The 67077-nt window shown below is 38.4% G+C and overlaps 1 protein-coding gene across 6 annotated transcripts; it reads right to left on the bottom strand.

Annotated features, from left to right (window-relative positions):
- Window positions 1-12160: 12160 nt before the first annotated feature.
- Window positions 12161-53736, bottom strand: NAB1 (NGFI-A binding protein 1). 6 transcript variants are annotated; one of them, XM_023217647.2, is made up of 9 exons: window positions 53262-53574; window positions 52633-52767; window positions 42037-42874; window positions 34117-34250; window positions 31431-31482; window positions 20686-20775; window positions 18883-19045; window positions 17177-17293; window positions 12161-14683 (listed from the first exon to the last, which is right to left on the bottom strand). In XM_023217647.2, the coding sequence occupies exons 2-9, from the start codon at window positions 52677-52679 to the stop codon at window positions 14595-14597; spliced, it is 1530 nt and encodes a 509-aa protein (XP_023073415.1). In that variant the 5' UTR covers window positions 52680-52767; window positions 53262-53574; the 3' UTR covers window positions 12161-14594. The 6 variants fall into 6 exon arrangements, with proteins under 6 accessions (XP_023073415.1, XP_023073423.1, XP_023073451.1 ...); XM_023217655.2 differs by having other exon boundaries at window positions 18883-19042; XM_023217683.2 differs by lacking the exons at window positions 52633-52767; window positions 53262-53574 and adding an exon at window positions 53665-53736.
- Window positions 53737-67077: the final 13341 nt, after the last annotated feature.

Below are 67077 nucleotides of genomic sequence, written 5' to 3'. Positions count from 1 at the left end.
ACCTGATATAAATGATGAATTGATGGGTGCTGACGAGTTGATGGGTGCAGCACACCAACATGGCACAGATATACGTATGTAACAAACCTGCACGTTATGCATATGTACCCTAGAACTTAAAGTATAATTTAAAAAAATAAATAAATAAATAAATTTAAAAAAAGGTGGGTATTATTTATTGCCCCTCTAGTTAACATTTCCCTGATGAAGATTTCAGAATGTGGTTGCAATTAGTCTTAAATGTTATTATCCATCTGGAAAGAGCTATGACAAAGACAGACTCTCTCCGCCCCTCTTGTTAAATGGTAGTTGCTATGCTATGGACGTCTTCCCCAGGTAAAGTCTTCCTCTCTGTGTGTTGGGACCATGGGAGCAAACATCAGAGGTCCGTGCTTAGCCGGCCGCCATGACGCTTCAGATGCCATTGACTCTCTCGCTTTGATTCGAGGTCTGCCACATGCTAGGGAGGAAAGTACTTTCCTTCTCTATTATTTTCACTCTGCCCCGATGCTTTCGTTTTAGGGAACCAGTGCAAGCCTCCTTCTTGGGAATTTTGCTCCCATAGCTCCTACTAATCGCTAGCAAGCAGTTATGCAGCCAGATTTCTCCCAGTTCACTGAAACGTATTCCTGCCTTAAACTGGCGCAGTCAAATTCTCCCTGCAGAGAATTTGGAATTGGATTTTAGAGACTCTGATCAGTCTTGATTGGGGTTTAGATAGAAAGTTATTGTCAGGCTAGACTGGGCAACCGTGAGTGTCTTGCAGCAGACATTGCTGGTCTGAGAGAGACAAAGTAAGTGTGCAAAGGGAAGGGAGAATGAGGAACCACTCTGCCTCTCAGAGAGGTATGCAGAGGACCTTTGCTTCTGAATTCCCCAGCTTCTTGGACTCCAGTTCCTCCTGAGGCTGGGCTGTACTTCCTGCCCTGGGGTTCCTTAAGATGTCCTTCTATTCTTCTCAAAAACTTCCCTGTGCTTAAGCTCGTTTGAGTGGGCTCTGTGCCATTCAATCACAGAGTCTTGCCAATAGCTCACTATAGGGGTCAGTCATTCTATAATTGATAGAGTATGTGACTGTCACTCATTCACGTGATTCTCAAAACAGGTGACATTAAAGAGAGAAAAAGAACACAATTTAAGTTGATTTCTTCCCTTTCCATGTATCTCTTCAGAGTAGAAAATGGCATCTGGATGTTACTGACTTTCCTTTTTAATATGAACAGAGATTTTAGAATTCATTTTACAAAGTTGTATTATATGGCCAGGCACAGTGGCTCATGCTTGTAATCCCAGCACTTTGGGAGGCCAAGGCAGGTGGATCGTTTGAGGTCAGGAGTTCAAGACCAGCTTGGCCAACATGGTGAAATCCCATCTCTACTAAAAATACAAAAATTAGCCAGGTGGTAGTGGCGTGGACCTGTAATTCCAGCTACTAGGGAGTCTGAGGCTGGAGAATCGCTTGAGCTTAGGAGGCGGAGGTTGCCGTGAGCTGAGATTGTGCCACTGCACTCCAGCCTGGGTGACATAGTGAGAAAAAAAAAAGTAGCATTATATATTAGTTGTAGGCATAAATGTGAGAACCAAAACATTATCAGTGCTTAAAGTATGGGATGACGGATTCAGCAGTTCTGATTTTAAACAATATTGAGGCCATCAGATCCTTTCTCTCACATATATCAACTATTTGTGGAGTGACCCTGTGTTTAGTGGTGTTTCAGAAAGCTCCTGACAACTGTGGGAGTCGGGTTGAACTTTAATGAAGGAAAAGCTAACTGAAAATGGAATGTCATCTTTGTCCAAAGTAGATACACACAGTTTGACTGTAGATTTCCTAGATGATTAAAGCTAGAAGAGACCAAATAGGGCCTCTTAACTTGGATTTTATTATGTTTTGGGTGAAATTTATACAAAAGTTGAGGCTTAAGTGCATGCACTGTTATAAGGAAAGGAGTAATGTGTTTCATCACCTAACCGACAGGGTACGTGACACAAGAGTTAACAACCAGTTAAAGCCCAATCTCTTTTTAACAGAAAACTGAGGCACAGCAAAAATGCGACTTGATAAGTCACACATAAATACAATGGCCGAGTCAAAGACTGAAATCCACACATCCAGAACATTATCCAGTGTTCTTCTGCTGCATGGCAGTGCCTCCTGAGTGCTCAAATAAAAGCATCTTTAATGTGGGATTGTAACGAGCAGGCAAAGCATGCTCTTCAATGGCGAGACAAAGCTTGCTGACTCCAAGAATTTGTTTTCCTCAGTAAATATTAGCAATAACTTAAACGTTTATAAGATTCATCTCATGGATTCTTGGGGATATGCATGGAATCAGATGAGAAAGTATCTGCACCCCCTAAAAGGCGGTGACAATTTTACAGCATCTTTATGTCTTGTGTATGCCACGATCTCACCACAGTCTCAGGATTTAGAGGGCATCTTTTATGATTCACATCTTACAAATGAGATAACTGAAGCTCAAAAAACTTGAATGACTTGCTTACAAGTCTCATCATCTGGAGATAAAACTAGTTATAAAATGAAAGTTTTTTGACTCCCCGTCCTTTGATCTGTAGCACATGGCTTTGAACTTCCAAAGTGCTCTGGATAAGAAAACGCCTCTGTAGATATGGGGATATAAAATGATTTGATGGCAGTCAAATAAATAGTAGATGAGCCAGGACTCAAACTCCTGTTTCCTAAATTATCTCTAACCACTAATAGTAAAAAGTTTGTGTTTATATTGTTGTTGTTTGTTAAGTAATAAAAATCTCACCTAGCGGAGAAGAAGGGTGCCGCAGGGAAACAAGACCTGTACTAGGGAAACAGGGACCTGGGGTCTCTGGCTGCGTCACTTGTTGACTGTGTGAGACCTTTGACAAGTCACTTAACAGCTGGGCCTGGATTTGCTTTGGGAAATGGGACAGGTGACCTCAACATTCTACACTCTTTCAATAGGAAAGGCTTTTTTGATTCTTCTGTGTGTGTATCATCGCCCACGTGATAATGTGGCAGAATTCGCATTCTGGTGCCCTATCTGCAGTCAAACAAACAAAGTGGACATGTGAGATATTTTTGAGAGAATGAAGTGAATTTTGAAAGCCATTTTTATTAAGTTAAAAGTAGCAAACTATGAAGGCGACAACAATCAGTCTAATTTCTTTAACTCAGGAGTCTTTATGAGTTAATTCCCTTGCAACTTAGTTCAAGAATAGTGTATCGTAGGCTACTAAAATTTTAAAATTTGATAGCTCTTTACTTCCAATTCCAACGTTCTTTGAGTTTTAGTGGGTTTTTTCTTCCCCAGATATGTGGTTGGGCACATACTGTTTTCTAGGATTTGTCATGTATACATTCACTCTCTTTGATGGGAGAAGCTAGAAGCAGATGTAGTTTACTTTCATGGAATAAATGTCATAAAAATTCATCATTTCTGTGAGATCAGGAAGAATATGTTTAGGTTGAACTACTGCTATTAAAGTGTTCTGATCATAAGTCAAACCTGCTCTTAACAGGAGAAAAGCAAGTCTACTTTAGAGGCTTAAACATATTTCAAGTGATTTTTTTAACAAATCAATGGTGAATTGTTAGTGTTGCCTTCTAAAACTTCTCTTCATGGCTTGATTTTTACTACATATTTTTGAAGCCATAACAACTGCAGATACGCAGTGATAAGATGAGCAAAGTGTTTTAAACCAAAGAAACACAGGCTAGTACAAACAGCCAGATGTCAGTGAGGGTTTCCTGGTGTCATGGGTCAAGAGTCATTAACATATTGCGGTTAAAAAGTCATTTTATGGAAATTTATGGAAAAACAAAGAAAATAAAAACAAATGTTTCCTTTTACACTAATTCCCTGTGCTGTAAAGTTTAGGTGTTGCCTGATCAGTTGTTCTATGGGATTCTTCTTTGACCTTTTTAGGTACAGACAGTGCAAAGGTGGCATGCCTAGTGAGCTTGGATGTGTCAAACAGCTGTAAGAACATCTCTCCAGCCTTCTCTGTATAAAGGAGGAATGTGGTGTTTATTGAGGAATAGGCAACCCTAACATTTGAATAAAAGATGCCATATAGTGAGTCCATTACTCATTTTCATATTCTTCCTTTTTACTTCTCTCAGTATGCTGTGTTTTACTTTAGTAAATTAAACTGTTGCATCAATTATTCTTCCCAGTTACCCTGTTTGGTAGCACTCTCTTAACATTCTTAAAGTTAACTGTAGCCTCTTTAATAATCCACTTCCAGAGCCTGTTCTCACCCTGCTTGACTCTTACCTAGTCTGACATTCCCAATACCCTCTATTCTGTGACTTCGTGCCTGTTCTTCTAGGATGTTTTTCTCTCTCGGTTGTCCTCCCATATCTCTGACTTCTCTTTCTTGATATCCTTGATGGTTTTAGTTGTCGTTCTACCTATCCCATATAGTCAATATTTCCCAGACACCTAGCCTTACCCATCTTCTCTTTTATTTTCCTGTTGTCTCATTCACTCCCATGGTTTCAGCTGCCAATTAGGAGACTCCAATGACTATCAAATCTAAGATCCTGGTCTTGACCTGAATTCCAGGCTTTCCTGATCTCCAGAATTTTGTCTCCAAGTGAATCCTAAATAGCTCCACTGAAATAAACTGAAGGCCTCTCAAACTCCACAGGTCCCAAATCGAATTCATTGTCTCCCTCACTGTGGAAGGCAGTCTCCCGGGTGGCCCCCAATGGCACCCATTTCCTGGTACGCATTCATGTCCTGGAGTGGAAGCAGGGAATGAGTCTGAGTAGTGGGCAGCTTATAATGCTTTATTACATTCTTTGTATTTGTTCAGGATAATGCTTGTCTGTTTTAGATTACAACTGTTTCAAGCTCAACAATCATATTTTAATTTGTTCTTATGGTCTCCTTGTCCTTAGATGTGCCTAAAAATGTTAATGAGGATAATTTTTTGTTGTGTTTAGGAAACTCTTGAGTTTTTAAAAACATTTCTCCATCTTAAAAACAGATCTCTAATGGCCAGGCACAATGGCTCCCAACTGTAATCCCAGCACTTTGGGAGGCCAAGGTGGGAGGATTGCTTGAGCCCAGGAGTTGAAGGCCAGCCTGGGCAACATAGTGAGACTCCATCTCTAAAAATATTCAAAAAATTAGCCAGGCATGGTGGCATGAGCACCTGCATTCCCAGCTGTTGAGGTTGGGGTCGCAATGAGCCCTGGTTGCACCACTGCACTCTTCAGCCTGGGTGACAGTGAGAGCCTGTCTCAAAAAAAAAAAAAAAAAGGACCCTCAATTTAAGAAACAAGTAAAATACAATATTTATATTTAATTTGGAATTTCTCTCAAGTCATCAGTATCTATGCTGCTGTGCTGCTGCTTCCTCAGTCCCTGCACAACTGTCTCATTAGGGCCGTCACACTGGCCCACCTCAAGGAACTGGAGAAAACCTGTATTTTTAAAATGCACAATCTGATTTTTTCCTTCTCATTACAGACAGAAACTAGAGCAGAAATAATACTTATCACCTGCAAACTGATTTCTTCTCTAGGTATCAATGAGTTCCTAAATCTCTCGGTGCAGTTTCTCCTTTCATAAAATGAGGATAATAGTGCCAAATTTGTTGGTTTGTGTAAAGGATTAATTAGGTCACAACTAATGATAAAGATAGCCTTGCAACTTTTAAATAAAGGTGTTATTTATAGAATTTTCCACTTAGCGGAAGAAAGGAGAATAGTCTAGACTTCACAATTGTAAAATTGACTTGTCTCCTTTGCAATTAATAACTAATTTGTGAATGAAATTTGGAGATGCAAATTAAGTTAAACCATAGTTTGAAACCTAGCTAATTTGTTTGTTTCCTTCATTTAATCCCCCTTCCTCCTTGCTCTCTAAATAACACATACAAAAGACACCTCAACCGTTAATCATGGGGTTCTTTAAGGTTTCTTTAGGCTAGGCACGGTGGCTCATGCCTGTAATCCCAGCACTTTGGGAGGCTGAGGCAGGTGGATCACCTGAGGTCAGGAGTTTGACCAGCCTGGCCAACATGGTGAAGCCTTGTCTCTACTGAAAATACAAAAATTAGCCAGGCGTGGTGGAATGTACCTGTAATTCCAGTTACTTAAGAGGCTGAGGCAGGAGAATTGGTTGAACTCAGGAGACAGAGGTTGCAGTGAGCCAAGATCACACCACTGCACTCCAGCCTGGGCAAGAGTGAGACTCTATCTCAAAAAAAAAGGTTATCATGTATCTATAACTAACTTTGCTCTTGGTGGAGCTCTCTAGGAAAATGACTTTGAATTCTCAAAATTCATCTACTCCAGCTTGAATCTTTTTTTTTTTTTTTTTTTGAGACGGAGTCTCGCTCTGTCGCCCAGGCTGGAGTGCAGTGGCGGGATCTCAGCTCACTGTAAGCTCCGCCTCCTGGGTTTAGGCCATTCTCCTGCCTCAGCCTGTGGAGTAGCTGGGACTACAGGTGTCCGCCACCTCGCCCGGCTAGTTTTTTTTGTATTTTTTAGTAGGGACGGAGTTTCACCGTGTTAGCCAGGATGGTCTCGATCTCCTGACCTCGTGATCCGTCCATCTCAGCCTCCCAAAGTGCTAGGATTACAGGCTTGAGCCACCTCGCCTGGCCTCCAGCTTGAATCTTGTATACTCTCTTTGGTTTGTTATTTGTTGCTGCCTACAGGACAGCCCTACTCACATATACCAACGACCCCAAAACTGAACTGACACAAAGTATTATTGAGCACCAAACTCCCTTTCTTTCCTAAATTCTGTTTTGGAAAGTGATGCTACTATTCTTTTAACTAGGGTCACAACCATTAATTCTTTTTCTCCAATTGGTCGATATGTTCCTTTTTCTGGACAGTTAATCTGTCATCTGGACAATTAATCTGTCATCAAGTCCTGCCACTTCGTCATCAAGTCCTGCCACTTCATCATTAACAATTTCTGTCTTCCTTTATTAGATGTGAGTGTCCCTCAAGGGCAGTTCCTGACACTGTGCCTGGGCATTTTTAATCAGGTGGCTTAACAAATGCTTGCTGAATGAATGAACGATTGAATAATTGCATATCCTTCACCCTTTTTCCCCTTGGTCTTTATTGTCACTGCTCAGGTTTGACCACCTGAAGACTGAACAACCGCAACAGCTTCCTAGTCACTGCCTCCACATAACATAGCCAGAATTAAGCCCTTTGGGGGCATCTTGGAACAGCTTATAAACCTTAAAATATTAGCTGAGCATGGTAGCGCACACCGATAGTCCCAGCTATTCAGGAGGCTGAGGTGAGAGGATTGCTCGGGCCCAGGAGGCAGAGGTTACAGTGAGCCAACATTGCACCACTACACTCGAGCCTGGGCAAGAGAACAATACCCTGTCTCAAAAAACAAAAACAAACAAAACAACTTCTAATTGTTTCCCAGATTGAATGAGAACTTTGTATGAGTTTCGAAGGATTTCCTTTAGTAGGCACTCTTTTCTAGATGTTTTATATCTAATTAAACTTTTATTTGAATTTCCTGCTTTAGTCCATTACATTTTCCAGTGGTATTGGAATGTATCTTTTCTGCTTCCCAACCTGGGCCTTTCAGACATGCTAATCCCAAAGCCATGCAATGCCCTTTCAGTTCCCGCTTCAGTAGCTGCCTTCAGAATGGCTTGATGTTTACTTCCTTTGGGAAGCCTCTGCTGCAGTCTAGCCACCACTAACAGCCAGCTGATCAGTACTCACATAAGGCCTAGTTCTTTCTACATGTGTGTATTCAAGCTTTATCTATATTTTTTAAAGTGTTTACCATGTAAAATGTCTACACATAGTACAGGCCACTCAGTTCAAAGGATATTTGACAGGATTGGGTGCTCATCGACAAGTGACCGGCCCAAGTTCCTACTACTAGTTGTGGAGTAACTATTATCTCTTGAGACATCTGTTTTCTCATCTGCGAAATGGGGGTGATAAGTACCTCCTGGAGTTGCAGAGGATTACATGTAAAGCAGTTGGCCCAGTGCTAGAAATGGTGGATTTGTTATATAGCACTACCTACCAGATTAAGAATATAAGCCTGAGTTTTAAATGTTTTGCTTTGCAAGGCAGAACTAGATCCTGTCTTTTAAATAAGGAATCACAGAAAAAGTGACTTCACTTATAAGCCAGCTGTCACATACCTGTGACATGAAATGGAAAAGTCTTGAAAAATGGAATCCTCTCTTCTCACTTTTAAATATTTAAATATATTAAAGTTGTTCTTCTTTGAATAAATTACATAACCTCTAATTAATTTCCCCTTTAATGTTAATTTTTAAAGTGGAAATTGCCTTTTATTATCCTAAGAATTGCAATTAAGTACCTGGCTGTATCTGCGATGTCCCTATCTCAGTATACACATTTTTCTGTTGCCTTCTCATCAGTAAAAATCAGAAAGATGTGGTCCAACTTGAAAGTTAGCCAATATATGCAAAAGAAACTCGCAAAAGAAAAGTCAATATATGAGCATTTTCTGATGATGGAAACATTGGTTGAATTCAGAAAGAAAATGGATGACCTAGTCCATTTTAACTGATGAAAAACATGCTTACATTATGTTGTCAGGGATCTGGGGATGGAAAATACATATTTTTGGGGGGGGGGGGGGAATAATGAAAACGATGAGACTCTGAAGAGCCTACAGTGTAAGAACATGCTACCAAAAAAATCACTTTGTCTTTTGGGAAGGATAATAGCAGGGTATGGTGGGTGCTAGACCACAGATGTTTGGTTTAACAGTTCAGTTCAAGACGATAGGTAGTCTCAGAAAATTATAAAATGTCTCTGCTGAAACAGTTACCAGTAAGATTCCACCTACGTGTGCACTACTTAACTAGCTTCCTACATACTGCAGCCTAAGTGACCTGCCAATATAGGGTGTCTGTGACAGTTACAAGAGAATGGCCATGCTTGCTTGGGATTATGTGTGGGTGTTGAACATGGCACTTTAAAAAACAAATTTATGAGGTGCAAACTTTTAATGCAAAGATGACTCACAAGGTTTCAGAATGTGTACATATGAAGCACATTCTAATTTATACCGTCACTAGTGCTCACCCACAGGAAAACTGGGCTAGGTTGATTACCAAATTGTTTGGACTAACAGTAAATTCACAAAATTTGTCACTCTTAATAAGTGAGAAAAATTATTGGGTTCATGATTTTAACATATGTGGCACTACCATCTTGAACCAATGTGATGTACTTAATCTACATTTTGCAACATTATGTTTTGATGGCAACATTCAACTATCACTACTTCTCAGAGACTGTGAAGAAGCCGATTCTTTTGATACATTAGAATGGAAAACTTAAATAGAATTGTATAATAAAGCAAACATTTCAATAGAAACTTCTAAAACTTAAAACTGTATTTAGGTGGATTTCTCAGTTTACATAAATGTAGAAAAATGCTCTGTGCAGAGGAAGTTTTTTAAACATTTTACTGACAGTTATTCTTTATTAAGATATTTAATAACTAAATTGACTAGAGCGCACTAAATGCAAAGTCAACAAAAATTAGGAGAGGTAATTTCCCACTTTAGTGTCTTAACTTGATTGTGGTAATCAGTATACAATGTACTTGTATAAAAAACCATCACACTGTATACTTTAATATCTTTTTGTCAAATATTTTAAAATTAAAAGAATAAAATGAAAAAATAATGGTAACTAAGGATTTCATATGGATGTTAAAATAAGAGCTGATTACTATTTTATGTGAGTCTGATGTTCCTTGAGGGTTTTATCCCAATTGCAAAAAAAAAAAAAAAAAAACCAAAAAACTCATTAGACATTCCTTTAAGATGAAGTGCTAGAAGCTAGACCTTTAACATTATTGAAGCAATACTTTGAAAGTAAATCACTTAGCAGTCAGAAAAACAATTTGGAAATTGTGACCAAATAGTCAAACACAGCTGGGAGACCTAGAATTCAACAGGACATCTTTTTAACACTTAAGAATTGTGTGACCTAACAGATGGGAAGACTATAGAAGAATAAGGCTTAATTAACCAACTTTGTAAACAGAACCAGTTCACAGTTCCCTTAAAAGTGATTAAGATTTGCTAAACTTAGAAAGTAAAGATATGTAAGCTGAACTTAACCTTAAGCACAATACATTTTTGCATTCTAACTCTAATAAGTTGATTATGAACTTAAAAAATAAATTTCTGATTAGGTTTTTCTGCACAAAAAATAAAAAACACCTTTGAGGTGACCACAAAAGAAAGTTATAGGTCAGCAGAAACAGATGCCAAAAGATGTTTGTGGTTTTTTTTTTGTTTTTGAGATGGAGACTTGCACTGTCGCCCAGGCTGGAGTGCGGTGGCGTGATCTTGGCTCACTCCAAGCTCCGCCTCCCAGGTTTACACCATTCTCCTGCCTCACCCTCCTGAGTAGTTGGGAGTACAGGCGCCCGCCACCATGCCTGGCTTATTTTTTTGTATTTTCTTTTTTTTAGTAGAGACGGGGGTTTCACCGTTAGCCAGGATGATCTCGATCTCCTGACCTCATGATCCACCCACCTTGGCCTCCCAAAGATGTTTTAAAGGTTTAACTGTTGCACACTCAATAAGAAAAATCCTAGCTCCAGCATTTTGCTTTTGATCACTTCTACGTGAAATAAAAATTGTCTTACTGGATCACTAGGGACATAGTTAACAGTAAGGTTTTTGATATTAAATTGTATTTACAATAAAAATGTCAGGACATTGGATCATTCTTTTATTAACTTTGGAGGTCTGCTTACAAATTTCATTTATGAGGACACCCACAGATAACAAGCGTGCATTCCCTGAAACACCACCTATGCACAGCTGGACCATATGGTGGCTTTTAGTAAAAGAACAACTACCGTATTTGGTCATTCAAGCTGTTACAAACATACAAGGTTTGTTCAATTCTAACTTCAGCTACTTACTAATTGAATTCACTTCCTAAAAGAGGCAGACCTTCTGGCTTCATCAGGTTGGTTAATATCTTGGTTTTCTTTTGAAGACTCGATGTAGTATATTAAGTGAAGTCACAAGCAAAATGGGCATTGTGTTAGTAATACTTAACCATTTGAGACCCAAGTGGGCAGACCTTAGGAAGTTCCCTGCATACTTATTTAGCTTTTAAGTCTTAAATAGTGTCAACTATAGTTGTAAAGGTACACGAGGTGCTAGTAGTATCATAATTACCAAATCCTAAAGCTTTTACCCAAGTGGTTTCACTAATTAAGGACAGATGAAAAGCACCTTTCCCCGCTACCTTTTGACAGATTCAATAGATCGTCAAAGGAAATATTACCCAGGCAAGCAGATCTGCCATGCAGTTTCAAAATAGAAGTACAGTAATTTAACCAAAAAAAAAAAAAAAAAAAAAAGGCAGCCTCAAAGTGAAATGTACTGCCACTATGGCTTTTTATCAAATTCCACCTCTAAATGTTTTTAGTCCTGGCCGATCTCTTCGGAATCTCACTCACGAAAAGTGCTTTCTCTCACCTGTGAAGTGCCTGCTACCATAATGTCTGCCTAATACAGAATGCACTTAAATGTCAGCTCCTCATCCCAATATGTAAGGCACTGAAATTTTTATTTTTATGTGAGTGGTATTAGTTCCCATCCAACTAGGTTTTGGGCAAGGATCATATATGTCATCTGGGGCCTTTACCTCTTCCCTGGCACCTAGCACAGTGCCTGGCACATTGATGATCTTCATTAATCTACAGAACTCATCAACACTTGTTGAAAGGCTCATTCTGGTTCTTTACTACAGGTTAGCTCTATTTCATATAATTAGCCCATAATACTGAACCCAAATCACATTAATATTTTACAAATATGTATTATAGATGTTAAATCCTAATGTTCCTCCTTTTATTCATAGTTAGAAATGGCGGAGTTTTAAAAATGTCTTCATAAACTTCTCATAAATGAGAATATAAATTGACCTCTCTCTGCCAGGCCAGTCTACTGAGAACCTCTTTACCAAATGACTTCTTAGAAATGACAGTAGCTGACAATACTTAGTTCCAACTTAAGACATAAGTTCTTGTCCTCTAATACTGAAACCCAGCTTAAATAAGCAGATAAGCCAGGCAGAGTGGGTTAATATTAGTCACTGTGGAAAACTGCTATGTAGAAAATGCTATAAACATAAATGTGTGAGGCACAGAAAATCTTTATTGCCACAGGAAGCAAGTGCACTCGTCCCACCTCACCAACAGCTTGAAGAGTCACAAAAACGTGGACATCGCACAATAAAGTGTAAGAGACTCGGGGAGAAATGGTCCCTTGGACTATATTGGCTGTAATACTGAGGTAACCAATTGACCTTGTTCAGTGAAAATACCTCTAACAAAATGAAAAAATCAACTAGTTATAACTTCCAATTCACATATACAATTCAAATAAAAATATATATTATTTGCTTTAATGTATAGCAAGTTTAATACATTAGTGTTTACAAAATAAAAACTGTATTCTACTGAAATTTTTCTTGTGCTTCCACCTTATCACTAAGCTTAAAAGACCAGAAACATAAGATAGTTAAGGAAACTTATTATGAATTTAAAGATGCAATGCGTGGGTCCACAACGAATGGATAAATATTGGAAGTTGGAAGATTACTGCATCTTTTAAAATTGTGGCTTATGAAAATCTACAAACTTGACTGTAAGACACAATTTAAAAAAAAAACAAAAAGTTTCAAAATAGATTGGAATACAGGAAACGTTTCATGAAACTACTGAGATACTAACCAGTGCTATGGCTAATATTAAAAACTGAACAGTCTATTGAAATCGTACTCATACTATTTCTACACACAGTGAACAATACAACCACAATAATCAACCTCAAGCTAGCAACAAAGTTGCAAGGTCCATAAAAAGCTTCTTCAGTGAGCAAAACACTATGATACAATTAAAACATTTAGGAAGGGGAAAAATGCCTTTTAACAGTATAAAAGTTGTTTACTGGTGTTTCCTACTTCTACAAATTAAAATGAAGAAGCAATTTATATATGTGACAGTGATCTGAGACTACAGTGCAGACATTTCATCTAACATTTGGCTGACAAATTTTAGTGTAACAGATTATGACTTAATATTTTTTACAGTTATGATCTAGAGCAGAACTAAAAACAAAAAAACACATACTCTCTTACACTCAGTCTTAGAGTCAATACACTCTTCTCAGCAATATCTGGGTTTAGATGCATCTATAGGAAGCAGGTAAAGCTGTCAGTTATCTTCTCTTAAACCAACAGAAAAAATGTATATTGGCAGATGTATGTTTTTTTTACCATTATGAATTCCAATGTGAAATTCTTGTAAGTATGCAGGTATATTATTAACATGTAAGCATACTCCCATATATATGCATATGGTCCACTAATTAAATTGGGGGAACTAAAAACATACTGTCAAATTAAAATAAATTTTAAGAAAAAACTGCATTCATAAATCTCAAAGGTGTAGAAAAATGAAATCGTAAAATAAATAATGAATATAGCTGTCAACTAAACTTCCATAGAAATATGCCTACAGATGTGGATGCAGTGACTGTCCACACTTGTGATGGCTGGGTGGGAAGACATTCCCTGGTGAGAGCATCTAGTCTCTCTGACTTCTCTACATAGAGAAGACTTTCTGGATATAAAATAGTACTTAATCTGTTACAGCCTTTGTTAACAGTCACCATCTTTATAACATGTAGGGTTAACTTACTATGTCTTAATCTATTTAACACATTCTGAAATATCAATGTTTAAGTCAAAGGTTTTATACATGGGTCCACTTATTTCAAGTTCTCTGTCCACGTAATAGCTTCCTATCTTTGAAACATCTCAAATAGTTATTAATGCAATCTAGGTCAACTAGTTTAAGAGATATTTTCTACTCTATTGCTCATCTTTTTAACTTTCCTCCACTCAAGTATTTATTGTGTAAACGTGCATTGATAACCAGATGTTATATGAGTGAATGCTCAACATTTCCTGTTAAACAAAATCAGTTTTATCAAATATTAAATCCACAATATTTTCCTTGGCTTAAACTGAGTATTTGCTTTCTATTTTTCCATAATCATTGCAATCTTGCCAATAACTACATCACTTAAGCTTTCTTTTTCACAACTGCAGGCAAAGATTTTAAACTCTGACATATATTTACGTTAAACACACAAAGTAGACAACAAAATTTCAAGTAAAATAAACTGTATCCACATCTATTGGACCAAACAGGTCTCAACATCTAGATTTTACTTCTATAAATTACACAAATACATCGTACATTCTTAAATAATGAATGCTTACAATATTGATTTGTAAGCCTTTCCATATAAAATGACTTAACACAGGAATGTGAATGAATCAATATTACTATTATAGATTGCAACACTCTTTTGATTTTGTCTTTTGTGGCTGTTGTTTTATCTTCCCAGTTTCCACAGACTACCGTACCAGTCCTTTTGCTTTGGCTATGAAATCTGTTTGAGCTGAATGAGGCAACACTGGTTATTAAGGCTTATTTCTATGATGGAGTATTATCCTTAAATCTGATGCCATTTCCAGAAAACGGTGAGAGAAATCACAGCTATCTTGAATCTTCAGGCTCTGTTTTGATGACTTTCTTTTCTAAGGTAAAAGCTGAGTGAGGGTAGTCTTTTAAAATCCCAAGGCTCTCTACATAAAAATGGAAACAAAGTGAGTTGATATTTTAAATCAATGGACTACAAAAATCAAACAAAGTTTTAAAACAAACCCCCACACTCCATACCAAAGAGTATCAACTATTCATGATTCTGCAATTCCATATAAAATTTCTGTTCATAGAGCTATTAAGAGCTTGGATTCTGGATTTAAATTTCAACTCTGCCAATTACTAGGTGTATACATCTCTGGGCAAGTTATACACCTCTTTAAGCCATACTGTCTTCATCTATAAAATAGGAATAGTATTTACATAAAGTGGCATGAAAGTTAAATAATGAAATGCACATAAAACATTTAGCATACAGAACATATTAATTTTTATTTAATGCTTGATCCAACATGATAAATATATAAAAGGAAACTGATTATTCATATGTAACTGTTACTGGTTAAATATTTACCACCAATGAAGGAATCAGACTGAAAAATATCTTCATAACCTTGGAACTATTTTTTAAAGTTCTTCCGACAATGACATATTAAGGTGGGAGAAACAGGGATAAAATAATGAACACTATTTTCATAAGAAATCATTCCATGGAGTTCTATGTGTATAGTTATTTCAACCATACACACACACTACATAATAACAATCAAATGTAACCTTTATGTAAAGTACAAATACTGGGAGATATGTACACATACATATACATGCAAACATCCATATCACATACATTCACACCTTGGATTCTAGAAAGTAATCAATACTAATAGCTTATCTGAAATTAAATAGTTCAATTTATGAATCCTCTCTAAACAGAAGGGGATTTTAAATTCTGTGTAAGAGTAATAAAAAAAGTAGCTTCTATTTATTGAATTCCTGCTGGCTGGAATAGTGTACGATGCAGGTACACTATATTGTTTAATCCTCATAACTACCCTATGAGGTAGAAATTACTTTGCTTTTACAGATGAAGCAACTGAAGGACAGGGTATTTAAGTAACTCAGTCAGGGTCACTCAGTCAAGTATCAGTGCTAAGATCTGGACCCAGGCTTGCACTATATGAAACCTGTATTATTTCTATTCAGTTAAAAATAAAGAAAAAGGCTTTTTCAGGCATTTCTTCATTTGGTTCTACATAAAGACCTAGATCAATTCTATCTCTATGTAATGTATCTCCATGAAATATGTAAATATGCCCCATGACGAGACACATGATCAATGTAATTGGAGTATTCCTGTTATATAGTCTTCTAAGGAATATAAATTGGTAAAACGTGGTTTTTTGTTCATTTTTAAAAAACTTTAAAGAATAGATCACTTTTTTTGTGCTGTGGAAAACATGAGACCAAGATGTCAGCTTTTTAGGATGATTTCAATTTCTCAACCTCCCTCTGACATTATTAAAGTGGCTACAATCAAGTATGCAATAGCATGCTATAAAGTCACAGCACCAGAACATTATTTAGAACTCGTCTTTTTAGCATCTGCTACCAAGAGTATGATCTAAAATTGAAAGACATAAATGCTCTTGATAACTTTTTTTCTAGTAAATACATAATTCATTCTATCTAGATAGCATGAATGTAAAGTCAGGTTTAATCCTAATGCTTGTAAAACTACATTTCCTGCTGACTTACAACGCAAATTTGGAGCTATTTATTTGACTTTAGCTACCTCATCTATAAAATCAGTGACTGTGATTAAGTGACTCCTAAAGCGACTTTAAGACTTGGAATGATAACAGATTCTTTCAAATGGTGCTGGTCTCTAATGCTTTAACTAGGTCTAACTCACTTTACTTGGGTAAAAATAGGTAAATATCTAACTATGATAAGGAGCTGCTCATCCTTTTATGGAATTCAGTTTACTTCTGAAATGTGAGTATCACCTCCAAAATGCATCTGCATGAAAAGTCTAGATTTTGATACACAAGGTTTTCTCAGTGTCAAAGCAAACATGTAGTCCATCAATTTCATACTATGTTATTGCCAAAAAAGGCAGTAACACAACTCAAACCAGCTATTTATTATTAAACTTTCATATACACATCACCATTCATATAATGGTGAATCAAAGTAATCTCAACTTTTATGAGTTTTCCCTGTCATTGTTCGGAATATGAAGTTTGCAAAAAGACTAGCGAGATCAGCCAGTGTTATGGCAATCTATCACTTCCAAGGGGAGAAAAATTGACAACTGAGCATCCCTTATCCAAAATGCCTGGGACCAGGAAGTGCTTTGGATTTCAAGTTTTTTCAGATTTTGGACTATTTGCATTATACTAAAGGTTCAGCTTTCCAAATCTGGAATGTTCTAATGGGGGTTTCCTTTGAGTGTCATTCTGACACTCAAAAAGTTTTGATCCTGGAGCATTTCGAATTTTCCAAATGGGGATACTCAACCTGTAGGAACACTGTCAGTGATGACATTTTTTTTTGGTGGGGGAGGGAATAGGAGAACAGAATTTAAAGATCCTTTTATTCAAGTGTTACCCTCTCATCATATAGCACGTTCTCACCTGATGAGTGGGACTTTGCCTCACTGGGGTAAAGTCTGCTCAGCTCCCCATCCACCACAAAATGATGGGGTTGTCTGTTCTGTAAATTAGGCATTCGGAGATTCAAAGGTCTTTCTCCTAATGAAAAGAAAAAAGAAATATGCATAGTATTAAAAACACACCATGGTTTTTCTGAAAAATAAATTTTCAAAAATTGCCTGAACACTCCTTAGGAAAAAAGTGAGGAAAGTCAACGAGCACTGAAGAATTTAAATAAGACTTGGAAAAAACATTTTAAATAATAATTTAAGAGGAAAATGGCAAGTCATTTCATGCTAGTCCCAAGGTTTACAATTCTGCCAGGATATTTTTAAGAGCTAAACAAAAGACTGGGAATTCCAGTAAGCATTCCAGTTTTGGCATATAATACATCTCCTCTATAAGACATTTTCTTACTAGTGCAACCATTTTACCAAGGCATGTCATTAATCATAGAATAACAAGTACTAGAAAGACAGAGAAGGCTTCAAGCCAATTACAGATTAAAAAAAACAACAACAAAATGACAGCAAAATCCAAGAAAAAACAGATTTAGCACAAATATGGGAAAAAATTATACACCCAATCATGTTGTCACGTACTCAAATCCACCACATTAGCAAACTGTCACCCCACACTGAATTATCCTGGTGTCACAAATTAGAGTCACCAAATCTTTAATAACCGCCTTTGCTTCTTAACATGTTAAGGACAACTGGAGAAGTTAAACAAGACCTCAACTCAAAGGTTCCTGTAATATTTTTAAAAGGAAGAACTTTCTTCTCTTTCAGTACTCTGATCTGTTGACACATGTAATATTTCACTCCATGGCTTGAGAATCCTTGTTAAGATGGTATTCTTACCTAGAATTTTTTTTTTTTTTTTTTTTTTTACAATAATAACCATTCTCTAGAAAAGTATAACAATAACATATAAAAAGGAAGCACTATAAAATTATTTTTTTCTTCAAACAGTTATTGCTATTTGAAACTAGGGGATACATGTATATACTTATAACCTGTACATATCTCTCCAGGTAAGCTCCAGGTAAACAGAGATTTGTTCTCTGCTGCATCTTCAGTGCCTAGGAGAGTGCCTGGAACGTAGGAAATGCTAATAAAATGCCTGCTGAATGAGCGAATAACAATGGCTTGGGATTTTCTCTATGTGAGGATGTGAAAAGAATGAAGTACTTCGTAGAATGGTAAAAACACTCACGAATCACATGACTTTCTAAACCTGAGTTGTACTCTGTCATAATACTTTAGAAGCAGTTACCATATTCGTTTAAGAAGCAAATGTTGTAAATTTCACAAACTTGTTTTGGAAGTCTAAAAAAATATGAAGTTTTGGTCATTTAAAAAGGATAAACATCTCTCCTGGAATCTGTTTCTTTGGGGAAAATAATCTGTACTGCTGACATCTCACATTCCCACCAACTCCTTACAAAATAATATATGTCAATCTGAGGTGCCAACTTCTTAAAGATTAAAACATTTACAAATTAAAATTTGCAGGATAAATTATTTCCTTTTTAGAAAATGAAGAATTTAAAAATTAACTTTGATAAGAGAACCTGTAAAATAATCTCTACAAAATATCATAATTTAAAAATCAGCCACTGTCTTCTGTTTCTCTTTGAAGTGCACATAGAGGCCCTAAAGGTGGAGGATACTCTAAAGATGTACCTTGTCCATCTGAGTTATCGGAAGTCAAGCCGTTAGGACTGTGCTCTTCTGAGCTCTGCCTGTAAAGCCCTGCAGACAACCTCCTCTCGGCATGCTGTAGTCTCTCATAGCCAGCTTGGTTGCAAAGGAACTCCATCTGCTTTGCCATCACCTTTTCAGGCTGCTAGTAAGTAAAGCAAAAATCAGATCAGTAACTGAAACATTCTAGATTTTTTAATGGTTTAAAGATGCCAATTTCAGACTCCAGCAAATATATTTAGTATTCATTAAAATTAGTTCATACTTCATGTGGTATACAAATTCCACAAATATGCATAGATGTCTATATCATCATGTTAAAACATAAAAGGCTGGATATTGTACAAAAGATAAAAGCTTTCTTCTCAATTCTTTCAAGAGAATTCCATGTCAGTTCAAAAGCAACATAACCTTACCTTTGTTTTCCAAGGTACTAAGTCCTTTAAAGGATTTTTTAAAAAAGAAATCTAAAAGCAACAGCAACATCTGCTATAAACTACTTCTAACACTTGGGGCGAAATCTTGGCATTTTTATTTTAGGATCTGGCAGTACACAGACTCTGATATGATGACAATATATTTGGAGGAGAAAAGGTGTAAAACTGCTGTCTAGAAGAACAAGACAAACACACCTCCCACTAAAATTAAACAATGTAAATTATGCAGAAAAACATCAGTGCCAATAAGCATTTTCACCTTCATCATGAAACTGCAGTTATTTCCCAACCAATCATAAAAAGGCATATTTTAAATATACAATTAGTCAACTGACATATAAATTTATCTCTGCATGTGTTTTACAAGTTCCTTTTCAATGCTCTAAATTACTTATATGTGATATTCAGAGCAGTGTATTTGTGGTATTTTGCCAAGGAGATAATAGTCAAAATGCACAGATATGAATCACTACCATGCTATATAAAAGTGTAGGACAAGAAAGCTTCTATATAAAATTGGTTACAAAAAGCCCTGATTCACAATGTAAAAATCATTAGGTAAAATGTATTAGTTTACAGAATAAACATGATAAACACTTATACTATTTTTCTGAATGCATATAAACCAAATCAAAAGTAACTACAACTTCATTTCATTTGAAATTGTTACTAAATTGACAAAATTTAAATAAGCATATCTGACATAAAAAATGTATTTTTCATTCTAACATGAAAAAAACAAAACTTAGCAGTACTAAATTTGACCAAAAGGAAGTTATTACAAGAAAGTTGTTCAACAGGAATAAAAGCTTACAGTGCTTTCTAAAAGATGTTTGCAGAAAGCATTTTAGAATTTTAATTTCAGTATACAGATACCATTAAATAACTTAATGGCAAAAGCACCTGAAGCCACATATTCATTTAACAGTTTTTCAATACATATGAATGTAAAAGATTTAACAATAATTACAATGTTTATATTAATATTTTATTGAGAACTAGTATTATTTTATCTCAGAGTTGTATTACACACAGCCAGGGTCAACATGGCTGGTTTTCCTGATTATCAAACTGTTTTAAGTTTTCTTGAGTACAGAATCTGTCTCACTTCCTACAAAACTACAAGAATAAATAAGTAGCACCATATCAGATTCCGTTCATAAACTGAATCAAACCAAGTTGTTATTGCTCTCATGTTGATACAGCTGTGGCTCAGATGACGTTTTAAAAAACAACCGGAAATAAAAAGTCAGTCCTCAAACACTTAACACTGAAGCTAGTTGAAGTAGTCATTTATTTTTTAACCTTCAGATACTATTATGAAATAAAAACTGGGAGTTTATGTTACCTGTGAACTAAGAGCTGCAAGTTCTTCACTCTTAGCTCTAGCCTGCTGGAAGAGCGTTTGCACAGAATCCTGGAAATCTGGAAACCCATCCTGTGGGTCAAATAAAAGTCCTTTATATTTAGAGTTTGTAAATAATAAAATATTATCAAAAACTTGGAAAATAAAGCAAACTCTTAATCTCACTACCTGAATAATCATGATTAAGATTTTAATGGTTATAAAATCTTTCATTGGTTATAAAATATTTCATTTCAGCCTTTTATGAAACATACATTATTTTCTACAGCTGTAACCTCAGTAGAAACATAAATAAGATGAAAAATGTCATCATACCCATTGTTTTACACTGGAAAGCAGGCTTTATGATCATTGATAATAATGGTTATATAACATTTCACCTAGGCTGGGTGCAGTGTCTCACTCCTGTAATCCCAGCACTTTGGGAGGCCAAGGTGGGTGGATCACCTGAGGTCAGGAGTTCGAGACCAGCCTGTCCAACATGGTAAAACCCCATCTCTACTAAAACAAACAAACAAACAAACAAAAAAACAAAAATTAGCCGGGAATGGTAGCACATGCCAGAAATCCCAGCTACTAGGGAGGCTGAGGCATGAGAATCGCTTGAACCCAGGAGGCGGAGGTTGCAGTGAGCCGAGACTGCACCACTGCACTCCAGCCTGGGTGACAAAGTGAGATTCTTTCTCAAAAAAAAAAATAAATAAATAAATAAATAAATAAATAAATAAATAAATAAAATAAAATAAAATAAAAAAAACAAAAAACATTTAACCCAGTGGGGCATTTGACTAGCCACTATCCTCACATTGGACATTTTTTATTCTTTTCCTAATTTTTGGTTTTATGAAAAACACTGCAAAAATATTTTCATGGAGATAGCATTTTCGATAGCTTAGATTATCTACTACAAAAGATTCCCAGAAGCAGAATTACTGCAGAGATAGTATTTTTGTGCTTACATACTTTTGCTAAACCTATGGAGGGCCTTTACTAGTTTATCATACCACAAGCAATATATGACAATTTCCTTGTCAGCACTAAGTATTCTTGTTTTCTTAATTTATGCCAATTTATCTATACTTTTGATACTAAAAAATCATTTAATTTTTATATGCCTGTTTTATATGCTATAGTTGTATATACTTTTATTTTGTGATTTCAACTGCTGCTATAAAGTTTAGACAAATTCTGCTTCAGGAAATTCTGCTTCAGAAATTTGGTAAGTATTCAAATCTACCCTCTAGTTTTTCTAAAACTTTGATTTGTTTTTAAAATTTAACCGTCTAACCTATCAGAAATTAATTTTGTTACATGAAATGTGGCTAACGATCCAAACTAAACTTTCTTTAAAGTGCTACCCAATAATCCCAACCTGAATTGCTCAAGGATTCCTTCATGTTGGCTTGTGATTTCTCCTTTATCATATCCTATGACAGGAAACGGAGTTTTGGAATTCGAAAGGCCTGTATTTGTGTTCCAATTCCACCACTCACTAGCTATGTGACACCGGATAAGTAACTTAATCTTTCTGAACTTTAGTTTCCTCACAGGAAAACTGAGGACAGGACAACCTATCTATTAGGATTGTTGTGAGGACCAAATGAGATAAAGCAAGTGAGATAATGCCTTCAACATGAAATAACTACTAAACAGGTATATCCATACATACTAAATTCCTATAATAAACAGGGCCTATCTGGGGGGCAGTGGACAATACTTCAACTTAAATTACTTCCATTTTATACTTGGTATTCCATCTACTACTTTTTTCAAAGTTTTCTTTTTCTGCTGTTTATTGCTCATGAACATTATAACTACAAAATATCATGACAGCATGGTTTTAGTAACTTTAGTGAAACCACCTAAAGGACTCCTCACAGAAATTAGCATTAACAATTAAACTCCAAAACATTATTTCTCCCCTTCTTTGATAAGCTATATATTTGCAGCAGAGGGCAAATCCTTAAAAACCAAAGTTCTTACAATACACAGCAGAAAAAGATGCAATGATGTAATAATAACAAACTATTTTACCTAATTTGGGATATAAGATAGTGGTTCAAAAATTTTCACCCATCAGGGTCTTTTCAATAAATTATTTCTCCACTACAGATTTCACATTTTCAAAAATTTTATCTATCAAAATACATTCCCCAAGTAATAATTTGCTATTTTTAAAATTCAAAGACATGATATACAGCCAAGAGCTAATAAACTCGACGTCTTAAGATGGTCCTATATAGCTTTATCATGGGCCAGTATGTAATTAGCACTTCTGAAGTGCTGAAAATAGCCACTCTGCTAGGTTTCTATGTTGGCTCACAGATGTGTATGGAACATAATCACAAAACAAGCTAACACGAACTTCATACAAGTGTATACAGTCCAAGCTAAATCCAAAGTTCACTTTTTCTTAGCCATTTCAATTTTCTTATAAATAAGTTTTCTTATTTATTTAGACTGAAAAATCCAACTTTCTCTTTAGCAAACCCCCACCCCACTGGAACTGCTTAAGTTCTCAAGTTCAGTGAGGTAAGCTAGGAGAAGAGTTAGAACAATTTCAATATGAGCGGTTATCGCTTTCCAGGACTCTACAATGTACCAGTCCCTATGTTCTATATTTTATGTTCATTATTTCATTTAATCTTCATCACATTCAAGACTGGGTTTCCCTTTTTTTTTTTTTTTTTTTTACAGCTTCAAAGCCTACACTCAGTCCATAAATTCAAACAGTTACAACCTTTATGAAACTCACAAGAATACAGGCATTTCTATAAACAGAAATTATAGCTCTGCTTTTCATAAGCTGAACAGGCTTTAACTGTATGACTTGCACTGAGTTCAAAACTCAACTCTACTACTTATTTGCTGTGATACTGGGTAGATGACTTCATCTCTCTGTATCTATTTTCTCATCTATAAACTGGGGATAACAATAGTACTTAACTTACAGAATCATTTTAAGGAAGCAGAAAATCCATGAAAAATACTTAACACAGTGTCTGGCACACAGAAATTACTTGATAAATGTTTGTTACTGATATTTGTTAAGTTCATCCAAAAAGCCACCAGATTTAATCAGAGTAAAGCACGATACTGGGGAAAAAAGAAATTTTATGGACAATTACAAAGTATAGACATCTTAGAGAAGGAAGAACTCAAAATTTAATACTGAAATCAACCAAAGAATACTGAGCACATTGTTGGGGAACTATCTCAGTGAAAAGAACACTGGAAATCTAGAAACATGTGTTTACACATTCAACAAGAATGTCATGTCCACTCAGTTGATTCATACACTGTACTCAATATGGGAATACAATGGCAAACGAGATGGCCATGCCTCGGGCGCTCCTGACAACACAGTCCAGGGAGGGAAATGGACGGAGATCCAGAGCACAGCAGAGGGTGCTGTGGCAGAGCAGGCGTCCCAGAGGTCAGGGTGTCTAGGCTGAGAGTTCTAAAAGAAAGCAGCTAGTACAGACGCCTGGAGGCAAAAGGAACAGGGCACACTCTGGGAAGCCGAAAAATATTCAATATACACTGAAAAAGAGGGAGTGGCGAGGGAAGGTGGAAACATAGGGCCAGATACTGTAAGCTCTTGTAAGCTATGTTAAGAATTTTAGATTTTATCTTAAATACAAAGAGAAGCCATTGAAAGTCTCAGGAAAGAGACTGATCGGATTTGCATTTCAGAAAGCACATGTGAATGTGATGGGGAGAATGCACGTGGAGGAGGGGAGTTCAGGGTGGTGACAGGGACATGGGTTAGAGGGCTGCTGGTGAAGGCCCAGACCTGGACAGTGGCAGGTGCCGCAGAAATAAGGCAACTGAGAGTTTGGTTATGACATTTACTAGAATAAAGAACTCAAGATCACGAGGTCTGGGAGGGGCCAGAAAGCTAATGAATTCGGTTGAGCTCATTTGCTAGTGAGATCTCCCTGTGTAGATAAGCCAGGTAAGCAGGAACAGTGAGTTTGGAGCTTGGGGTAAAATCAGGGCTGGAGACCCAGATTAGAGGGTTATCAGTTCATCAGTAGAATCTGAGTGGAGTGTGGAGTGCACCAATCAGAATCCCCATGAGCCCCAACGCCTCAATACTGTTTCTGGAAGAGCTTGCAGGAGAAAGGTATGATCTAGTCATTTTACATTAGGAACCAGCTGCGTGATCTCAGGCAAAAAAGTAAACCTCATTATTTCCAGTGATCCAAATTTTTAAATTAGGATTACACCACTGTGTATCTGCCCATTGGAAGTTTGTGGGGATTAAATAAAGTAATGCAAATAAGTGAACCTTGGAAAAGTACACATTGCCATATAAATATGTAGTGGCAGCAAAGTCAGATTTATTCAACCATGAGAATACTGAAAAAGCTGGATGGGGAACCTCAAACTCTACATGTGAAAGTTGCTGGAAAATGGACAGTATCCCATCATTAATAAAGATAAATAAAAGCCTAAAATAAGCAATAAGTAACAACATCCAAAGTAATCAGTGATCTCTCTGCAACTGAGTACATTAGTCATTATTTACTCCCACAGTCTTGACAGTTCATTGTGGATGGAAAAGCTACAAAATCGAGTAGCTATCACTGCATGTCACATAAAGTAGATTTAAGGTCCCCAAAATACATGACTTAGAAATAAAAGTGAGAACATTCCCAAGAAACTGGTCTTTTTCACATTATGTTTGGTGCACAACTTTTGTTATATGTCTCGTAAGCTTGTTTCCCAGGCACCAGCTAGCTGCACTATGCTATGAGCGATCTATCTCCATGTCATATTTTTGGCTGATGCCATTAATCACAGTGTTTCCTTGCTGACGAGACTCTGGGTCTGATCACTGACAAAATAAAAGATATAGGACGGAGGCTGGTGCATGACCTAATTACTCTCTTCCCATTGGTCTCCATCCCCATTCCTCCTCATCCTTTCTGCCGAACACTAGCAAGCTGCTTTAAAGCCACTGCTTAGCTGTCTCTAGATGACTTGTTACAGCAGATGTTCTCAACCCCACACGTGCATTTTCTTTTTTTCTAATCACACTTTCTGTATGAATAGCACATTGTAATGCTTCTGTTTTTCTGATCCAGAGGGGAAGAGTCTACGTCAAATTAGACCAGCTTTCTTTTCAACAAGCTTAGTAGCAGCGTAGGTGGATATTCTGACCCTCTTTCCTCCCCCTTCCTCGCTCTCCCATCCCCACCTGCTGGAACTGCTAGCAGATGTTTCCTTTAGGTCTTTCTTCTTCAAGCCCCAATTCTCTGACTTCCTGGGCTCTATTAACAAACCTCATTTCTTTCATCCACTTATCTCTGAATGCTCTGCACCTCTGACTCCCACAGGGTCAAGAATGCTGTCATTTCCCATCTCTGCCCAGTCTCCAGCAATTTCAGCAAATGAAGAAAACTCAAGTGAGATACAGCACTCAGTCCAGTTAGTCAGCTGCCATCACCAGCTCGGAGACTGTAGCTTTATATATCCTTCCTCTCTTCTAAGATGTTACTTATAACATTGGAGTTAATGACTAATTTGTTCATGAACCTCAGTGGGTTCTTAATGAAAAAGAAAGGTTACCAATTGAATTCACTTTTAACTAACATTTAAAAAAATTTAGGAGAAGACAAGAGAGCCAGGGGACTTCAGCTCTTGATTTTTCATCTCCTTGAATGAGCTGTCAAGCCACCTTAAATATGTTCTTTCATAGGTAGGACATAAGGAAATCAAACTAATTTTTCTGATTTACTCTGTTTATCTTCCCAACATAAGGTTTTTACTCATTGTAAACAATCGGCATATCAAATGAAAATTTCTTATATTTAAATATTTTGTAACTTACATTGCTAAATTTTCTACTCAAAACTTGTAACTGTTTACTAGATAAAATTTCTTGCATTAGAAAATAATAACTGCCACTATCCACCCTTTCCAAAGACTACCAGTTCTGCACACATTTCGCCCTTCACACGGCACTAGGAGGAAAGGTATAATCCCAATAGTGTTTTTTCACAGGTAAGATGCTTTGTGAATGATCATTAGCACCTAGGAAGGTGGTACTGCTTTGACATTCAGGAATCAGACATAGATAGGAAGCCCTGGCTCTGCTACTGGATAGCAATTTGGCAACATGGGTGAAGATACTGAGCCTGTCTGGGTCTCTCCTTGGCTGTAAAACGGAAATCATAAAGCCTCCACATGGTTAGACAAGAATGTTTGTGATAATGATTCCAAATGCCTAGTAGGGACTGACACAAAATGAAAGCAATATAAAGTAGCGATTTTTACAACTGCCCCAGAACTAGAAGATTTAATTAGAAGATCTAATGAAAAAGATAAGTAAGAATAAACAAAATATATTTTCATTTCACCTGAAAGTGGACTCACAGAGGGCTGTGTTCCAGTGGACATGTTATTCATCCAGGCTAAGCAGAAGGATTCCCAGCCTCACTTACTAAGTAGCATAAAGGGCTGAAGACACATTTCCCTAGAGATTTCATTCCACATGGTAGGTTCCCTAAGGCACACCTAAGCTAGCAGGTGATCTTTTTCTCCATGTCCATTTCATATATTCTAGGAATTAAAGTTCAAAGTCTGTTTTTTAATGTTCAACATATCCGGTAAGGAAGAACACTATTTAAGGACAACAGATTATCTTGAGTTCTTCTATGCAATGTGTATGCTGCTATTTTGCTTAAATCAAATAAGTAACTAACTATCCTTTAAGGGAGAACAACCTACTACATAAATAAGAGCTCTCCAGGTAGAAAAATCAGACAAGTGAATGAGTTAAAACTTCATTCCACCCAAGCCTTCAGGTATAGATCAGGAAAATACAGTATTGAGCAACGAAAGATCTTACTGAGCTTCAACAAAGCCCTACTTGTATTAGTGTACCCTAATGCATTAATAATGACAAGCAATAAAATGTTTCTCTTTCCTTTACAGGTCAAATTATTTTGATGTCAAATCATCTGCTCAACATTATATTTCTTTTTGTTCACTGTAAAAATTATCTTTTTAAGATGGAAAAAGCCAGCAATTTGGCACGTATGCTTATTGTTTGTTATAAAGGATTTCAGAACGCTTAAAGATTTAAAAAAAGAGAAAAACTTGTCTCATTAGTTTGGGTCCTGTAAGCAGAAATCTGTTACACTTTAACATGGGCTAAGCTGAAGTTTATTTGTACATTACTTAAAACTTTTCTTTGAGACAGGGGTGCTCTGTTGCCCGGGCTGGAGTGCAGTGGCGCAGTGATCCTCCCACCTCAGCCTCCTGAGAAGCTGGGACTACAGGCGCATGCCATCACGCCTGGCTAATTTTTGTATGGATGGGGTTTTGCCACGTTGCCCAGGCTGCTCTCGAACTCCTGGACTCAAACAATCCACCTGCCTCAGCCTCCCAAAGTGCTGGGATTACAGGCGTAAGCCACCATGCCCAGCCTTGTATATTACTTTCTTTAAATAGAAACTAATAAGCTGAGAATCACAAGAGAAAGATTCAAATGAAATAAGAGAAAAAGCATGTTAAAAGAATTCTAAATTCTTTCTAGTTTTATTTATGAGGTCCTTTTTGTCAATCACATTCCCTAGACAAACTTAATGTTCTCTAAACATGCTTGGTATCTTCTTATCTCTGTCTTTGCCCATGCTAGTCTATCTTTATAATGCCACCCCAATCCCTTCCCCACGTCCCTACCTTTTGAAATTCTACCCTTCTTTAAAAAAACGAGCTCAAATTACACCTTCCCAATAGTCTCCCCGATCTCTTCTCATACCAGAAATTCTCCCTCTCCCCAGAAGTCATATAGAAGGTAGACATAAAGCACCAGTACTTGGTGAAAAGTTTTAAGGGAGTGGTAACTTTATACAGCCGGTACTATCTACCTCATAACAGCTTCCAGCAATAGTTCTGGTATTTCAAATTTGACTTATAGAACAGCATAGACAAGGATTCATACCAACATCTATATGTGTAGGTATACATACACACAAGACACACACATGTTCAAGAGATACTGATGACCTGCAATACACAAGTGCTTTTTAAGAAACCACAGAGAAACAAAACAAAATTAAAAACAAACCAACAACAAAAAAGTGAGCCACTGTCCTAAATTCAAAGGTATAGTTACTATTTATTTCTGGGAAACAAAATCAAGAGTCTAGTGTCTATAAAGGCATTTAAAGAAGCCTGAAGCTGATTGTCGCTTGTCTTCTTTAGGAAGGGTTAGAAGAGTTATTCACAGGAAAAAGAAACACTGATTATCTTAATTTTGAATCCAGAGCTATTCAAGTGGCTTTGTGAACTCCACTAAACCAATAAACTAACCATACAGAACTTCAAGTATCTCTAGTGGAGTATATTTAAAGGAACAGAAAGGTCACATCTAATGTTACAGCCCAATACTCTGGGCTTCTAATAAGAAACTGAAAGCACTGTAATGAAATACAAGGCCTCTGAGAGGGTCAGAAAGACTTACCAATAAAGCTCATCAAGAAACAACGGCAGCTCAAACAGTCCATGAGATTCATGATCACAAATTTCAATATTGAATAGTGACCTCTAAAGCTAGACAAGTGTGGCTTAAATGTGAGCAGCCTGAATCATGATCACACTTAGGGCCAATAGTGAAAAACAGATATAGATGTATTTCTAGCCTAGCAACTAATTTTTTGGCCCCTGGGTAGTTTCTGTGCTCTCTTTCCTCTCAACCCTCCAATGGCACATGCCTTCTTAGCTGTTTCTATGTTCACCTGCCTTTCCCTTTCAGTAGCGTGAGTCACTAACAGCCAAATCCACAGGGACCCTCTGTAACCTGTTATCTGGGGGAGCAAGAGATAACACACCTCACTAGTTATATCATCTTTCAATGTAGCCTTTTAGATAATTTCAACATTTTCTGAGTAAACTATCTTAAACATTACTCCAGAGCTAACAGCGAGGTAGGTTACAAATATAAGTAGTTTATTTTTTATTTTTTGGTTTATTTCGGTAGAGACAGGGTCTCCCCATGTTGCCCAGGCTGGTCTCGACCTCCTGAGCTCAAGCAATCCTTCTGTCTTGGCCTCCTAAAGTGTTGGGATTATAGGTGTGAGCCGCCATACCCAGCCCACATTTCTTTTTTTAATGGGGCTTTTTGTTTTTGACAAAATACTTTTCTTCCTTGAGAGCCACTGCTTTAGGATAAAGTGTTAAGTCAAAGATGCTTATCTGCAGCCATTCATTATTTCATTCTACAGATTTTATTAAATGCCTATTAGGTGCAAGACAGTTATAAACTCTAAGTATACAGCTGCAGATTCACAGATAACAGATCTATTCTCATCCAGTGGGGCAGACTGATAATAAATTTAAAATAAGTATCTAATAGTTTCAAATACCGGCGAATGCTATGAAAACAAACCAGGAGAATAAGCCTGAGTGTGATTATGGGGAGAGAGTGACCCTTTAGAAAGAGAGGCAGGGAAGTCAGGGGAAACACGGCTGTAACTTGAAGCCATCTAAAGAAATAGAAGTCTAGGTAGGGGGAAAACAGTGAGTGTTGAGGCATAAATGAGTTTGGCATGTTCAGGAACAGAAAGTCAGTCAGTGTGGCTGGAACACAGTGAGAATGGAGAGTGTCGCAGCAGACAAGGTAGGAGATGCAAGCTGCAGTCAGAGTATGTGGGGTCTTAGATCCTTTAAAAAAAAAAAGCTTAGATTTTATTCCAGGTACAGCAGAAAGCCACTGAAAAGATTTAAGAAAGAAGGGATTTATGTTTTTATAAGATAACTCTGGCTTAGGTATGAATAAAGGATTACTGCCATACAGATAGATACTCTGTAGATATAACTGATTATAGAAATTCAGGGTGGTCAAGTATAAGTTATTTGCTTTAACTTGAAATTAAATAATAGGATGGTTAAGAGAACACTGACCTCCATCTCCTGCCTAAAAGAAAAAGAAAGGAAGGAGCCGCCTGACCAGATTTCCACTCTGCTGCAACCTAGACTTTTAAAAAAGTATTTGTAAGAAATAATAGTTCTGAAACCATTCTATAGTTCTGAGAGTCCTAAGAAAAGTATGCTTTTCTTAACTCCCACCTTACCACTTGCAAATCTAAAGTCAAAAGAGCAGGCTCAACTGTGACCCTCTAAAAGAGGCTTTAGTGTCTGTAATTTATAGTTACTAAATTATCATTTCCCTTAGATAGTTAATATAAAGAAACGAAAAGTTAGCTCCTCTGTATTTGATGACTAATGATGTAAATAAGACTATAAAAGGAATGGTTTAACCAGTAAAGTTTTAAATCTGTAAGAAACACCAACTGCAAATCAACCTTTGATAAACTGACTGGACTAGTCACCAAAGTTTTCTTTTAAGAATTTCCTTGGATTAGGCATGGTGGTTCACACCTGTAATCCCAGAACTTTGGGAGGCCAAGGAGGGAGGATCACTTGAACCCAGGAGTTCAAGTGCAAGACCAGCCTGGACAACATAGTGAGACCACATCTCTACAAGAAAAAAAAGTTTAAAAAAATTTTCCTTGGTCTGCTAATTCAAATTACTGTAAATATTGTATTTCAAAGTTACAAAATTCTATATTTTTTAAAGATTTATTGAAAGCCATTTTTCACCAGTTTATGGGACCATCTTTTTTGTTTTGTCTGAGCTAGTTAAGATTTTGCTTGATCTTAAAACAAAAACAAACATTATTAGCATAAGAAAATGTAACATATGACCATACCTCCACTTTAATTCTCTTTGGGGATAATTCATCTCTTTCTCCACATTTTGACCTAAGGGAAAGGGGAGAGGAAAAAAACCAAAAACTTGAGAAAGTAACAGATTTTATTCCAAAGGCATCTCAGCCTATAATCTTCCACCAAAATATATACCCTGAAACTCCAACACCAGAAATGACATATTCATAATGAACATTAAAATAATGAAGAAAATATCTTTCATCATTTCCAAATTAACACTAGGGGAATGTACAGATACAATCATACATTTTAAAAGGACACTACCTAAGAACTCCCCACCTCTGGCTTTGGTATGAAAGCCACTCAATAATTTTTTTTTTTTCTGAGACGGGGTCTCACTGTGTTACCCAGACTAGCCACAAAGTCCTAGGCTCAAATGATCCTACCACCTCAGCCTCCCAAATTGCTGGGATTACAGGCATGAGCCACTGTGCCCAACCTAGCACTTAATAAATATTTAATGATCATCACATAATGAAAAAAAAAATCAAGGAGGATATCCCTTTATGGTTCAGTAGGAATAATTTAGGATAAAATGACTAAAATGACCATTTAAGATGTATGTTTATGGCTACATGAGATTAAAATGCATTTTGTCTATCTACAGAAACTACAGATGTATTTACCCTGACCCAGTAATTTCTCTGCTGGGAAAACCTATCCCACAGGTACCTACACATATATAAAATGATGCTCCATCAATGGTAAGACACATAATTATTTCATGTACCACTATGAAATTAATTAAACTATGACAAGCCATCAACTACTTTATACTTCAATATAAAAGATGTTAAAATATGAAAAAGTACACTTCAGAATCAACAAAACGTACTATGTATGATGTTATTTATTGTAGTATTTACAATGAAAGACTAGACACAACCCCAGTAGCCATCAATAGGGTGTGGGGCTAAATGAATCACGGCACATCCACACAACTCAATACCATGCAGTCGTAAAAAATAATGAGGGCACCTTAGGAGTCCAAGGTGGCTTCTAAATTACGTAGAAGTGTTAATATATTTTAAAGTACATTTAACTTTAAAAGGATAGATTAGGCCAGGCACGGTGGCTCATGCCTGTAATTCCAGCACTCTGGGAGGCTGAGGTGGGCAGATCACAAGGTCAAGCGATGGAGACCATCCTGGCCAACATGGTGAAACCCCGTCTCTACTAAAAATACAAAAATTAGCTGGGCATGGTGGCGCATGCCTGTAGTCCCAGCTACCTGGGAGGCTGAGACAAGAGAATCACTTGAACCCAGGAGGTGGAGGTTGCAGTAAGCTGATATTGAGCTATTGCACTCTAGCCTGGCAACAGAGCAAGACTCCGTCTCAAAAAAATAAAGAAAAAGAAAAAAAAGAAAGGTGAAGGTAAATACTAGAAGAAACAGCTAAAAATCACTGAAGGTAGTTGCCTCTGGAACGTGGAAGTGAGAAGTGGGAAGGCAGAGCACAGGAATCGTCGAGTTTCACTGAAAGCCTTACGTATTATATGATGACTTCTTGAACTGTGGACATGTATCACTTTGATCAAAGAAAATTATTTAAATACTCAGAAAGAAAATGGTGTATAATACAATGAAGAAAATTAAAAATCAGTGAATCAGCTCTTGATTATCCAACTCCAAAAAAAAAACCTCATAAATAATCCCATAGAATGTGCTGTATATTCTTACCCTGTTCATTTAGTCTACATGATTTCACTTGTCAGTTATAAATACGTAGGTACTGACGTAGGGTAGAAAATAAAACTGCTGTGAGTTAGGAAAAATAATGGTAATGATGGCAAATGCCTATAGTGCTGGTTTTCAAACTTAGGATGCACAAGAATGCTCTGGGATGCTTGTGAAAGTTCAGATTCCAGGGTTCCATCCCCAAAGAATGTGACTTATTAGGGCTGGAGAGGGTGCTCAGAATGTGACTTTACAACAAAAACTTAGAGTTACTCTAATGCAGCGGTCATCTGCATCCAGAGAGGCAGTGGCAGGCACAACACAACGTGGGCTGGAAATCGGGGTCTGTGTGGAATCAAGTGAACAAAATCAAATGGTCCTATCCTGTAGACAATGCTTATGGCCCAAGTAAGGATAAGGTGAAGAAAAATATGCTGTGTTTACATTAAATTTTGAAACAACCATTGCTTTCTAACATCACGTTTATTTTATTTCAAACTTGTGTTCCATAACCCATTTGCTAGTAATAGAAGTACCTTTCAATTTTCCCTTGATACTAGTCAATAGAGTAGTTTTACATATTCAGCTAATCTCATCAGATTGCAAACACCTTGCAAAAAGGACCATTCTATTTCCTCATAGTTCAACAAGTTCATATAGTTAGCAGGCGTACAAATACATCTATAATGCTGACTAAATCCCCTCATCACACTCAAAACCAAAGTGTGTGTGTGAGAGACGAATGTCTAAAACCGCTACCAGAACAACGCTATAGTAACCCAGAGAATGATGCCTTTCAAAAGAGAAAGAGGAGGATTAAACAACAAAAATCGCCTTAGCAATGTTTTCAAAAGTCACTGCATCGTTTAGTTTCATAGAACAATAATCATACTTCTACTTTTTCAGAAATGTTTATTCTATCAATAAATGTTTCAAACTCTACTTCTATCAAGCAACGCAAAAATACTGACAGTTAGTTAAATACTTACTTGGTGGTTCTGTAAGTATATTTATAGGTGACTTCTCGAGAAATCTGCCGAGCCAAGGCAAAAAGCTCATCTCTTCTTGTCAGCAGGGCATTATCCTTCACACAGAGTTGAGCAGCTGCTTCATTAACAGTGAGCTGGACATCCAAAACAGAGTTTCAAAATTAAGAACATTTTAATTTCATCAAAATGCAAAAGGTTTCACTTAAAATATAAGAATGTCACACCATTATATAATGAAATCATAATTCATAAAAATCAGAATGGTATTTATTCCTAATTATTCCTAATGCCAAATTTCTGAAGAAAATCAACTACTCGGCCATCTCACAGAGCCCAAATTAATCATGATAGTCATCTTGATTTTATTTATTTATATGCTTTTTTTGGTTAGGTAGGAGAGTTTATAGACAACAAAGAAAATAAAAAGTGAAAAATATTCTGCATCTTGCTTATAAAAAAACCAAAATATCAGAATACAGGATTTGCTGACACCATTTATCTAACCAAAAATGAATGTAGATGGTCTGACAGACTTTTTATGAACTGACATGAAAATTCTTAGAAAGGAATCAAGACCATATGATTTTAAACATTTATCAAATCACTTAGTAAAAAATAGAGTTATCACGTACTAGGGCTATACTGGAAAATCAAGGTCTTGGACTAATCTCTAAGATCCATCTAATTCTACTACGCTTTCACAATTCAATAATTATTAAATATTGCCAATATAGAGTTGCTAGTTGACCAAACACTTTGTACTAAAATTCTGTTATCATAAACACAAAATCTTAATTGTTTAACAAAGTAGAAAATTTTTCACATAATTTTGTCCATATAGATATAGGAAATTGTCAAGAGGTATATCAAACTTTTTTAATATGCAAAAGATGTACTTAACCAAGGCATGATGATTAGCAAAAAGAAAATGGGACGTGATGGCAGACAGACCTGAGAAGAGTCCTGCTCCATCATTTACCAGCTACGATTCTGGACATGCAAAACTTTTGAGAGGCTTGGTATTTGGTATTCTGAGAGGCAAAATGGCATAATATCACTATCCCAAAAGGCTCTAACAAGAATAGATGAGGAGACACACCTGGCACAAGGTTGTGGTGTTAGTTCTTGTTTCCTTTTCATAAGAAACCAGGTACAGCAGTACCCCCTTACCCACAGTTTTGCTGTCTGAGGTTTCAGTTACCTGTGGTCAACTGTGACCCAAAAATATTAAATGAAAAATTATACAAATAAACAATTCGTAAGTTTTAAACTGTGCCATCTCACTCTGTCTTGTCCGAGTGATGAATCATCCCTTTGTCCAGTACATCTACACTGTCTACACTCCTGGCCGTCAGTCACTTGGTGGCCATCTCAGTCATCAGATGGACTCTTCTGATATCTCAGTGCTCATGTTCCAGTTATCCTTATTTTACTCAACAGTGGCCCCAAAGTGCAAGGGCAGTAATGCTGGCATATTGTTCTAATTGTCCTACTTTATTATTATTAATAGTTATTGTTGTTAATCTCTTGCTGTGTCTAATTTATAAGTTAAACTTTATCATAGGTATGCATGTATAGGGACGAACAGTGTATATAAGGTTTGGTACCACTTGCAGTTTCAGGCATCCAACTGGGGGTCTTGGAATGTGTCCCTCATAGACAAGAGGGGACTACTGTAGTCACCCTTTCTCCCTACCCAGGCATCTCATCTTTATTTAGAATAATTTTTCTTACTTAAAATTTTTGAAAACAAAAATAAATAGCATGCAATCATTCCATCCAGAATGACAATATTCTAATATACATTATTCCAATATTTCAGTGTACTTATAAACATTAAATATATATGTACATACAAATTTGTAATTTACTTTTTTCAGTTACATATGCTATATTTTTTATTTCTACCAATGTATTAAGGCAGAGACATGGCTTGTTTACATTAGCATCTGGCATGGGTTGGAAGTTCAACATAAATCTGTTGACTGATGAATGAATTGAAAAATCCTTTATAATATCACTTTTACTACCCACACATACAATATTCCATTGTAGAAAACAGCAATATATTATTTAAACTACCATCGCCCTGGACATCGAACTACCTCCAGTTTTCCATGTACTATTTTTTAAAAAGCTGCATAAGAGATTCTTAACTGTGCACCTTTGCACACATATCCAACTATTTCTTTGCAATACATTCCTACAAATAGACCTGCTAGGTCACAGGGTATACTAAATTTTAAGAAATGTATACATTCCACCAAAATACCCGCAGAGAAGTTGCTCTAATCATAATGCTGTCACAATGATTATATGATGAGTACATTTCCTACAATCTTGACCAACACTAGTTATTATCTTTTTAAAACTTTACCAATTTTACATTTCTAAAACAGCATTTGGCTATAATTTGCATCTCTTTGACTATGAAACTGAAGTTTTTTCTTAAATCTTTGACTCATTACAATGTTTTGTTTTCTTAGAACTTCAGGAATTCTTTATTAACAGCATTAACTCTTCATCATATGTAACGGGATTTTTTTTTTTAAGTTTGTCATTAGCCATACAGTTTCTATGCTGTGGGTGACAGGCACAGAAAAACTCTTCCTACTCTAATAATATATAAATGTTCCATAATTTGGTCTAATCGTTTTACTTTTCCCACCTAAGTATTTAAACCATCTAGAATGTGTTATGGTATATGGTACGATGTAGACATCTAACCTCCTCCTCCCCAAATTTATAACTGTAATTTATATTGTTCTGAAACAATTAATTTGGCCACTGACAGCAAGTTATAATAATAAACCCAAGTTTCCTATTTTAAACCCATAGCTGAATATGAAAGCACAATTGAAGGAAGAATTTATTTTCAGCCTTCTGCCCTCCTCCTAAAGAGTCATCAATAGATAAATTCCTCCCCTAAGTGCCTTTGAAAGGCACAATGTTATTGGAGTTAAAAGTGAAACGTATACTTTAAATAATGATTTTCAAAACAAATCAACTTCAGGTTCAGCATGGCAGTAGCTAAATGACCTTGAAGAGGATTCTCAGATACCTTTTTATGTAGCGATTTCTTTTTCATATTAATAAATCTAAATTACTAAGGAAACGTTTGATTTTCAGTAAGGTGTTTTAATTGACAACGTTTCAGAGGTACTAGCTTATGCACAACCACAGAAAGTAACTTTTCAACATAAATTGAAAACAATATTCTAGTATTCCTTCTATTACCTTTCCAGAAACCAAGAAAAATAAACACAATGCATTCATTGTCACTGAATTCAGGCTCCCACAAACTAAAAAAGTAGACTAAACTCCAGGCCCTCAGGGAACCTGGTAAAAAACTGAGGCTGGAGAAATAACTCTAGCTCACCCCCGAGTTGTAATAAAAAGCTGATTCATGAAGCCTCTCCCTTAAAAACATGTGTTCTGTCAGTGCTACCTAGATTTCATGCTCCCTAGCTGCTAATAATGAACAAATCCATAACTCTCCCTTCTGTCAGTGTTACCTAGATTTCATGCTCCCTAGTTGCTAATAATGAAATCAATAACTATTATGATATAATTACAAAAGAAAAATGAAAATATTCCCAAACAATTCGTCACTTGCTGCAGCACTGTTAGCTTTTTCTGAATGCCAACATTCTAATTTTGCTAAAAGGATAAAGTAACAAGATATTCTCCCTTACTGGTTTACTTATTTCCTCCATTTCCTCTTTTTGTGGCCCAAAATACCAAAATTCCACTCATTTCTTTGTGTGAAAGATTTCTTTTTTTTTTTTTTTTTAAAGAATTTTTTTTTTTTTTTTTTTTTTGAGACGGAGTCTCACTCTGTCGCCCAGCCTGGAGTGCAGTGGCCGGATCTCAGCTCACTGCAAGCTCCGCCTCCCGGGCTTACGCCATTCTCCTGTCTCAGCCTCCTGAGTAGCTGCGACTACAGGCGCCCGCCACCTCCCCCGGCTAGGTTTTTGGACTTTTTAGTAGAGACGGACTTTCACCGTGTTAGCCAGGATGGTCTCGATCTCCTGACCTCGTGATCCGCCTGTCTCGGCCTCCCAAAGTGCTGGGATTACAGGCTTGAGCCACCGCGCCCGGCCTATGCGAAAGATTTCTTAAAGTTGGTTTCCTTTTTGTTTTTGAGATGGAGTCTCATTCTGTCACCCAGGCTGGAATGCAGTTGCCCTGACTCAGTCTCCCGGGTTCAAGCGATTCTCCTGTCTCAGCCTCCCAAATTGCTGGGACTACAGACATGCACCACCATGCCCAGGTAATTTTTTTGTATTTTTAGTACAGACGGGGTTACATCATGTTGGCCAGGCTGGTCTCAAACTCCTGACCTCAAGCAATTCGCCCACCTTGGCCTCCCAAAGTGCCGGGATTACAGGCGTGACCCACCACGCACGGCCTCTTAAAGTTAGCTTTCTATCTTTTATAACTGGACTTAAAAACTGGACTCACTACAGTTATCTTTATCTTTAAAAAGAGTGATTTACTGATTCCTAAAAAAACTTTCTTTACAGGTTGTTAAAATTATAATCTCCAACAATTAAATGATTGTGACTTTAAGTACTGTTGGCACAAAAACACTGTGAACAACTTGTGTGTTAGGGAGGCTCAAAAGGCAATCAGGACTTTCATTTCCAGCACTGGGAAGGCTAGGTACCATTACTGGCCCCTCTCAGAAAAAAAACTAAAGTATATCAGGGCAAGAGGGGAGATACAAATAAAATAATGGAAAAAAATCCAAAACATTAGTCATATAATAAATGTAAATGGACCAAATGGTCCAGTTAAAAAACAAAGAACGTCTGACTGGGTTCTTTGAAATCCAACTGATCAGTATTTATAAAAGATATATATAAAACACGGATTCAGAAAGGTTGAAAATAAAAGGATGGCATAAAGATATAATAGGCAATAGGCTAGGTGTGGTGGCTCACGCCTGTAATCTCAACACTTTGGGAGGCTGAAGCAGATAGATTGCTTGAGCCCAGGAGTTCGAGAACAGCCTGGGCAACATGGAAACCCCGTCCCTACAAAAAGAGAGACAAAGAAAGAAAGAGAGAATGAGAGAAGACAGAGAGAAACAGAGAGAGAGAGAGAGAGAGAAGGGAAGAGAGAGAGCTAAAGAGAGAAACAGAGAGAGATATTTATCTGCTGACAAATATTCTGTAATGCCAAATTATCTACCTGCTTACATTTCTGAGTATTACAAGTTTCTACATTCTCTATCGCCTTGCTGTTCCCAAGTTTTAGTTGCTCTCTCCTCATCCATTCACTGATTTAAGATTGGGGGCACACTGCTTGCCTAGTTTACTACCTACTATCTGTTAACACCTTTTATGATAGATGCAACACTGCCTGCTGGCTTTTTTCTGACATTGCTTCTGGGTTTGTCCCTTAGCACCTGCCGAACACCAGCAACGTGAGTGGTTCTAAGCCTCAGAACTCACTCTCTTCACAATCTGACACCTATATAACAGACCGGACTTAGCCAGGTTGTAGGACTATCACTGATTCTTTAGCTTAAAAAAAAAAGGGGGGGGGGCCTTAACAATAAGTCATTCCATAATTCTTTATGGTGTACATTTGGAAACAAGTTATGTTATTATAAATATATAAACAAATATTTTTTTCTTATTACAAGAAAAATAATCTTATGTACTGAACAGTTGAAAAAAACTTACAGGTATAGCTGGCTTCCTGAATTTCATCCACTCGTGACCTACATATAGCTCTATGTCTTGAAAGATTAAAAGAACAGTATCCACACAATTTAAGCCAACAATGAATTAAGAATAAGTCATATACTCCTTATGTGGAAATTGAGTACAAACTAGCAACATTCTTTAATCTCAGGAACTTAGAAGAACTAAAAAAACTTCTGCTAATTGTAAATAATCAGGAGAAAAAAAGTAAAATTCTCATAATACCTAAAAGATATACCTAATAGTACCTTCTTTCAATTCCCTCAGGATTCTGTCATTTCTTCCAAAATCTTAGATATTTACTAGTTTTAAGAAAGCTTCCTGATTCACAAACATTTATCCTAAACTGTATTATTGAACCAGATTCACATACTGGAGTTACAAGTAACAAGTAGGCCTAAGTTAAGTTTCAAAAACACAAACCACAACTTCCAAAGCCCCCACCCCCACATTTTAGCCTACTGGCATTCAGTTTGAGTATTTCCTTATTTTGGGAAACCCACAGTCTCATTACTTAAATACCATATGTACCTACTTATCTAAAGAGGCAAAGAGCCCCTTAGCGAAAGCTAAGTGTAAAATAATTCCTTTTAGATTTTTTAAAAGTAGGGTGTGATTTTTTTAAATTCAGGTTAACTAGGTTTGTTAATCTTTTAGAAATACTTTTATTTTGATAAAAATACAGGTATTTTGACTCAACTTTGTTGAGTTTCATCTGCTATGTTTTAAAAATTATAAGAAAACTAGATTAAAGCATGAAACTAAAATTGCCAACACATTTTGCCTTTTGTTTTTCTACTAATGACAGCCATATAGCCCTTTTAGTGGATTCCTCTACTGGTTCAAAGGATACTCCCAAAATAGATCAAGTCACAGACTGGCTATGACTTAAGTCATTCTGCTAACCAATTATCTGATCTGAAGCTCCAAAATTCACATCTAAAATCATTTATTTAAAAAGGTCAGGCTAGGTACAGTGGCTCATACCTGTAATTCCAGCACTTTGGGAGGCCAAGGCAGTCATATCACTTGAGCCCAGGAGTTTGAGACCAGCCTGGGCAACATGGAGAGACTCCTATCTCTATAAAAAACTTAAAAAAAAATTAACTGGGTGTGGTAGCACACACCTGTTGTTGAAGCTACTCAAGAGGCTGAGCAGGGAGGACTGCTTGAGCCCTGGAGGTCGAGGCTGTACTCACTGCACTCCAGCCTGGGTGACAGAGCGAGATCCCCATCTCAAAAAAAAAAAAAAAAAAAAAATCAGCTATGAAATAGTCTTTTTATTTTTTGAAAACACATTTATTTTCCAAGCACTTATTGCGTACATCAGACTCTGCGAATATAAAGATGAAGGACACATTATCTCTGCCTTGAAGAAACCCAGAGTATACTGTGAAGCACAGACCACTACACAAATAAGTACAGTAAGAAGTTGAAGTTATTGTGACAGAATAGGGATAAAAATGGAAAGGAAAGGTCATTCTATCCGAAGGAAAAGATAACAGAAAACAATCTTATTCTGGGCTGAGTTTTAAAGATGATGTGTCAACCAGATAGATGAGAAGAAAAGGAGTAAATGTCAAAGTTTATACACACACATAAAGTATATATGTTATATGGAGAAAATGTTGTGTCTATACACACATATATACACACATGAACTTAAGCAGACTATGTCTACAGTACTTACTATAAAGATAAAAATGTTTAATGCCAAACATCAAACCAAAACGATGTTCAAAGCAAGAATTCTTCCAACACTCATCTAATTGTTTTCTATGCTAGCTGAGAATTGCTTTAAGTTCTCGTTATTTTTACAAAATTATTTTCTTTAAAAAAAGCCTATAAAAATGTTTTTTAAAAGTTATATTTAAAACCTAGTTTTATTTCTTAATTAAAAAACAAACTGCCTTTCAAATGCAAAGACTTTATGCTTTCACTGCTTAAATTCTGACATTTTTCTAAAAGTCACCTCCTACTGTAGTTCCAAAGCTCAAACATGCTCAAGTTCAATACAAATATACCCCTAACACAATAAACATGGTCTACTTTCACAAAAGAGCTACGTGTTGCTAACACCTCAGTGTTTTTAATACTGCTTTCAGGGAGTGTATCACATTTGCTGCAACCTATTACCAAATTTATCTCTAACGACTAGCAACACGTCACACACACACACCGAGAAAGAACAACGCGGGCTTTGTACCTCATGGAGCGTGAGATGTTTCCCATCCTTCCTCTTTGAGTCAAATCTGCCATATATTGCACTGTATTTCCGAATTTCCTCCTCTTTGTGTGGATCATCATCGTTCATCTCAAAGATGTGACCTATCATTTTGGCCAACTTCTTGTTGGTTTTTAGCAGCTCTTTCACTTCGTTCAAGTCACTTTTCGGCAGTGTGGGGGCCATCCGCTCCACACACTCAGCCACAGAGAGCGCAGCGGCAGCATCCAGCGCCTCGCTGCTCTCCTTTGGGGACGCGGGGGAGCCCAGGTCTGCTGGGGAGAGGCTGTGCTCGCTCTCAGTGGCATGGTGGCCTTGCCAGAGTCTGGACTCACCAACACTCTGCAGTGCTAGGCTCCCGACCACATCTGACTTCCCCTGTCCCAAGCTCTGCACACAGGTGGTAGCAGCACATTTGGGGATTTTTAAATGAGGTTCCCGGGCATTGCTACTCCTTTCATAACTACTGCAGGATATTCCCAGCCATGTCGGTGATCCCTCTGGTAATTTATAGATGGGTATGCTACTGACGGGAAGGGAAGTCAGCGGCTGATTGAAAAGCCCAGGGTTTGTGACCCAGTCTCTCAAAGCCTTCTGCAGCCTTCTAACATGAAGGGGCTTGCTAGCCATGCCCACGAGTGCCATGATTTCCAAAAACTCCTCTTCTCCTGCTTCACAGAGTTGCTGGACATCATCCCCACCTTGTTGGATAAAGGCATCAAAATAAGAAAGTAGATTGGCTTTTTGTAATATTCTATACAGCTGCAACTCCCCCAGGGTCCTGGGTAAGGCCGCAGCCATTACTCTGGATGGGTTTAACCTGCCAAAAAAAAAAAAAAAAAAAAAAAAGTAAAAACTCATCATACTTGCTTCAAACTTCTTACACCAAATAGGTTAGACTACAGGTTTTAAGAACAAAAACAAGAAGCATCTGCATCGTGACTGCCTGTGAATGCAGCGTTCTCTCTACATACTTTATCTCTTTCTGCACTCCTAACAATCTTATAGGTCAGTAACTAAACTGACCTATTTTCCCAAAAGAGAATAACTGGTAAGCAGGAATCTGGAGGTTCAAACCAAGGCTCAAACCAAAGGTTCCATGTCCCGTATTTTTGGCTATATACTTTGCTATTGCCAAGGTATGGACGCAGGTGGAGTGAAAGACAATCAAATTTAGCAGGAGGTAAGAAGCAGAGGATGCTACCATTTGCTGAATACTTATTTTGTGCCAGGCAATACAATAAACACTTTACATTACACATGTCTTAATTCTCACAAGGGCCCTGTGACACAGGTACAGTGATTCCCATTTTATAGAGAAAAAATGAGCAAGATGAGTCTGGCAGGCAGAGGAAGATAGCTTTCAGTATGAATTGGAGGTGAGAAATAGAAGGTGGTATATTCAGGAATCAAGAAAGAAGAGGTAGAGAAAAGTCAAACAAGTAAGTGACAAGACTCGGTGATCACTTAGATCTAAGTGAGGAAGGAAGTTACCCTTTATTGACATTTATTGATGAAGAAAATAGTTACCGTTTATTTGCACTCTGTGGTTTAAGGAGAGTTACAGGTAACTATGAGATGACATCTGAGAGTTCAGAAATCTAACAGGCATTAGGGACACAGAAAAATAAGGATGATGGGATTCCCTTTCAAACACATGGCACTCGCACACGGCACAGGGTAGAATGCTTATGTAGAACGGCCCTGCATGCAAAATAATAGACTAGAATCTAACTGTGTATCAGGGAGAGGGCTGTAGGATAAAATAAGGAGGGTGGGTGATCCCTCCAAAGCAGCAGCAGAAAGACAGAGCCAAAGAAGAAACATACTTTTAGAGCTCAAGCAAGACAAAGAAGTCTGTTTTTAAAGAGACAGAACAAGACTCAGCAAAGTACTTCTTGACCTCTTAGCAGCCTTTAAAAGTTGTTCACAGTTGCCTGGAGACCTCCCACATACAAAGAGGAGTTGGCCAAGTACTTCCATTTAAGAGAAACAAATAAACTTGTAATCAAATGCACCCTTAGGATGAAAAGTACCCTGTAGCCCTCTATGGAGAAAATAACAGAAGGCTAAAAGAACATGTGCATCAGAGAAAAATGGAAGGCCCACTCTCAACTCTGACAGTATGCAGTAATAGTTAACTGGGACATCCCTGGAAGCCAAGAAGTCACCGAACTTGGGACTTTTGTTTTTTGCCACCAATCAGAATGCTACACAAAATTCTAGTCTCAGCCACTCCAAGCCAGGAGAATGGGTGTCCCTACCACTCTGAGCACTGACTACTGGAAGCCCCATCTCCTGGAACCTGTGTGTCATCCACAATCTGTTCGGACTTCCTCAAATTTTATGTCTCTTTCTTTGCAACGGTGAGTATGGGCATAACCAGCTTACCTGATGACTTCCCAAAAGACAACAAAGGCTGAATTAGGGCCCAGAAGCTTCTACTAACACCCAGGAAATCACTTGGGGTGCTTTTGAAAAATACAGTTTCCCAGGTGCCTGAGATGCATCTCAGGAGACTCCTCTGATTAGGCAAATCTGACAAACTGCACAAGATTCCTAGTTAATAAATCCTTCAGGCACCACAAACTCCTACAGGTCCTGTGATGATCCAGGTAATTCTTTAGGTCAACCTTCACATTCATGCCACCTCAGTCCTCCGGATAAAAAAAGTTCTTGCATCTTCTAAATCACCTAAAGGAGGCTCTGCGTGTCCTTCCACACCAGGGAGAGTCTATCACCCACCTGGGCACTAACTCACAACAACAGAGCTTTCAGGAGTTACAGACCCAAGTTTAGGGCTATATTAAACTACACTATACCAAATAGAAGGGCTGCTATAAAGTGTCGGAGGTGGAAGAAAGGAAACTTACTTTCCTATCATATACCTCATGCAATTCCTCCATAGGCTTTTGATGCAAGAATACAAAAAAAAAAAAAAAAAAGGACATGTATAATGTGCATATACATACACATGATCAAAATAGACTGTGGAAGACACAGAAGTTCCAAGACATGGGGCTTCCCAGTAGTACACACACAGTCTTTTTTTTTTTTTTTTTTATAAGAGGACTGTAACTTTGCAAGGTTTACAGGGTGATCAATTAACTCACCATATGTACTTCTCACATTATGGAATAGAGGAGAGATTACATGAGGACATCTAGAAAAATACTTTTTCATCTTTTTATGAGCAATAAGAAAAAAATATATATGTTAGACAAATACAAAAGAGAAACCTAAGAACGAAAACACCCAAGCTTATATTTTGTTCTTCTGAGATAAGGCAATGATTTTAGAAAACAATTTTCAAGTTTTATCCTTTCTCATCTTTACTAATTTAAAAAAAATGAAATCCCCTAGTTCTTAAGAGAAAGCCCTCTGTATGGGTAAGAAGTAGTTATGAATATAATATCTCCATAAAGACTGATAGGACCAAGTGTATATTTCCAAAGCCAAGATAACAGATGCAAGATAACTAAGTAACCGATTCGGTCCCTGGAGGCTTTCTAGAGGCCCACACTTACTACTGGGAAAGGAGTTTTCCTACTAAGCTTTTGCTTTAAGAGAATGTTTCAGTTTCCTTCCAAAGCCTGCTGTGATAATTTAAACACCCACCCCTTCATACATTAACTTGATGTGATTTGAAAGAAAACTTTTACGAGATTTTCTGTTTTCACAAAATCTGTAACCATTAATGCTTCAACATGAAGGTCAAATAAGTCAAAAGAAAGCTTCTACCTGTATCTCTCCAATCTGAAGTAAACATAAAATGGGTCCTTAACACGTTACATACAGGTAGCTTATAGTATTGTAAATCTACTCAGCTGAAAACTGTTACCTGACCTTTTTAAGATATCCTGGAACGACCACTCTGACTTTTCAACGAATTCCAGTTAAGAGAAACCAGTTAACTGCATTCAAAAGGTAACTCTGAGGCCTTGCTGCCAATGTACAGCAAACTTCTACTTCCACCAGCGTAAATGTTCCTCCCCCTGCTCAGTCCAATAAAAAGAATCCCGGCCGGGCGCGGTGGCTCAAGCCTGTAATCCCAGCACTTTGGGAGGCCGAGACGGGCGGATCACGAGGTCAGGAGATCGAGACCATCCTGGCTAACACGGTGAAACCCCGTCTCTACTAAAAAATACAAAAAACTAGCCGGGCGAGGTGGCGGGCGCTGAGGCGGGAGAATGGCGTAAACCCAGGAGGCGGAGCTTGCAGTGAGCTGAGATCTGGCCACTGCACTCCAGCCTGGGCAACAACAGAGCGAGACTCCGTCTCAAAAAAAAAAAAAAAAAAAAAGAATCCCAATGATGTCAGGGGAAGAGGAATTAAACAATGCATTAAGACCATTTGTTGTTGTTATTTACTGTTCTTTTACATAGTAATCATTTGTTACAAAACTTTTTTAAAAACTCACTTTGGCTCCTTACAGGGTAGCATCAGTCACCTGCCAGGTTCCAACTGTGCTAAGTGAAGTAAGGAGCTAGTCTGGCCCACAAAGTACTGGTCAACTGCTGTTTCGCTATGGAAAACAAAATTTCCCTAACAGTCTCCAAGCTGGGATGTGAGGATTTTTTGATAGGACAGAGGCCTTTGTCACTAGGGAAAAGAAGAACCATTCCTTCGAACCTGACTCAGACCAGCTTGTTTTCTGGGCTCACCATTCTATCAAAACTCTGGGCCTCTCTCTCACTAATCTCTCTGCTACATGGTATCACTCCTTGAGATGCTCTTCGCCTTACTTTGGTAATGCTGTATTATTTGTTTTTCCTTCTTTCTCTCATTATATTCTAAGAATTCTCCAAATTTTTATATTGCATCTCTTTTCTATTGTGTGTCCATAATTTTCTTTTGATGATCTCACCCATTTCCAGGCTTTAATTATCACTACAGGCAGATGACCTCCAAATCTGTATTTGTAGCTTGGACCAGGGCCATGGAGTCACTCCAAGTGTTCTCAAATCCAAATGCACACAAAGCACTGACTGCTGAGTGAAAAAGATGCCTCTCACACACGTCTACTTTGCAAATGAAGGTAAACAGACACTTCTGTTATTTAGGAAAATAAAAATCACTTCAAAGTGTACCTGAAGTTTTGTTTTGTCTTTATATGTATTCTCAAAAAATAAATACTAAAAGTAGTCATGAATATTTGCAATTTTTTATTTAAAAAGCTATCCTCACACCTGAAAAGTTCAGAACCATCAGCCCAAATTGTTCTTCTAAACTGTAATTTGGCGTTCCACCTGGGCATTGTCAACAGCTCAAATCTGATGTGTCTGAAAGCAAGTACATTCTCTCATTTTCTTCCCCTCTTCCAGATTCCCAAGTCTACTTCTTTCCAATTCTCTTAGTTCTTTCAGTTGCACCGCGAGTCTTTCAGTTTCCTGGATTTAAGTAAGTTTGGATTCCGTTTTTGCTTTTGATTCTTTCTTCCTCAAATCTACATGTCCTTAGGCTACACCACTTCTTTCTCTGCCTCAAAAGCACCAGATTCTAGTGTTCATTGTTTCTTGCCCCAACTTTGAAAAAAGCTCCTTCACCTTCAATAGATCCCGCACTGCAATGCTAAGTTTACAAAGTTGCAAACTTCTCCACCAGTGCATAAAGAAATCCAAACTACTCATATAGGCATCCCAGACCCAAGCCTATCTCTTTCCAGCCTTTCTCTGTTCCTTAACATGCCCATATACTTGTTCCAAGCAGATACATTAGGCATTCCTCAAATATGCATTCCACTTCCCTGCTCCTGTGCCAGGTATCCTCTTCCCCTCCAACCTCCACAGCTTTTCCCAAAACGTCTTTCCCACTACCCCTGGCTGCAGCTGTCCTCGCCCTTCTCCCAACTCCACAACATTTTGTCTCTCTCTCTTATATTTTGAACTATTCAAATACACCATGAACTAAGCCAGTTCCAGGGAACAGAGGAAAGACAGTTCTTCATGGAGAGTCAGTTACCAGTAAGGAGAAAGACAAGCAGCAGAGACTTACACAATGTGGTAAATGCTGTGCAGCTGTGAAGGAGTCATGGCACAAGGAAGGCAACCTGCCTGGCTCTGCAGAACAAGTCACTGTTAGGTTATAAGCACCCCGAGGGCAGAATTAGGTTTCATTACTCTTTTGTCCCCCTTTATTCCTAGCAAAGTTTCTACGATAAATAACATTTCTGGAAAGGTTGCTGTGCAATGAAACCCAATGTCTTGAGTCAGAATCTGATCAGCAACCTTTCATATTCCAAAACGGAGGCCTTCTGTGTAAACCGGTATCTCAATGAATTGCCAATCCAATAACAGGGCATCCTGTTACTTTAGCTACAATCCTTTTCATTCTCTCATCCTTAATACTTGTTCTTTCTTAAAAAGCTATATGGTGCACTCCTATAACATGGCTATTCTCCCAAGAAAGCAAAAGATGCTCTCCCAATACAGGAACTACAAGTGGTTAGTGTTACACATCATGGATCGAGTCTGGCCCCAACACCTGCCTTTTAAGAATTCAAGTTCAGTCATGAGATCCTAGGTCTTTGCTTCTCTGTTCCTATAAACACGGTGTAAGTCATCATCAAATATCTATCTCATTAATAATCCATATAGTCAAAGGGATTTATAATCACTGTTCTTGCATCTTCTCCCCTCCATGCTATGGGAATCATTATTATATACACATACACAAACATATACAGCAATACACATATGCACACGCTTCCAGGAGTGGGAAGAAACCAAGGGCAAAATCCTAGTAAGGCTTAACTTATTTATGCAGAAGACTAGAAATTCTTTCCCCCAACGCAGCCTGCAATTTTTATTTTAAAATTATCTGAGTCAATAGCAACCTCTTACAGACTTACAAAAAATGTGAAAAACCTTGGAAAGAGTTAAGAGCTCATGAGTCATTTACAGATTAAGGTAAATTAGTTCCACCAGATTGTTTTCCTCTTACCATCTAGACAAGATCTGATGCACGTTAATGAAATATTGAGATGAGAAATGGGGACAATGAAAATAGGAAATCTGAGGACAGAAAGACTATACTTAGAGCCTCTGAAGTAGTCCAAGTTTAGGAGAGTATAGCTTGAAGGTATAGGGGCCTGGGAGAAGGGTGAAATGGGTACACCAGAGGCTGAAACTGAAAAGGTTTATAAAAAGCAAGAATCTGACTTAGGGAAGGATGAGCCTCTATGTCAGGGGTGTCCAAACTTTTGGCTTCCCTGAGCCACACTGGAAGAAGAATTGTCTTGGGCCACACAAAAAATACACTAACAATAGCTGATGAGCTTTAAAAAAAAATGGCAAAAAGCCTCATAATGTTTTAAGAAAGTTTATGCATTTGCGTTGGGCCGCATTCAAAGCCCTCCTGGGCTGCGTGCAACCACAGGCCTCAGGTTGGACAAGCTTGCTCTATGCAATTAATTATTTTTGCTTTTATTCTCATCCTAGAACCCAGAACTCAAGCTAAAATGATTAAATGTAGTTCAGCTACATTTGCGAGGTTGGCCTAAGTACTAACTCCCATGTGTGTTTCAAGTTCAAATGATTTACCTAGGCACATATTAGTAAGCGGTGTACCATATAAATCAAGACACTTTTGGATCTTAGCTATGACTTAAATATATACCTTCTAGTGAACTGAGGGTAACTTGGGAAACTTAAAATGTCATCTCTTACTGATTTGTTTCTAAACCCCGAATGAAGCTGGAAAAAAATTTTAGAGCCGGGTTCAGTGGCTCAGGCCTGTAATCCCAGCACTTTGGGAGGCCAAGGCGGGCGGATCACGAGGTCAGGAGATCGAGACCATCCTGGCTAACACCATGAAACCCGGTCTCTACTAAAAAACACAAAAAACTAGCTGGGCGTGGTGGCGGGCGCCTGCAGTCCCAGCTACTCGGGAGGCTGAGGCAGAAGAACGGCGTGAATCCGGGGGACAGAGCTTGCAGCGAGCCGAGATCGCGCCACTGCACTCCAGCCTGGGGCACAGAGCAAGACTCCGTCTCCAAAAAAAAAAAAAAAATCTTTAGAGACACCTTAAAATTTTAATAAAAATTTTCAGTGTGAGATTAAATTTATTTTCCAAAATTAGAAAAAACTAAACCAGATTTATTTTGCTAAATAACTATGTATTCATTTAACTATAATAACAATAAGCAAATACTAGCATTTCATATAATGGCTGGAAATCCTCAACCAACCTACCATCAAGTCATTTAACAAACATTAAGTACCCACTGCATACAGAGTATGCAGGCAATATTTATAAGTTTTTTCGCCTTTTCAGAAGTTTCTCTGTAAAATCATTAAATATACTACGCAAATTAATGGATCACCCCCTAAATACAATGTAGTGAGAAATGACAAACTCTTTGAAAGCTTAACGGTATGTTTTAGCTTTGCGAATTCTTACAAGACGAGGATCACTATTTTTTCCAAGCATCAACTTCTCAAATTTCCCACTTGTTCCATTATTAAGTTTAAGGAGTATATTCTACTGTTGTATGACTTATTGAACATGTCAGATCAGAAAGGGAATTTGCATTTAATATAGTAACTGTACCATTCTATTGTTGAAAAGGATAAAAGAAGCAGGTAAGATAAAAATAAATCCGAAGCAAAGGGGCTAACAACCTTCTATTATGCTCAAGTGGGTATTATTTATGCTATAATATGTTTAGCAAATTCCACCATGAAATATGCATAGATGGGTTGATTACACATTAGCATGATCTTAAACTGTTCAAAACATATTATAAAATGGTCACTTCCATCCAAAACACAGCTTTGCATTTAAAGGTAAATTTTACAAAGATTTCATTTCCAAAAATGCACATAAATAGCACTCACAAAAAACAGCTCCAGGCTTGTTATAATGGAATAAATGAGTCCTAAGTCTTAGGCCAATGAAACCTGACATAACTTCGGAGGCTAAGGTGGGCTAATCCCTTGGCCCAGGAGTTTGAGGCCAACCTGGGCAACATAGCGAGACCCCATGTCTATATTTTCTTTAGAAACTGACATACTTCTGTTTTCATCCAACCTGACCTTTAAATATTTAAAGTTAATTAACAAATTCGTCAAAGATGTCCCCCACTTTATAATTTTTTCTTTCAAAGAAGCATCCACAGTGCAAACCCCCCAAATATTTAATAAACCAATAGGTTCTTAGCTATAGCGTGATGAAAATACCTAATGTTTTCACTGTTTCTCTAAGGAGAATAAACATCTATTAACTTTCTCATACGACAGTGGATGTTATTTGACACTTACAAAAAAGAGATTGCTCAACTGAATTAGTAATTTTGAAATAAGATGAGAAAGTATTTATTAGATAGACCAAGTTATTTACTAGACATATAAGCTTACTAAATGTCCTTGTAACAGCCATAGTAATCCTAAGAATTGTCATTTGAATTACATTCATAATTAGCAGGCAGAATAACATAAAAATCTACAGTGCCTCAATGTTTTCATTATTACTATTATTACTGATACCTTCACAAGTAACAAGAGACCATCAGAGCCAAGAAAAAAAAAAAAACATTTTAAATAGCGAAATGGCATATTAACTTTAGTGCAAAATGGCAAAAATAATAAAATTGAAACAAGAACGCTTCTTCCAGAAGTTCCTTGAAATTTTCTTTCAAGACCTAATGTTCCAGTATGTAATACCAAATCAGGGATAAAAAAGGCTGACCTAGCCAGCCATCTGCAAAGTCTCATGAAAACCCTTATTTGTATGTTAATACCGATGACAAAATATAATATTTTTAAAAATGAAAGGATAATATTAAATGTCTCAAAGGACACAAATATGGAGGAGAAAAAGATAGCCTTTCATCTAAGAGCCACTTTTACTGGCACTCAGATTAGATCAGAAGCAGCTCTTTCAGGTCTTCAGGAAAAGCTCAATCTCCACCCAAAACAAAAAAAAGCAAATCCTATGCATCCTCTCTTCTCATACTTCTTATAACACACACACAGATTATGAAATACCATAATTGAGTATGTTGTTCAGGGAAAAATTTTCAAAACAGTGAAAACCTAGGAAGGTAAGTCATTGCGTGAATACTTTAACAACAGCTAAGCATTTCCTACGTGACTAATCTATTTTAAATTCGCTTCCTCTGTTCCTATGCAATCTCATATTATCTATTAAAACTGCCAAAATATTTTTAAACAAGATCTGAGAATTCCTCTTTCAGCTTCTGATCTTTGCACTCCTTGAGTTGGCACACACGTCACTGGCAAACCAACTGGTAGTGACAAGTTACTCCAAATCGACTCTTTCAGATGAAATTTTAAATTAACAGCCATCCCAAAATTTTCGGTGCCTCCCGAATCTCAGGAAGCGAGGGGTAAGTACATGCAACTCTACGATTCCTCCCGATCACTTGCTGCAAAACTTGGTCTGCAGAATCTACAAAGGCATATTCCATCCCAACTATCCCTTTCCCCAAGATCCTTCAACATTCAGGCTTATCAGAAGTGTCGTTTCCTATCTCAAGCTTTGGAAACTCTGAGCTTGCAGACCACAAAGATTGGATAGTATTTTCAGTGTTTCTCCATGATAAGGTCACACACACACCTCTGCATCCAAGGCTTGTGCGTCCCACATGTTTGCAAATTCCTCATCGGCCTTAGAGGCACAAAGAGTTTCTCGCTTCCCTGCACCTCAGTGCCAAGTTTCTGTAAGCCACTTCCATGCAAAACTCTCCTTCCGCTTTTAAAAAGAAAACTACATTCGTAAGGGGAGGATACCCAAGAAGAAAATCGAGACGGTAAGTGCAGCACTTTTATAAAGTAAACAAACAAAAAGACCGCCCTGACAAAGGCGACTGCAAAACTCTGGGGCTGGCGCTCACAACCCACATCGCACACCCCCACAGCGCCCCACGGTTCCTCCGAGCGCCGCGAGACGCCCCCAGCCCCCTTGGCAGAACGGACTCGGCACCCCAAGCTTTCTCGGAGGGAAAAATGCACGAGTCAGGGCCGCGGCCCTGGCACACCGAATGTCTCCGGGAATCGCCCACACGAGCCCGGGGCCGCCTCTCCTTCCGGCGGCGGCCGCGCGGAGCCCCCTCCCCGGACACCGCCCCCAAAGTGCCCGCGCGGCCCCGCGACTCCGCCGCCCCAAGTTCGCCCGCGGCCGCTCTGCCGCGAAAGCGTCCCGCACTTGGCGGACCGGGAGTGGCGACCGTCCGCTCCGGTACGTACTCAGCCAGCGGCTGCAGCGGTCTTGGCGCGCTCTCCCCGAGGACTGCTCAGCCCCAACTCCGAAGCGACGGCCCCCGGCTGTCCCTCCTCTGGCGGCTGCAGGAGCCGGGACGCCCCCGCTCCCATCGAGGGGGGAAGGGAAGGTGGTGGGCGCGCTCTCTGGGCTCCCCCCGCTAGCTCGGGCCCGCCGCTTCTTCCCGCCCACCCGCCCCGACGGCGCTCGCTTGGCCGCGGCGGCGGCTCCTCCGGGCTGCGGCGCGCGGGCGGCGGCGGCGGCGGCGGCAGCGCCTCCCCCGCCGCGCCCTGCCCTCCCCTCCCCTGCTTTCCCCTCCCCTGCCTTCCCCGCGCGGGCTGCACCCTCTTCCCCCTCCCCCGCCCGCCTCCGCCGCCTCCACTCCCCCACCCCGCGCTGTCACATTGGGAGATTCCGCTCTTGCTACATTCGCCGCTCCGGCTCCCGCCCACGCGCGGCCGAGTGACGCAGATCCCGGCGTGGGCCGCCGCCGGGCGGGGGCGGGGGCGGCCGCTGGGCTCGGGGCTCGGCCCCTTCCCGCCGCCCCCTCCGCGGAATCCGGAGGGCGGCCCATTCACACGGCAGCTGGGAGGAACCAAGTGGGCGCCGGGAGTGGGCGGCTCCCGCGAGTCCTGCTCCGGGCGCGGGGAGGGGACGACCGGGAGGGAGACGGGTGGGGGACGCCGCCTCGGGCCTGCTCTCCAGCTGCGGAGTGAACTGGGAAGATTTGCAATTAAAAAAAAAAATTATGTGTGAGGTTCCCGATATAGTATTTCAAAGAGCACACCCGCCAAATCCAACATTCCCTAGGAGGCTGACTTAAAAAAAAAAAAAAAAAAAAGCGCGCCGGGCTCCCCTTGCGCCTGCAAGCGCGAGGCGGAGGCGGTGAGGCAGGTGGTCCAGGTGCGCCCCTGCCCGGGGGGCGAGGCATCCGGCGGGAGGGTGGCAGCGACCGCACAGAGGAAGGAGCGGCAGGTGCGCGGCGCTGGAAGAACCGGCGGCTGGGAGAGCATCTCTGCCTCGCCCATCGTGCCCCCTCCTCACCTCCGCTCTGGCGTTGGGACCGGAGGAGGAGGGAGGAATAGAACCAGGGAGTCCGAAGTACACCTTTGACAACTGTCGCGCTAGCCGGGTAACTTAATTCCAACCTTTTTAACCTCCTGAAAATCTGCCTTTTATTTTATTGTTTCATGTTTTCTGTGTCCATGGTGTAGAAAAACTACGGCGCTAGTATAGTGCTAGTGTGTGTTAAATTAGAGTTCCCAAAGCACAATATAGAATTTTTTGGTTTGCATAAACTTTGCTAACCGGAGTATTAAAGCACCTTCAAAAATGTACTTAAGCTGACCAGGGCTCACGCCTGTAATCCCACCACTTTGGGAGGCCGAGGCAGGCGGATCACCTGAGGTCAGGAGTTCGACACCAGCCTGGCCAACGTGGTGAAATTCCTACTCTACAAAAAATACAAAACTAGCCGGGCGTGGTGGCGCATGTCTGAAATCCCAGCTACTCGGGAAGCTGAGGCAGGAGAATCCCTTGAACCCGGGAGGCAGAGGTTGCAGTGAGCCGAGATCGTGCCATTGCACTCCAGCTTGGGCAACAAGAGCGAAACTCCGTCTCAAAAAAAAAAAAAAATGTACTTAAGCTATTGCCAAAAAAATTTTGGAAGTCTGTTTTTTAAATCTATATTTCCATTCTTTGCAAAAAATGGAAAAATTAAAGAATTTTACCATTGTGTTCTTGAAGATTAGAGAGCATTCGTTAATATAAAACTACTGCAAACACAGGTAGAATCCCATTTTAACATACACATAAAAATTCAGTTTTATAGGAGGCCATTCCCACATCCTGGCTGGCCTCCCAGAGTGTGCCTACTTCGCTGATGGGGATACAAGGCATTCTTTGAGATGGGAAATTCTTCAAACCACATCTTTATGTTGCAGCAATGGATAGGATGATGATGATATTGAAAGAAAAAGACTTTAATAAAGTACAGAACCTTTTTTTTCTTTTTGCGAAATCATGTTATAGAAATGAGTAATGCCACAATGGTATATATATAATTAAAATTAAATCTTTTCAGTGTTAGTGACAGGTTTTGTCTGGAGTAGTTGAGTTGATATTTCAAAAGAGTAAGGCTGCTTAATTCCTGAAATTCTTCAACTGCAGAAATCACTGCTGGAAGTTTCTCTTAGTCTCCCTAATTGTCACGGTTTTTGCAGCTGTGGATCCTGTTCTACTAAAGAGAAAGGTGGTTATGTTAAGAAGATTGAGGCAATTTCTTGGCTGTTGGGGAAGGTAATGTTCAGGCAACGAAATCTGCAAAATTCTCTTCTAATTTCTCTCTGGAATCTTGATGTTTTGCAAACATTGTTGGTTCTGAACAGCTAGAGAAAAAGAACTTCTTTCCATAAAGATGTATAATCACTGATTCATGAGTTACGAAATTAGTAGTCTTACCTGAAGTGTTGAGCCTTCAAGTGGAATTGTTTCCAGAGTTGGAAGAAACAACATTAAATCCTCTTCCCAAGCTTGTCTGTGTCTGGCTGAACATGATGCTGAAAAGGAAATGTGTCAGGGCAGATAACTTTTTCTTCTGACTTGTAACTGATTTCTACAGTTAAACAGTGGAATCTATCCTTGTTTGTTTTCTGGGCACATTTAGATAGTGTATCCTTCCCACATTAAGAATGGTATTTTTGGCCCACTTTACTTTGCCTTAAACGCCCTATGGTGCTGGGGGAAGTGGTGGGAGGAAGGAAAATGAAGGAAAGATAAAATTTTAAGCTTTTAAGCATCCAATTCTATATGTCTATATGACAACACTGTAATCAATATGGTAGCTCATAAAGAACTGAAGCATTGCCTGTATCTGAGACAAGTCAGACGATGGATTCTTTTTTTCTACCTTGCCAGTTATTGTCACTCATGCCATCCCTAATACCTCCTCTCGACTCCAGCACACACACAGTCTTCTCCCACTCCCACGCCCTGAGGATTTGTTAGAGGAAAGCAAAGAGATGCACATTCCATCCTGGAAGGTAACAATTATGGTGTCTGATTATCCTGTGAAGGCCCTCTGGAAGAGATCAAACAGTTTCAAGGCTTTAGAGCGTTCTTGGAGGCATCCCAGACAGGTGTAAGAATGTGGTAACACAAATAGTTTCCATTCAGACCACTTTGGATATCTTTTGTTAAACGTCCATGCAATAGTTTTGGTTTCTCCTGGTGTGATTTTTTTATAAATACCTGTACATTGAAGTTATTCATTTATTCAGTACAGCTTGTTGAGCACCATGAATGTGCCAGGTTTAGGGCTGGATGCTTGGAACACAAAGACAAGTAAGTCATGGATGGTTCCCTGCCCCCAGGGCTTTGCTATAAAACAGTGAAAATAAGGAGAACAAAAGGAAGTCTAAAAGACAAAGGAAAATGTTTTGTCTCTGTTTATAGTTTTTATTGTCTTTTCATGCACTCTAAAAGATGAATATAAAAACTAATTACTGAGGAATGAGACTACATTATTTTTGTAATACTCCTAATGCAAATCACAGTAAAATAAAAATAATTTTCTTATAAATGGAAAATCATGTTTCATGTTACATTTCAACAAGAGCCTAAAGGACATGGATGTAATTTCCAAGAGGGCAGAATTTTTTATTAGCTATGGCATTTTATTAACTGCTGTATCTTCAGTGGCTAGAACACTGGCTGACGCATAGTAGTCACTTAATAAATATTTGTTGAATAAATGAAATGGAAAACATGAACTAACCGTTTTTGTATTTTGTAAATGTTATTAGCATGAATTGTATTTCCTAATAGAAGTGTCTAAAATACGTGATAACTACTTCTGATTAAATATATAACATTTTCAATAAAATATTAAGAGTTACAATATATTTTGAAGCAGTGTGTAAATTGTGAAGTAATTTTAGAATGTTCCTAAAGTAATTCATATTAGATTTTCAGGTACAGAATTTCTTTTTAAATAAATGACAAAGTGTTAATAAATACACCAGATTCTGAATTTTTAACACCATTTGGAAAGTGGCCTGAGAAATATATCAAATTCTGTTTTTTATCTATTATTCATATGTTTATTCCTAACTCTATCTCTTGCAAATATCTTCCCAGGCTTATTCCTTATCTATAAAACTAAGGGCAAGACAGAGCTACTTCTGATGGCTTAAATAAATATCACTTGTACGGTTTTAAATTTTGAAAACACTTTTTAAAAAATTTGAAAGCCTTCTTTCAGGTTGTTGACTTGATTTTTGTTTTTACCTGTTAGGAGTAGATTTGGGAGAAGCTTATTTTACAGGCCTGCTCATAATTTTAATCTGTACTGTGGAGTGTGTCACAGTACACAGCCAAATCACCAGATGTATTTCCCCTCTCAGAAAACCAGATTTCCCCTCTCAAGTTGTTGTTGTTGTTTAACTTTTATTTTAGGTTGAGGGGCACATGTAGTTTGTTACATAGGTAAACTTGTATCACTGGGGTTCATTGTACTGATTATTTCATCACCCCGGTATTAAGCCCACTACCCAATAGTTGTCTTTTCTCCCCCTCTCCCTCCTCCCACCCCTCACCCTCAAGTAGACTCCGGTGTCTGTTGTTTCCTTCTTCATGTCCATGAGTTCTTATCATTTAGCTCCCACTTGTAAGTGAGAGCCTGAGGTATTTGATTTTCTGTTCCTGGATTAGTTTGCTAAGGATAACAGCCTCCGGCTCCATCCATGTTCCCACAAAAGACATGAACTCGTTCTTTTTTTATGGCTGCTCTCAGGTTTAAAAATTAAAGAAAAGGAATAATTTCTTTCTGCTTCTGAATGGAAGTTGAAATTCATGGAAAATAGAATATAATGTATGCCACTGAAAATATATAGTCAGTATATATGACACACCTTTGAACACAAGACCAGTCAATGGTAAATGAACACTGCTCCTTCACTTTGTCTTCTGATGGCTCTGTCAAAGCACAGAAGCATGCTGAGATGATTCGATATGGAAGATGAACGTTGGCATTAAATAGCAGTAAACCACATACTGAAACAAGCTATTCCCTTTTCAATTCTTTCAGTCCTTCGAAGGAGGAAATTTAAATTGGTGCCAGTATGTCTGTAATCCCTCTAATACTTGGTGAATTCTGTTTTTTTTTTTTTTTTTTTACAACGAGGAAACAGGCTTCAGCTCAGAGCCTTTGGCAGGCCTCAGTGTATAGCTAGAATTTAATAGCACTGTTTTCCTTGTATTTGTTTTTATGGTTATCTTCTATTGAGGCAAATTAGATTCGTTATGCATTTAGAACAATGATCTCAAAATACCTTTTAAATAGATTTCCTTGAGCAAAAACCCTTAATTTTAAAATGAGAACTATTAAGTAAACTCTTTTTTTGTTTGTTTGTTTTTGTTTTTGAGACAGGGTCTGACTGTGTCACCCAGGTTAGAGTACAGTGGCACAATCACGGCTTTCACTGCAGCCTCAACCTCCCAGGCTCCAGTGATCTTCCCACCTCAGTCTACTAAATAGCTGAGACTATAGGCACACCACTATGCCCAGCTAATTTTTGTGTTTTTTATAGAAACGGGGTTTCACCATGTTGGCCAGACTGGTCTCGAACTCCTGGGTTCAAGCTCACCTCCCAAGGGTAAATGCTATTTTAGTGGTGCAAGAAAATAATAACTAACATGTATTGAGTGCCTAATAAGTGCTGGAGCACTTTATCGGTATTAATTCATCTGATCCTCGTAACAGCGCTATAAAGTGTGCGGTATTATTCACTTCATTCTCTGGTAGAACTGAGGAAACTGAAATGTGGGGTACTAAAATAACCTGTTTAGGTAACATGGGAGAGCCAGGCTTTGAGGCCAAGAGCTCTGTCCCACAGCCTATGTCTGGACCATTACACAAATAGCTCTAAGCAGCCAAGTCAGTGCTGGAGGTTTCAGAAACACTGACACAAGTGTTTCTCCCATCTTTAAAGGTCCAGTTTAACTTCCTTGAAGATCACCGTGAGCTCCACTTTTCTCTGTAGCTTCTGCTTTCCCTAACTCCGATTCCACTTCTCTTTTGTACCACATGGAAGGCTCATAGTTATTTATGCATTTTTACTTAATTTATATTCATCCTAAGTATACAGTAGGCCCCCTTGGAAAGAGCAACTATGCCTTATACTTCTCTTGAATTCAGTAAATATATGTTTAAAAGGGGTTTTAAGAAATTGTTATTAAAACTGCTTTAATGATTAGTGCATTATTTTAGCATTTGCAAAAATAGGGGATTCTTTTGACAAATTAAAAAAAAAAAACATTTCCACTTTGTGAAACTAAAAAAAGTTTTCAGCGAAAAAAAAATGTAGGAAGTTGGTAGTGATTTTGACTTTTGAATGAAAATCTCACTGAAAGAGCATTAATTTATGACTTTTGGAAAGATTTCTTGCTTTAAAATGCTTCAGTAATTCCAAACAAAAGAACAGATTTAAAATGTTCTTAGAGGAGAGGAAGAATAACATTATGGCTTATGACCTACAAGATCTAAGATACAATATAATTCTTGCCTATTATTGCCTCAGAACAATTCTATACTTAACAAATTTTCCACTCTGTGTGGTGGTAGCCCTACAATTAACTGAGTCATGTACAATATTCATATTACCAGAATATAATTAAAATTTCCCTTATTTTGCAATATGAAATTCAAAGCTTTGGAAGTGTATTGTAGACTAAATAAACTTTTAAATGCATGGAAATTGGATATTTTAAAATATATACAGATTATAAATAAGTTTCTTAAAGACAAGTTAATAGGAATATATAATAACTCATAATTTCAAGAACCACAACTTTAAAAATATCTGCTTTTCTGAAAAATAAGCAAACCTTCATCCATTGTATTTTATTACAAAATACTATAGAATTTTAAGGTATAAAGGATTATAAAATTTACCTAGTTCATCTTCTTTCCTATATTCAAAATATATTCAAATACCTTGAAGAAATTCAACATGCAACTAGTTTAGTTTCCAGTTGTTTATTTCTTTATAAGTTGGTTATTTTGAACTTGTAATGCAATCTCTGTTGTAAGAAAAAACAAACAACAACAACAAAAACCCAAGATGGTTAGATTCCTAGGATGGGCTACCAGTGAATTTTCACTTGTACTAAAATACAAGTGAAAATACCATATTATAAACTTTGGGGGATTAGGTGGGATCCTAGAAATTATCTAATCCAATTGATTTCTACAGATAAGGAAATTTATACTACACATTGCTTATAGAAAGAGTAGAAAAATATATTAGGCAGTAAGTACAACCAAACATTTAATTGACTGAATAGTAATTATGGTTAAAATTTGTGTTTAAGACAGAAGAGATGTAAACGGAAACTTTTGAAAAGACTTTCTTAAGAGAAATTTGGGAAATTTTTTAAGGATTAGAGCCTTGTTTTTCTTTCTCTTCTATCCCCTATCTTTGGCAACAGTGGTTAAAACTCTGCAACTCTATCTTCTCTTCCCACTCCTTCCCTTTTCTCCCAGCATCCACTGTGAGGACTTGTATAGTTAACTAATCTGTAACACTGTTTTAGGCCTCAACCACACTGGCTACTGTCTGCTCATTCCTGGTCATTAATAATTGTCTGTTAACAACACAGGCTAGGGTGGAGAGTAGGTTAAAGTGCTCTGCTCCCCATCTCTGGAATGTATTCAAACCGTCTTCCACTGCACACTGCATTCTTGGCCGCCTTATTCCTCACAGTCCCAGCTTTGGCTTTGCCCTTCTCCATCCGGTTTGCTGAGATCAATGTCAAGTCTGTGCCCACTCTCCCAGCTCAGTCTCTGGGCTTCTCTATTCTTCTAGGTCAAAGGACTGCAGCCAAAGGACTCAGCAGCTAGAGTACCCCTGTGAAGCACTCCACATGAGGGTGGATGGAGGATTTGTTTGTTTCCTTGACAAAGGTGTGTGACTTGTCAGCCAAGATGTTGGCTTTTTCATGAAAGGAGCAAGGAAATAGGAAGAGGGCATGTTAAGGAAGGGAGCCCTTCTTGAAGCAAATGGGCAAGAATTGGAAGGAAGTGGGGAAAGAGAATGGAGATTACAGAAGATGTGTCTGTACTTATGAGAAGTGACTAAAGTAGACATAACTATTTTGGGAGAAGTGAAAAGCCAAAGAAAAAGTACCAAGTGCAGGGCTCCCCTGAAAAAAAAATGGAAAGAAAAGGCAGAGGGGGCAAAGAAGAGATCGTCCTCACATAAACTCCTCTACACCAGCCTCTTGACGTGGGACAGATGGGAGTGTTGGGATGGAGTAGTTGGGACAGATCTGCAGGGAGAAGGGACAGAGAAACAGCAGCCAGTCTTCTCTCTTCGCTTGGATTGCAAGAGGTAAGTGTTAGGAAAAGGAAAGAAAAGGAGAATGGGTTCAAAAACTATGCCAGCACACCAAGTACTTTACCATGCTGATTCAGATATCATCCTGAGTTGCCATATCACCCATCTAGCTACCAAAAAAAAAAAAAAAAAAATTGAATGTGTTAATATTGATGAGTTGGCAAACTGTCACAACAAATTACTCAACACTGCCTTCTAGGAGCGGAGACTTTGAAAGGACAATGCATGTATCCTACAATGAGAGACTTTTAAACTACTGAAATACAGATAAATCAAACGTAGTTCTGTTTGCATATAATTGCAAAGTTACATCTTTACAGTTTGAATTATATTGTTGTGTACCTGGACTTATACATCATGACTCAGCTTACCCAGGACTAGCAATAATACATGGTAGTCAAAAACTTTAATGTTTTCTAGCTATGGTATTTTTTCATTCCTTACTATAATAATTTCTCATAGTGGCAGAGTAAGGGTTTTTTCCAACTATAAATTATATTCCTTAAATAAACTGTTCCAAATAATCACAGTGTTGCAGAGGTTAGGGGCTCATCATTGCTGGTAAAAAAAATAAACAACCTTTAGAACAGCAGTTTGGCAAGTTGAACCAAGAGTTTCAACATGTCTATATGATTTCAGCCAACAAATTCACTTCTAAGATATTATGCTAAGTTTGTACACATTTAAGTTTATACATTTTTATTACAACATTATTTGTGAAATGGAAAAAATCAAAAATGTATTGGTTAAATAAGTTGTATTACATCTATATGATGGAATATATTCAATTAATATTTAATAATATTGGGAAATGCTCATAATGTTATGGGTAAAAATAGAACAGAGCAAAACAACCTGTAATCTCTCTACCTATATAAACATGGAAGGAAATTTACTAAATTTTAGCAGTAATTATCTCTGGTGATGGTATTATAGATAATTTTTATTTTCTTCTTTATGCTTTTTTTCAATTTTTAAAAATTTCGGCCAGGCGCGGTGGCTCACGCCTGTAATCCCAGCACTTTGGGAGGCCGAGGTAGGTGGATCACGAGGTCAGGAGATAGAGACCATCCTGGCTAACATGGTGAAGCCCCTTCTCTACTAAAACTACGAAAACGTAGTCGGGCATGCTGGCATGTTTAGTCCTGGTTGCTTGGGAGGCTGAGGCAGGAGAATCACTTGAACCCAGGAGGCGGAGGTTGCAGTGAGCCTAGATCATGCCACTGCACTCCAGCCTTGGTGACAGAGTGAGACTCTGTCTTAAAACACACACACACACACATACACACACACCTCAACATTAAACATGCATTACTTTGAAAATCTGGAAAAAAAATTTTTTTTTAACAAAGGTCCTGCTTCAAAAGCAGTTTACAAATAAAAATGAAAACAAAATTGTATGTATTTATCCACTTGTTTGCAGAGGGCAACAAAAACCAGGAGGTCAACAAAAACTGGGAGCCAAAAAGTATGTGTCAAGCACTTAGTATGTCATCTGTCCTGTATAACTACATGTCTTGAGGGTATACCATCTGACACATGGTGGACCCTCAAGACATAGATACCCTGCCACACCAAATACTTTCACCATGCTGATTCAGATACAATCCTGAGTTGCCTTATCACCCAACTAGCTACAAAAAAATTGAATGTGTTAATATTGATTTTATATATATTTATAGAGTTGGCTTGAACGGCTTTAAATCTGATGTCACAAATAGTCTCTTTTTTTCCTGATTAATCGTTCAAGCATGTATCTGTTTATATCTTCTTGAGGATCCTCCTGTTCCAGGGACCTATGCAGTCCCAGAGCTTTTGCAGTTCAAAATGTGACGTTCACTGGGCTTTCACACCCAATGACAGAACTGGCATCTGGACCACCTCTGATGCCCTGTTTGTTTGTTCCGGTCCCTGTTTAGCTGCAGAAAACTGGCCCACCATGTGCCAAACTGGGCCAGTGCTGCTTAAGACCCATCTGCTGCTATGGTTCCTTAGGGGAGGATAGCAGAGCCCCCTTTCTCTGAGACTGCAGTTCTTTCTTCATTTTGCAGATGCAAGCATCTCCCAAGTGTGGGCTCCAGACCTGCCTTGATCATCTCCACTCAAAGCTGCCCTCACCCTTTCCCCAGGTATCAAACCACCAGTGATGGCTCTCTTTCAGACCTATACAGTAGAAGGGGCCTAAATTTATTAACTACTTTTTGGTTTTAAATTTTGCTTTACAGTATCTTTTCCAGCATCAGTAGATTTCAAGTGATGCTCATTCCTGTCCTTCCACCCTCTCAGTTTGCCCAATAGTCAAGGTCCGTTTTCGTCAGGACTATTGACATTGCTGTGAAGTTTCCCATGGCAGGCTGCCCAGATGCTTCTGTCCAGATCCTCTGAGCACCAAACAGTTACACAAGGCCCCTCTCTGTGGCTGGCTCATTGTCGCCTTCCACTCCCACTCACATACTATGGATGGATAGGAGTTTTGATGCTAAGGTCAAAAATAGGCAGGTTACTTACTTAAAAGGTGGCATTTTGCAGGCAGAATGGATACTCAGAGAAGAAGATGGACAATGTGAGGACAATCAGAGGCAGGAAAAGATGTAAGGAATTTGAAACAGTCCACGCTCCCCATGCAGCAAAGTGGTCTGACAACTGGGAGTCCTCTCAGAGAAAGAAGGGAAGGCTCATTGCTACCGGGAGCACTCTGATTGTCCCTTGCTCTGTAGGCTCTGGCAGCCCTTCAGACAACATCACTAGCTCCCCCGCTCCTGCTCCTGCAGTGTTTCATCCCACTTTCTTCACTTGCTTTCACCTTCCTCTCAGGCACCCAGTGTGTTACTGATGTCTGCATTTGTTTCCTGACAAGGAAGAACGTGATCTGATCCAAATATACCCAGAGTTGTTAAGGTTGCTGTGTGCTACTTTTCCAAAGATGTTTATACCTGTAGACTATTTGCTTGTTCAACAATTAAGCACTGACTGAGGGATACACACTAAGCCTATATGCACAAGAAAATTAAAAAATATCTGCCCTAATTCCTGGTCTAGAAAGGGGAATACACATTAAACAAGCACTTGCACACATTATAAGATGTTCTTAGTCACACAAAGAAAGAGTGATGGTTCTGGTTTGGGTAGGGCAGAGGGGTGGAAGTCAGTAGGCCTTGTAAGCAAGCAACAATTGGACAGGTCTGGAAGGATGAAATTAAGACTCAGGAAGTGCAGGCACTCCCCAGCAAGTACAGAAGCACAGAGGCAGTGAGGCAGCATGAGCAGTAACTTAGGGAAATCAGTGTAAAATGGAGCATAACTGATTCCAAATGACTTGAGAATTACATATGAAGAGGGCAGAGGCAGAAGATGAAATTGTAGAGACCAAATTGTGCAGGAGCCGCCTCTGACATGCTAAGCAGTCTGGACTTTATCTTGTAGCTGTAGTTCTTGCTACCAGTGAGTGCAAGAATCAAACTGTGAGTGTCAGACATGAGAATAATAGATATGACTAAGGGAAGAGAGAAATCATTGAAAGGGGAACAAGGGGGCTTCTGAAGTGCTGGCAAGCAAGGCTCTCCCTCTTGTTCTGGACCATGGTTATGTGGATGTTCACTTTGTAATCATTGAACTGCACATTTATGCTTTCTGTACTTACTGTACACTGTACTTCTCAATTGTGAAAAACTCTAAGAAAATCAAACTGGGTTATTTATTGAAAACAGATTCCGGGATCTCCCTGTCACACATACTGATTGAGTAGGCCTGGGCTGGCACTTGGGAAATCTGTACTTTTTAAATGATTACCTTAGTGAAGGACCTGAAGCCAGAAGGGACCCCTAGACCACACTTGGAGAATACAGGTAGCCCTTTTGGGGAGCCATCCAAAATATTTAAGCAAGATGCTAAGAACAGAGATTTGTCTGTCTGAATGTTGTGGATAAAGGGAGGGGAAGAAGTTGAGGGTGGCCTCCACCTTATGCCCTATTAGCACTTGCAGGTTCTGTGGCCCATTCCTTTTGTGTTTTTAAGAGATGTGACAAATAAGGTGCTAATGACTTATACAAATTTTTTTTTTGAGATGTGTTTTCTTTTGGAGTTTTCTTAAATATGAAAATTTTGGACTTCAGTACTTTAGTAGCTGAATTTGAGGCATGGAACAAGCCCCTGGGGTAGATATTCTGGGGTAGGGAGCAACTTTGTCGAATTTCTTAAATGAGGGCATTCTCAGCCTGTGAGTCATAGTTGTTCCACTACTGACCTACCATCATTACGACATAGGCTTAGTGATGATTGATTTGCATGGATGCAGTTAAATTCATTTTCTTATGCCCCTGTATAATCAAAGGGATATTTTTGAGACTTAAAGCCTCCAATATGGTATTCTTCCAAACTTTAATCCTTCTGAAAAAATATAACAAGTTTTGTTGCAAAGTTTTTCCTTTGGTGCTGACAGTGATGGAAATAGAAAGAGGAAACCTTACTTGGCCTTAAGCAGAGAATGAGAAAATCCAAAAATCTGACACAAAATTTGCACAGATTTTTTTCCCTCATAATTAAAGTACTGAGGAAATGCCATAAGATGATTCTTTGTGAGCAGAGCTCATCCATTCATCAGATCAGTAAAAATTTTAAAGTCTGACAGCACAAAGTGTTGGCTGGGATTAAGAACATAGGAACTGCCTTTAATTCCAGTATTTTGGGAGGCCAAGGCAGAAGGATCACCTGAGTCCAGGAGTTCGCAACTAGCCTGAGCAATTTAGTGAGATCTCGTCTCTACAAAAAATAAAAACTTAACCAGGCATGATGGCAGACGCTTGTGGTTTCACCTACTAGGGAGGCTGAAGTAGGAGGATTGCTTAAGTCTGCAGTCCAAGGCTGCCATGAGCTATAATGCCTTTGCACTCCAGCCTGGGCAACAGAGTGAGAGCCTGTCTCAGAAAACAAACAACATAGGAACTTACTTCTGGTAAGTGTATAAATTGGCACAAACACTTTGGAGAGCAATTTGGCAGTATTTAGTCAAGTTAAAGCTGTGCATACTCTGTGAGCCAGAAATTGCGCTCCTAGGTATATTCTCTGAGAAGCTCTCTTACCTGTGCCCAAGGAGATACATACAAGAATATTCACAGCAGCATAGAAAATAATTGGAAATGATATGCATTAGATCAACAGAAGAATTTATGGGTAAATTGTGAAATATTCAATGAATATAGCTATGAAAATGAATGAAATAGATATGCATATCTTCCATGGAAGAATCTCACAAACAAGGTGGTGATCAAGTTGACCAAAAATCAGGTTGCAAGACCAGACACAGTGGCTCATGCCTGTAAATTGGGAGCACTTCGGGAGGCCAAGGCAGGAAGACTTCTTGAGGCCAAGAGTTTGAGACCAGCCTGGGCAACACAGCAAGGCCCTGCTC

The sequence above is a fragment of the Piliocolobus tephrosceles genome, chromosome 11, assembly GCF_002776525.5.
Source record: "Piliocolobus tephrosceles isolate RC106 chromosome 11, ASM277652v3, whole genome shotgun sequence".
NCBI classification, from domain to species: Eukaryota; Metazoa; Chordata; class Mammalia; order Primates; family Cercopithecidae; genus Piliocolobus; species Piliocolobus tephrosceles.
Note: the sequence above shows the minus strand (reverse complement) of the source record. Positions and strands in the feature narration are given on the sequence as shown.

Excerpts from the sequence above, each read along its gene's own strand:
- NAB1 (XM_023217647.2), bottom strand. The coding sequence starts at position 52,679 with ATGAGGAATTTGCAAACATGTGGGACGCACAAGCCTTGGATGCAGAG. Across the intron at positions 19,046-20,685 it reads TTGCAGCTCTTAGTTCACAG|CAGCCTGAAAAGGTGATGGC; the intron begins GTAACATAAACT and ends TTTACTTACTAG. Across the intron at positions 17,294-18,882 it reads CGATAACTCAGATGGACAAG|GAGAAAGACCTTTGAATCTC; the intron begins GTACATCTTTAG and ends TCTTTTCATTAG.